The sequence below is a fragment of the Salvelinus namaycush genome, chromosome 7 (genome assembly GCF_016432855.1).
Source record: "Salvelinus namaycush isolate Seneca chromosome 7, SaNama_1.0, whole genome shotgun sequence".
In the NCBI taxonomy this organism is placed as follows: Eukaryota; Metazoa; Chordata; class Actinopteri; order Salmoniformes; family Salmonidae; genus Salvelinus; species Salvelinus namaycush.
The window spans coordinates 52784163-52855996 of NC_052313.1; the positions used below are offsets into that span (position 1 = coordinate 52784163).

The window sequence follows — 71834 nt, forward strand, 5'->3', positions numbered from 1 at the left end:
CTGGCTACGGCGTCTCAAAATGGACAAACAGTACTATTGTCGATTTGTCAAGCAAAGGTCTTTTAAGGGAGTATGCCAGCCAAACCGAAGCATGCGGAAGCCTTAGGTTACATATCTGACCCATGATCTTGGATTGTAAAGTACCCACCTTGCAGCCGCTGGCAGAGACGATACGCAAATCAGCTGGGATCCTATCTCCTCCTTTCACCTCCACCAGATCTCCAACCACCACTTCTTCAGCGTTGATGTTCTTCTTCTCACTGTCACGGACAACCAGGGCTTGCTACAAGGCAGAGGACAGGATTACAATCCGTAGACATGAAAATACAATCAAGTTCTTCTCAGAGGTGTTTGAAAAGGCAGAAGTCTAACCTGTGGGACCAGGTTCTTGAAGGAGTCCATGATCTTTGAGCTCTTGGCCTCTTGGTAGTAGGAGAAACAGCCAGTGACAATGACGACAACAGAGAGCACAACACCCAGGTACAACTGTGAGGGACAGAAATGAAGAGGGAGAAAGACTATGAAACTATTAAGTTACGGTTAAGTGAGAAAACCCTTTTAGGCACTAGAGGCATTGTAGTTTTTGTTAAGTCTCAAATGATCTCAGAATTCTATAATTCTCACATTATCATTGGCCGGCTCATCCTCGGAGGCGGCCTGGATTCCGTAGGCCAGGAAGCAGAGCATAGCACCAATCCATAGGAGCATAGAGAACCCACCAAAGAGCTGCCTGCAGAACTTCACCCACTCAGGGGTAGTGGGAGGAGGGGTCAGGGTGTTGGGGCCATCACGGAGAAGGATCTCCTTAGCCCGAGCTGAGGATAGACCCTGGATGGGGGAAGGATGAGAGAGAAGGAGAGAGGGGAAAGGTAGAGTGAAGAGAAAGGAGGAGGGAGGAAAGCAGGAAGAGGGAAGAGCAAGAGGCAGAGTAAGAGGCAGTAGAGTGATTACCTATGGAACTCAAAACTTTCCCCTCCCCTTTTGTCAGCAAGTAAATTTGTCCTCCCCCCATACCTCGCCCCGCCCCTCATCACTACATAGTGCTTTCAATGTTCCCGTGTGAATGTGGCCCTGGTAGTGGAAATTCTGCTTAATCCCTGGATCAAATATCAACAGATCATTATCTGTGCTCCATCAACCAAAATAGTGTTTAACTGTTATCCTTTCCACACAAAACAATGTTTAGGCCTGTCCTAATTGTACTCCACACAAAGCTGAAGATATTGCAGATATTGTGTCCCCTGCATTAGACCTACCCTATGGCTTGTTAAAAATTGTTAATGTGTATCTGACTTGCTGTCACACAAATGGAAAAAGTCTCATCCATATGTTCTATCCATATGTTCTGGGACAGGTGCGGTTATGGAACCGCCACCGGGTCCCAGACCTGTTGTTTTTCAACTCTTAATGATCGGCTATGAAAAGCCAACTGAAAATTATTCATGATTATTATTTGACCATGCTTGTCACTTATGAACATTTTTGAACATCTTGGCATAGTTCTGTTATAATCTCCACCCGGCACAGCCAGAAGAGGACTGGCCACCCCTCATAGCCTGGTTCCTCTCTAGGTTTCTTCCTAGGTTTTGGCCTTTCTAGGGAGTTTTTCCTAGCCACCGTGCTTCTACACCTGCATTACTAGCTGTTTGGGGTTTTAGGCTGGGTTTCTGTACAGCACTTCGAGATATTAGCTGATGTACGAAGGGCTATATAAAATAAACTTGATTGATTGAACTTGATTCTATGCACCGTTTTAACTTCCACTCACTGTCATGTCTAATGTTGTGGTTTTATGTTGTGTTTACTATGTATGCCGCTTTTCCGGCCAGGGCTCACTTTTAAAAGAGATGTATATCTCAATGTGACCTCGCTGGTTAAATAAAGGATTCAAAAAATAAAATGAAAAGAATGTAATGGGACTCACACAATCGGAAAATATATATTTGACTCCAAACTCTGTGTAAACTTTAGGAAGATATAGATAGGTTTCATATTCAAAGATTCAGTGGTAGATAGTGATGTCATCATGACTCAGAAGGCAGATGAAGTTCTACCTACGATATGACCTCGTGCCGTAACCTCCACGACCTCAATGCGCTTCAAATTACAGTCAGAAATAATCCGTAGGAGCAGCTGATACAACTGGTTGTCAGTTTTAAAAAACACATACACACACATATTCACTCACCCTGGCTAAGTCTGTGCCGTATTTCCTATGAAGTTCATCCAAGGTCAACTTGTGGTCATCCTAAATCAGAGAGAGGGAGAGAGAGAGATTGAGAAAGAAAGAAACAGTTTCTTGTTGAACTAGGGAGTTCTCTCAACTTTTCCCCATGGCGGAAGTATATGCAGAACATGCATAGTTAATGAAACACATTCCTCAAACAATTTGAAATGATCCTAGGTATGATGAGGTTATGCTGCATCGATTTCAATATAAACCACAGATAAGTCATGCGTTTCTTTATGATGGATGGAATTGTCTGGTTCACATTTCTGCCCTGAAAAAGTACTGCACAGTGCACACGTTTTGATTCTGCTCCGTGTTAAAAAAGCCGTTTCCAAAGATACGCTACTGTTCCTCTGAAGTTTAAACGCAGGCTATTGGGGTTTTGAAACTGCTCCCAAGGCTCCCTGCAGAGTAATAGTAAGTCAATTAAAATGCTAATGAGTACCCAAATGCACGTCTAGAAACTACAGACCTTGATGCACATTTGAAAGGTTGTGTGTTGTACCTTTTCTGATCCATAGAGACTAATAGGCTTACTGTTTTTCCTTAGTCTTTTCTTGGTGAAAATACTGACCGTTTTGATGCTATATCACACTATTTAAATCATCTCTGGGACTACGGATTCAAAGTTTTGCAGCCAACTCCAGTGCTTTGATGTGTAAATTGCATATGGATAAATGTGCATTGTTCATGTCAACTAAATTAGATTAATCTAATTAGTAAATTAATAAATAATCAGTTTTCCTCACCAGGTCAACTTCCTTTTTCAGATCGTCCATGTTCTTCTTCTCCTTTGCTTTCTTCACCTCCTTTTTACTCTTTTTATTTCCACCGTCCTCTGAGGTCGCCGCCAGCTTATAATCATCTTTCCCCTTCTGTATATCAAAAGGTACGTTAATGATGAGAAAGTGTGAACTATCGATGTGCCTCTTTCCTAATGAGGGCTTAGATAAGGAGTGCATTCAGAACTTTATCAAATATATAACTTTTTTTTAAAACTAAGAAACAGCCATGAACCGAGGGCTAAACTTTTAATATAAACTGCAAAAAAACGACAGATTTTTTTAAAGTTGAAAGAACACAATATAAGTAAATCCAAATCTTAATACTTAAAAGTGAAATCCAGACTTACTCCAAGACCCATCCTTGCACTGCTGTCCTAGGACTCTCAATCCCAGTGGTTTGTAAAGAGAATATACTTGCTCCTTATCCTGAGAAACGCCACCTGTTACACGTTTACACTTCTCTCTCACTTTCTCGACGTCTCGAGTCACCCCAGAGCTCCCTGGATAGCTAACTCAGGTTTGAATATATTTATATACCCGACTGGTTTACCTGCCCAAGGGGAGGTACACAGGAGGAATGAGGCAGGTGAGTGGAGAGGGGGCTGAGGATGGGAGGGGTTGGGGAGAAGGAGGGGGATCTGTGAAATGTCATTTATTTATTTATTCAACCTTCACCTATACAGCTTGGTCATTTTGACGACAAGGCCGCTGAAAGAAAGAGTCCGTCTGAAGTTGACGGTAATAACAGTGTGGAGTGGAATGGAAAAGAAGTTGACAGTAATAACAGCGTGGAGTGGAAAGGAAAAGAACGAGGACAATGAATGAATAAAGATCATTTTCTTTCTCTCTGCTGTACTTACTTTCTTACTTGTTGGTTGATTTGAAAGAAATCCTGCACCTTTGAAACTAAATAATATCACGAAAAGCTGTTGAAGCGAGCATAAAGAACTGTGTTTGTACATTTATTCTCACACTTGAAACATAAGTTGCCCGTATAGAAACCAAGGCCATGAGCCTTTGTCTGATGGCGTGTTGGTTGTTGCAATTATAACAAACAATACTGACTTTGACCCAGAGGCCATCTTATCTGCCTTCCAACTGGACAACGTCACAGCACATTCATTCCTTGACCTTTGCTGTCACATGTAAATCCACAGGTCAAGATGGAGGCTGTGGAGAAGAGTGCGTAACCTTGACACACTCAGGGAGAGGTTGTACTTCGGGAGGCAGGGTGGAGTGCCGCGGGTGTCTGTTTAGTAAACGTCTGTCTGTTTGTGGTTGTCAGTCTGTGGGGAGAGGCCGGCGGTAAGAGAGATGGGGGGGGGGGGGGGGGTGTAGATGTGTAACACCAGTTTATTTAAATGATAGCAACATCAAAACTTTTATACTTTCTTAAAAACCCAATATAATCAAATAGACTTGATTAATTTTTCAAAAAAGTGCAAACCTTTAAAGTTGGTAAGCCATACTCTCCTAGCCATACATTAAATCGGCGATATGTGAATTCTTCCATAGTAGCTGTTATACCTTGTGGAGTGTAGATGGAGATTTAGAGAGGGAAATAATGACATGATAGATGGATAGATAGAAAAGAGAGATGGGTAGATAGAAAAGAGAGATGGGTAGACAGAAAAGAGAGATGGGTAGATAGAAAAGAGAGATGGGTAGATAGAAAAGAGAGATGGGTAGATAGAAAAGAGAGATGGGTAGACAGAAAAGAGAGATGGGTAGACAGAAAAGAGAGATGGGTAGACAGAAAAGGTGAGAGAGTTTCTGAAAGAGAGTGTGTGTTTTTAGAGATATGTAAACTGTACTGCGCCACCTTTTTTATACACAAGGGGAGGTCCTCGGGACAAGTTAAGCACAGGTCTGTCAAATGATTGAGATGAACAATAGTTAACCAAAGTGCCAAGGTTTATTAACATAGAGAGCACAAACAATGGATTAGCAGCAGGGCAAGAAATACTACCAAGTCTCCAAGACTCAAACCTTGCATGTAAAACACTTCAAGGAGAATATCATGCAAACTTAGATAAAATATATTCACAATCATTGTAAGATAATACACTTGTGATTAAAAATATTTGTAAGACCTGATGAAACATTCTTTGTTAGATAGCATACTCAATATAAAACATTATTTGTTAGATACTATAATCAATACGGAACATTCTTTGTTAGATAGCATACTCAATATGAAACATTCTTTGAAAGATAACACACTTGTGATAATTAGCATGCTAAAGCACACACATTAATTCTTAAGACTTGCCACTACTCTCTAACCCAAATAACTCCCCAAAAGACAACAAGCCCTGGAAGGCTCTGGGGAAGTGGTATCAAAATAAGAGAAATATACAAACAAAACATATAACAAAGAAAATCCAACTAGTTAGACTGCCAAAGCAACCCCAAATCTTTTGCCTGAATACCAGCTCATTCGCTTAGGGCAGACTCAAAATTTTTTTTTTAAATCCTACCTACCTAATGTAAGGGACACAAACTAACATTAAGTAACATTTTGCTAATAGTTTCTTCATTCTTGATTCGGAAGTAAAGTCTATCTTATAAATGTCTGTGTTTAGTTGCACGTGGTTTTCCCAAAACCAGAGAATATTTTTTAAAGTTTGTAAAAGCCACGTCTGGCACCAAGTGCAGAGTTCCCTCGCCATATTAGCTGCCAGACATCGAGCATTTCCCAACATCTTTGCAGGAACTAGTCATTTCTTTGCGACGCGTCCATGGCCACGTGTAAAAAAAAAAAGATGACAGCGCATCACACAGTGCGACCAAAACAAAGATCCAAACACATGCATGAGGCATTTCTCTCTCAATACAAAACTTAGATTTTTACTATCTTTCTGAATATTCTCTGGTTTTTGGAGAACCACCTGCAACTGAACATGGACATTGATAAGATACACTTTTCTTCTGAACCAAGAAAGTATGTGCAAGAACAGGTCCTCGTTTCCCAGTGTCGATGTAACTTAAGCATTACGATGATCGTACCAGATGCATCGTTATTTACGTTATTTATGAACCAACTTTTGAAGTGTTTCCCCAAACAAGCACGTAGCGAACGTTCACTAAGTGTGTCGTTAGACCATGTGTCATTACTGATAGGATCAAAAGAAAGGCAGCGCTGCTCTCGGGTCAGCTTTGTTCATTCAAATCTTACCTTAACATTAGAATTATTCCACAATAGTGACGACGGATCAGCTCCTAGAGAGAGATTACCACCTATGTCTGCAAAAAGGCTATTGAGGTAGTTCATTATGCTTCCCTAATAATAAGGCGCAACATCACAGATTGCGCACATGTTGTCACACATCATGAAACACATTGAGGCAAAACATTTTTTTTTATAGACAGTAGCCTAGTCGCAAAATAGAACTCCATTGATTGAACATTAAATAGATTTCAGTATAACTGAAATAGCCTATATAGGCCCATGCAGCCTATATATCTTTTAATGCAGTCATCTCGGTTTTCATTTGAAGCATTCATTTATCCTTCACTTGTTTGTAACAATTGCAAATACTTTGGATACTTTGTATTTGTAGTCAACTTCGTTCTAAAGTTATCGGCAGTCGCAGTCAGACAGATAGAATCAACATGTTGAGTCTATGTTTAGCGGAGATCCTCTATGAATATAGTGACGCGGAACGGCAAAAAAAGCATCTAACGGTGCACCTTGGCTGCTCTACGAGTGGTCTGGATCACTCAGAGATGTGCAAAGGTTTTTCAGAGCCGCTTTACTAACAAAGGCTATGGGAAACACATGGGCTACTAAAGCTACATCGTAAGAAGGTTCTAACGATGATATTAACGCTACAAAGGCTCTGGGAAACGAGGCCCTGATTAGTTGAAAAATTGCTTCCAACCCTTTCTACTAGCCAAGATATATTGGCAACTATGGACGAATTCACATATCTCTAACTCTCTCCAGGCATACACAGCCAACAGAACGGTTTCAATGCTGCGTCTCGCAGACAGCGTCGATCCTGTTTCAAACCTGCGCCGAACACGTTACTGAAACACAAATTATTGTTTTAAATGGCTGTCGTATACTTTAACAAGCGGTAAAACATGCACAGACCAACAAACAAAAGTTAGCTTACCCAAAGTTCGACTAACTTTGACAAACACAGCCAGCATGGGTGAACAGTGAAGTGCACCGTCCCTTGTCCTCCGGGGTGGAAACAAAGATCCCAAACAAAGGTATTTATGGCATCGCTCACCTCATCTCATACCAGCCCATAGGTGCAACTGGCTACAGAGACAAGGGAGGAGATAAATATGGAGATAAACTGTGTGTCTATGTGTGTGGTGTGTGTCTGTGTGTCAAATAGAGAACTGTTCCTTATTTAGAGCAAACATGACCAGTGTTTACACTTTTTAGAGGTGACCACTCCCTGCATTAAAAAAACGATTGTGGACAAACAAACACAAAATGGAACTGGCACCTGTATTTGAAATGCTTGAGCCCCATCCGCTCTCACCGTTTCATTTGTTGCTACCCAGATAACTGCAAAAGAGGTAAGTTCTTGGAAAACTGACAATCAAAGCGGAAGTGTATGATTCTGGGGCATTAGCACAGGGGCCTGTTTTCATATGTTTAATATTCCAATGGTGAATAGGTTTTGTTTTGAGAGGGACCTCATCGCTGTTGCCCTAAATTGGCCACTGTGCCAATTGAATATCAACACGGAAACTGTAATAATCCCTCAACACCTGTGGAATTCCAACACTCACTGACTAGAGAGAGAAGGGGAGAGAGAAAGGAAACACACACAACTGCACATAACTACACACACACACATCAATGTGGATGAGAACAGTGGTCCCTGGATGGTCCTGCTCTTCTCCATCTTACTTTGACATGGCTTTGTCCTTGGGGGGGGGGGGGGGGGGTAGTTGGGGATGGAGGGATTCAGGACAGAGAGAGGAAAAGGAGAAATAGAATTGTAGAAGGAAGGAAAGAGGAAGAGGGGTTAAGAGCTCATCACAGTGCAATAAAACCTTATTGATCTGAGGCTTACACACGCAAACACATGCACACGCACACACACACACATGTATGTGTCCCTAAACAGCCTCTTTGATTATGTGGAATTATTGTGGATTACACAAGGTTTAACCACCATGCATTTGTACCCGTGTGAAAGACCTAAACCAGGGGCATTCATATCCTGGCCTAGAGGTCTGAGCAATCATCCCATCGGCCATTCACAATCTTTCCATTCCTAATCCTACATGGATACACATCTGATCAGTCCAGATACAGTTTACTGTCTTGATTAGAAGCGAGTGAGGGAGAGGAGGGGGAATTAAAGGATGTGGGTAGAGTAGAGAGACATTCATTAGGGAAGAGAGGTGAGAGAGAGACTCAGGTGTGAGAGAAAGAGAGTGAGACTGAAGAAAGAGATGGAGGCAGAAATAGCGGTGGAGAAAACGAGAGAAAGAGGGAATGCAAGAAAGAGCGAGAATGCGAGAAAGAATGAGACATACTACAGGTTTCATTGAATCATGTCTACTGGTCTCTGGTGGGTGTCCCTGTCTCCTGGTGAAGCTGTCATGTGACCAAGCTCAGCGCCTCTCATGTTTCTCTACCGCAGGATCACATCCATCATCACAAAGGGGCAGGAAAGGGAGGGAAATAACTAAAGAAAGTTTAAAAGCGAGAACGGAAGAAGCGAAAAGTGGAAAAAAATAAAGAAGGGAAGTAAACAGGAAAGAGAGAAAGACCGAAAGTTTAGTACAGAAAGTAGAAAAACAAAAGAATGAAATAAAGGAGAGAGTGCAACAGGGCTCTGCCAGTGCCAGCCTCCTCGCCTGAGCTGAGACTTGGCACAACAAACAAAGAGCCTCTGTCCAAATCCAGAGAGGGCACACAAACAAACACACACACACACACACACACAGTCACATACACACACACACACACAGTCACACATACACGCACACACACTTGGTGGCCTGCTGAGTGTATGGAACAGCAGGGGAACACTCTGGGGATGTCATGGGGAGTCAGACAGCAGAAGTCTTTCTCTTTAATTATCAGAGTCCTGAGTAAAACTGAGACCTCACACACACACACCTGCTTTTGAAAAACTAGATGATTACTTCTTGGATTACTTTTAAATTCAGAAACAACTGTAGCTAAAATGTCTGGTACATCTTTCAGTTATGTTCACACACGATTTAGAACACATTTGTTATTGTCCATGTGTAACCGATGTGAAATGGCTAGCTAGGTAGCGGTGGTGCGCGCTAGCAGCCTTTCAGTCGGTGACGTCACTTGCTCTGAAACCTTGAAGTAGTGGTTCCCCTTGCTCTGCAAGGGCCGTGGCTTTTGTGGAGCGATGGGTAACGATGCTTCGTGGGTGACTGTTGTTGATGTGTGCAGAGGGTCCCTGGTTCGCGCCCGGGTCGGTGCGAGGGGACGGACTAAAGTTAAACTGTTACACATGGTTAGTAAAATAGAGATATACAAAGTGTAACGTTTGACCGATTGTGAAGAAATATATCACTGTGTCATTTAAAAAAAAAGTTTTATTAAAACAACAATACAATACAAAAACCATATGAATAGCCTCTACCATCAGAAGGTGCTCTCCCCGAAACGCCGTCAGGCCGAAGCCCCCGCCCCCGGCCCAAAAGGGATTTTCCAAGGGCGGGATGGACCAAGCCCCGCCCGATGACCGGGTGAGCGCACGCATAACCACCAGGACCAGCACACACACTGTTCACACACACATCGCTCACAGTGTGAAACCAAAACACCAAACATACATAACTAAACACAAAACATCCCCACCCTCACTCCTGATTGGAGGACCTCAAACCTAAACTTGATGCTGTGCATGTGTGTACGTATTTACAACCCTCATTAATTCCAACCTTCAGATCAACCCATCTTTCCCAGTAAATCATCATTCTACCATTTCCTCTTGCAATACATCCATTCTACCATGGTGTCTCACTAGTGACTTCAACCTCCCCATCTCCAAAACGAAAATGTTTACCCAAGAGCACAATGATATTTCCTATTGGACCCCAACAACACAGTTTGCAGGTTCAACCACGCCTTGATATTATGACATAACAACCATTCCTGGACCGGACTCCAAAAACAAGCCAGCGATGCACAGTACCAGAAGAGATGCTCTATTGATTCTGTTTCCACATGGCAGTCTGCACCGGTCTGACTGTTCAATGCCCCATAAACTGAGCATTGTTTTTGTAGCGTGAACTTTTGTATAATAGCTTAAATTGAAAATAATGGATTGATGCATCAATTGTTGTTTTGTATATCAGTTCATAAACCCGATGCCATGGTATTGAGACTAGGAAAATCTGTTCCCAACTATCTTTAATGTTATGCTGCATAGTTGTCAAACCTCTTGACTGTAAGTGAAACTGATACATTTTACGATTTATGTTGGTAATTTATGACATTTTTAATTGGTGGCAAACAAACTAATTCATTCCTTTCTCTTTTAAGTAATTGCATCTTCCATTTTTGTGGCAGAGCTCAGCTGAGTTGGTCCCGGGTGGCGCAGTGGTCTAGGGCACTGCATCGCAGTGCTAGCTGCGCCACCAGAGTCTCTGGGTTCGCGCCCAGGCTCTGTCGCAGCCGGCCGCAACCGGGAGGTCCGTGGGGCGACGCACAATTGGCATAGCGTCGTCTGGGTTAGGGAGGGTTTGGCCGGTAGGGATATCCTTGTCTCAGTATGTAAAATGTAATAAAATGTATGCACTCTACTGTAAGTCGCTCTGGATAAGAGCGTCTGCTAAATGACTAAAATGTAAAAAAAATGTTAGCATTTTGTATTGAGCACACATTTCCATACACCTTGATTAATTGGTTGTATGACATCATTTTACCATCGTTGTAAACAACGTCGTTCATAAACATGATACTCATATACATACCCATATACATACCCATATACATACCCATATATACATTCTCTCTGGTTTATCCTCCATCAGTACATCAGGAGTTTAGCCATATTATTATATTAATATTAGGGGCGGCAGGTGGCCTAGTGGGCCAGTAACCAAAAGGTTGCTAGATCGAATCCCCGAGTTGACAAGGTAAAAATCTGTCATTCCGCCCCTGAACAAGGCAGTTAACCCACTGTTCCTAGGCCATCATTGTAAATAAGAATTTGTTCTTAACTGACTTGCCTATTTACATAAAGGTTAAATAAATAAAAAATATTTGCTGTAATATATATTCTGCCTCTTCTGGAGGATAAAATTGGAATTGTAGCCAACATGGCTTCCTCCTTTAAGAAGGAGGATTATTTAAAGAGGGTTCCATTGTCAATCCACCGGAAATTGATAGTTTTAATCTGTATAAGAGCAAAGAGTCTCTGTTTAAACATCGGATGTGCCTCTCTTCGTAGCCTACTGGAAAACCAGTTAGCATTTAGATACAGTTTCAGTGTAATAGAAGCTTTACGAGAGAGGTGTAATGCTTTGATATTTAATAGTTTTAGCCCTCCAAACTCATATTCATTATATAAATATACTCGTTTAACTTTTACAAAAGTGTCCTCTGCAGTGGTGTGCCTTTCTTTGTTTGCTGAAATCCATACTTTCCCAATAAACGTTAATCAAATACAACCTCTCACTGTTTCCTTTTTGAGATTAAATTGGCACAGTTGCCTTCTTAGAGCAACAGCAATGAGCAAACAGTCTGTGGTTGTATTTGATTAATGTTTATTGAAAAAGTATGGCTTTCAGCAATCAAAGAAAGGCAAGCTCCTGATGAACAATTCTTGTGCTGACGTTGCTTCCAGAGGCAGTTTGGAACTCCAAAATGAGTGTTGCAACCGAGGACAGACACATTTTACGGGCTACGCGCTTCAGCACTCGGCGGTCCCATTCTGTGAGCTTGTGTGGCCTACCACTTTGTGGTTGAGCTGTTGTTGCTTCTAGACGTTTCCACTTCACAATAACATCACTTACAGATGAACGGGGTAGCTCTACCAGGGCAGAAATTTGACTAACTGACTTGTTAGGAAAGTGGCATCCTCTATGACGGTGCCATGTTGAAGGTCACTGAGCTCTTCATTAAGGCCATTTTACTACCAGTGTTTGTCTATGGAGATTGCATGGCTGTGTGCTTGTCAGCAACGGGTGTGGCTGAAATAGCCGAATCCACTAATCTGAAGGGGTGTCCAAATACTTTTGTATATATATATATATATATATATATATATATATATATATATATATATATATATATATATATATAGTGAACATAGCTTGCTAATTAGACAGTAAGCTCCGTTAATTTAATCATAGTCATTCTTTGCTGGATTGAACATTTCCCTTATCCATAGCTACTGTAGCTACCTAGCTACCCTAGTCTGACCTCAGGTTAGCTGACATAGCATGTGAGCAGAAAATTAATTTTTTTAATGTTTGCATTGTCATTTCAGAAAATGTCCATAATATATCTGCAGTAATACTGGAATGATAGTGTTTCACAGTATCACTTCAGTGTTGTGATTGGCTGTGATATTGGCCTATTGATTTCTCCCACCGGCCGGCAAAATAAGCTGTTTTGGCTTTGTGGATGTTTTATCTAGTGGAAACTGGGGCAAGTGGCCAATGTAGGGCAAACGGCCATTTCCTGGTTGGTAAAATTCGACACTGTTCGCTCAATTTCTTTTTTGTAAGAAAACAAGCACTGAATAGTGCAGGGAATCATTGTACCATCTGTGAAATATATTTTCAATAACAATATGGTTTTTATAGCTGTTTGAAGCTGGTGGACCAAAACGGAAAGTTTCTGCCATGTTACGGGGGAGGGAGAGATTTGTTTTGATTGCAACCTAGTGCTGTTGCAATTCAACTAGCTTCCACTGTAGGGGAGAAATTCAGAGAAATTATATGTATAGCACCTTTAACGTAATCAGTCATGCACATGCTGCCTACGCCATTTATCTCTGGATACATTGCTGCTCGTGTGTTTCCGTGTGTCCACTTTACTCACTCCTGTCTTTCAGTCTGTCTTCCTGTTCGTCTTTCAGGAACATGAATGGAAGGGAGGCAGAACCCCACTGATGAATGCAGCCAGAGTACTGTACAGTACTGTACCCTTTCTAATCAGCAAAGGTGTGCCTCTGCTCCTCCCTGTATAACACAGAACCACACAGGAGACATCTGACACATTGCATTAGTGATCTAATGTTGTCACTTCTGTTGACAACGAGTAAATGTTAAACAGGAAATGTAATTGTAGGGAAGAAGCACCCAGAGCATTGTTTGTCATTGTTCCTCTTGTCCACACACACAGGGCACCTGGACATGGTGCACTTCCTGTTTGTTAGAAGCTGGGGCTGATTAGATGCACACAGCACTCATGGAGGCTTGTATGGTGAGTACACACACAGACACACTGGCTGCTGTTGGACAGCGGGGCACAGGTCAACATACCTGCTGACTCTTCTGTGTCTCCGCTGACGCCGGCGGCCTGTAGGGGACATGCAGAGCTGGCTGCCCTGCTGATGGAGAGGGGATACGATGAGGGATACACTCCACACATGGAGGTTACACAAGAGGGCCAAGAGGAGATGGTGGCGCTGCTTTTGGAAAGAGGTATGGGCTTCTTCTCTCTGGGTTTGAATTAAACCAGTGCCAGTGCTTTTGTTTAGAGATTGTACCTACCATATTGACCATCTAAGCTCAGTGCTGAGGCAAAACATGGAACCCTGCATACGCATTATAAAGATTTTGTATAATTTCAGCCAGTAGTTCTGAAGGTAGCGCTCACGAGCCAAAAGGGGTCCCCGAAAATGTTGCACAATTGTGTACAATGTCATCCATTTTCTATAATATGTTATTTCCTATATAAAACGTGTTTGTGCTTAATATCCCGTACAATCTATCATTTGATGTCTCATTGTAGAGCCGTTAGAAGCAGAACTCGAGGAGAAAGGGCTTTTTGAACTGTTCTTGTTTTTCACGTCAATACATCTAGCTACAGCACTCACATTTTATAGAACTTGGTCCTATGTACAAAGTGGCAGTCACTCTTTCCTCAAGTCGTGTCATTACAGACTGAAAACGTTCCAAGATTTTAACGTCTGCAATTGGGAGGAAAAGAAAAGTTGAACACAAGGGTAACTGAACTTTCAAACAGCCAATTTGGTCGGCAGCATGTCAAGCCCAAATTTGGGCATTTTACAGTCCATTTCCTGAACAACGTATAATTCTGAGGGTCTGGTTTGAGCATGCCAATCATTTCCAGATTGGCTCATGACATTAAAAGCTCGTAGAAGGACAGAAGGTGCCATAACATTTTAGGCCTCAGGTTGCTCATGTGGAATGGAATACAGTTGAGTAGTACAAGTAGTTTACAACGAATGTGTGTGTTTCTATGCGTGTGTCTGTGTGTCAGTGTTCATTTCGTCAACAATAACTATGACTAAAAATATGTGTCAATTACCTATTTTACCTGACGAAAACGAAAGACGATAATTAAAAAATTACATGAAAAAAACCCGATAACTGCGACAAATTATTTTTCATTTTAGTCAACGAAAATGTGATGACAAGAATTCCATATGAGAGACTAACGGACATTCAATTTGACATGAAGCTAATTTTTCATCTCTTTTGTCCAATCATAAGCAAGCATGCAGAATATGTCATGCAATCCTCTCATTGGCAGAATTAACTTCTTTCAGTTGGTTGTCTGATTAGGCTGACACAGCTCCCGAGCCGTCACTTCAGTCGCTCGTCAATCTTTTGAACTGGTGCGCAGCCAGCCCGGACACTTCACTTGTAAATAACTAAACTAGAAACAATCATGTTTACTCTTGTACTTTCATGTTGGCTATTTTTGCTTTGATCATATCAGAATCTCTATTTTCCCATGTGCGCTGAAATTAATCTATGTTGCTACTCTCGCGGTCCGCAAATGAAGTGCAGTTGTTTATTTCTGATTGGAAATATTAATTTGCTGAATATTAGAGTATAGCAATATTTCTGGCATGGTTGGAAAGCTCAGATTCTCCTCCTTTTAAGTGAATCACTGTTATTTACCCCCATCCCAAGGTTATGACGGGGAGGAAAGAGCTGTGTGACTAAATGGTTTACTAAAATGTTGAATCAACACTGTTTCCACATAATTTGAACAACAAATGACGTTTAATCAACGTGGGAAAATGATAGGATTTGCAAAAAGTCATCAATGTAAGGGAATTTCGTATTTTTCTCACACAATTACCTAAATCCAATGACATGGTGATCTTTTTTGTTCATTTCACGTTTAATTCACGTTAGTCGACAGTCAACCAAATTGAAATCAAAACTTGACGTTGAACTGACGTGTGTGCCCAGAGGGAAGGCTTTGTAGCCTACATGGTAAATCATGCTTGGCATTGCTTACAATCTGCCACAATAGCAATGTGCCAGATATATGGGGGGATAATAGGCCTCGTTGGACCAGGCTATCTGATAAATATGATTTATCTAACGGTGGAAAAAATGCACTGGCTAATACTGTATGTGACTAAAATGACTGTGACTTCAACTAGAGAGCCTAAATGACTCACGGGTGATTACTATTGACTTCTTAATGAACTGGATTGTTGAATTCCCTAATTATGTTAATAATGAATGATTGTTATGATTTGATCTTTGTGATTATGTATTTGATTGGATACATGTTATTTTGTTTCTTTTGTTATGCAGCACAGACTACTCAGTAAATATACCACTTTATGGTTAAAGTAATTCCTGCCTCAGTCTCATCCATTCTTCTGTCACCTGACACGTGACCACCTGTTCACCTTCACTGTCAGTCATCCTACCTGTCCAGCTACCCACACAGATTCCACTAATCTTTCACTAACATTGTCCAGAGTTTTGTTCGACCGATAATAACTCAAATTAAGAAGAAGGAAATTACCAAAATGTGACAAAGTTTAAAATGTATTTTATTCATAAAGACTAAAATGAAAACTAAATTGATAAAATAGCTGGTGTGTTTGTTTGTGTGTGTAGTCATACTGTACCATCAGTTTGTATTGTGTATGTGGGTGAATGTGGGCTTCCTGTGTGTTTGGAATAGGTTTGTATGAATACGTCACAGCTCCCTATACACACAAGCCTTGCTGAAGCGCTTGTGAATTATTTAACAGAAGTATACAGAGCTGAAAGAGCACACACACACACACACACACACACACACACACACACACACACACACACACACACACACACACACACACACACTGAATTAACTGAATGGGCAAACAGTGTGAATAGACAAGACTGTCTGACACATACAGCCATCAGTACCGAAGTCCAGTGAGTAATGTCTGAGTGTTGGGAGGCATGTTAGTATTGCTGCTGCAGCAGGATGTTAATGAGACCTGTGGTTTCATCATTTACAAATGAACTTCAAAGTCTCAGAGTTTACTGCAAATACGATATATCAAACAAAATGTTCAGAATCAAAGATTTAACTCTGACGAGAGAACCTAATCGATATATACCCCTGTGGAAAACAAAGCTAAGCATGAGAGATGTGAAGTTTGTCTGCTGTCCTGGATGTCAGAATAGTTGAGAAATTGTTGGGCATTGTTTTGTTTGAGGTAAAATAAGCACCAAATCAGTGAAAATTATGTCGTTAAATGTGTTTATAGACCCATTATACAGTAGACTATCTATAGACCAGTGAATTGTAGACCAGTGACAAGGCTGGTCACATGAAGGACGGAGAGAGAGAGATGAAAAGAGAGAGAGGAGAGAGAAAGAGAGTGAAAGAGAGAGTGAGAGGAGAGAGAATTGAAAGGAGAGGCTGAAAAGAGTGAGGAGACTAGCAGAATAAAGGAGAGGAAAATGAATGGGGAGAAGGAGACAGAAAAAAGAGTAGTGGAAAAGTTTGAGCTCATGAGCAGAAGGGGAGGAGGGAGGGGGCTGGCCTTCTCTGGTCACATGACCTGTCTGTCCTTGAGGAGGTCATTGCTGTCCCTTACAACCCTCTTTTTGTCTTTCTTCCCCCCCTTCCCCCCACCCCTGTCTATCTCTGTTCCTCACCAGAACAAACTGAAAGGGACCTCTGTTCTCCTACCTCTCTCTCTCTCAATTCAATTCAAGGGGCTTTATTGGCATGGGAAACATGTGTTAACATTGCCAAAGCAAGTGAGGTAGATAATATACAAAAGTGAAATAAACAATAAAAATTAACAGTAAACATTACACATACAGAAGTTTCAAAACAATAAAGACATTACAACTGTCATATTATGTATATTTACAGTGTTGTAACAATGTACAAATGGTTAAAGTACACAAGGGAAAATATATAAGCATTGTATTTCTCTCTTTCTCTCTCTCTCTCTTTCTTTCTCTCTCTCTCTCGCTCTCTCTCTCCTCTCTCGCTCTCGCTTTCTCTGTTTGTTGGCAGAACTGAATGGAGGGACTCCGGTGTTACGCAATACTGCTTCCTGTAATGCCCCCACTCTCCTCTGTCAGTGACACTAACTCACTCAATTTACCAATAGGCAGGTGTATTATAAGCCCTCCCCCCTCCTCTTCCCAAATTCCATTCGTTGCCTCTTCTCTCCTTCCCTCCTCTCTGTGACTGGAGGGATTGTCCTTCCCTTGGGGCCCTGGTGTTCCCTCATGGAAAAATACTAGAAAAACACACACACTGTGACTGTCTCATTACTGGACAGGGACAGGACATCACAGAAAGTGTCATGGTGAATAGTGAGAAGTGAGAAAGAGAGATACAGAGAGAGATCAGATAGTTTTTTAACCTTTAACCTGATGTCCCCCTGAGTCAACATCAAACACAATAGACACTTGGGTTCATTAACACTCAGGACAACAGATAACAGCAACAGTATGCTACAGCATCCTGGTATACAGAATCCTTAAGAGGTGTTGTTGATAGACATACACAGGGCTAAATCCTGCTGTACAGTAGAGTCATTAAGAGGTGTTGTTGATAGACATACACAGGGCTAAATCCTGCTGTACAGTAGAGTCATTAAGAGGTGTTGTTGATAGACATACACAGGGCTAAATCCTGCTGTACAGTAGAGTCATTAAGAGGTGTTGTTGATAGACATACACAGGGCTAAATCCTGCTGTACAGTAGAGTCATTAAGAGGTGTTGTTGATAGACATACACAGGGCTAAATCCTGCTGTACAGTAGAGTCATTAAGAGGTGTTGTTGATAGACATACACAGGGCTAAATCCTGCTGTACAGTAGAGTCATTAAGAGGTGTTGTTGATAGACATACACAGGGCTAAATCCTGCTGTACAGTAGAGTCATTAAGAGGTGTTGTTGATAGACATACACAGGGCTAAATCCTGCTGTACAGTAGAGTCATTAAGAGGTGTTGTTGATAGACATACACAGGGCTAAATCCTGCTGTACAGTAGAGTCATTAAGAGGTGTTGTTGTTAGACATACACAGGGCTAAATCCTGCTGTACAGTAGAGTCATTAAGAGGTGTTGTTGATAGACATACACAGGGCTAATTCCTGCTGTACAGTAGAGTCATTAAGAGGTATTGTTGATAGACATACACAGGGCTAAATCCTGCTGTACAGTAGAGTCATTAAGAGGTGTTGTTGATAGACATACACAGGGCTAAATCCCGCTGTACATTAGAGTCATTAAGAGGTGTTGTTGATAGACATACACAGGGCTAAATCCCGCTGTACAGTAGAGTCATTAAGAGGTGTTGTTGATAGACATACACAGGGCTAAATCCTGCTGTACAGTAGAGTCATTAAGAGGTGTTGTTGATAGACATACACAGGGCTAAATCCTGCTGTACAGTAGAGTCATTAAGAGGTGTTGTTGATAGACATACACCGGGCTAAATCCTGCTGTACAGTAGAGTCATTAAGAGGTGTTGTTGATAGACATACACAGGGCTAAATCCTGCTGTACAGTAGAGTCATTAAGATGTGTTGTTGATAGACATACACAGGGCTAATTCCTGCTGTACAGTAGAGTCATTAAGAGGTGTTGTTGATAGACATACACAGGGCTAAATCCTGCTGTACAGTAGAGTCATTAAGAGGTGTTGTTGATAGACATACACAGGGCTAAATCCTGCTGTACAGTAGAGTCATTAAGAGGTGTTGTTGATAGACATACACAGGGCTAAATCCTGCTGTACAGTAGAGTCATTAAGAGGTGTTGTTGATAGACATACACAGGGCTAAATCCTGCTGTACAGTAGAGTCATTAAGAGGTGTTGTTGATAGACATACACAGGGCATTGCAAATGGCCATGACACACTTGAAAGTCTTTCTCATTCATGTCAAGCTGAAACGACACAAGGACACATCTCTCTCTGTCTCTCTCTCTTTCTCTCTCTCTCTCTCTCTCTCTGTATATATACATATATATATATATATATATATATATATATATATATATATATATATATATATATATATATATATATCCCTCTTCATCCGTCCCTCTGCATGTTTAAGTGTGGAACCGAATGGACACATACTGTATCAGAGCTTTGTGTCATTATGGGATCATGTGAGTTTTTATTCTGGGCCGTAGAATCTATGGTCCCTTTTTGCCTCCTTCATCTCTCTGTTCTGTTACCCCTGTAGAATATAAGCTTGGCCAGAAGCAAAGACCAGGCAAGGCCCTTTCCTGCAGTCAAATGAACTAGTGGCCTCATGGGTGGAATGTTAATAATATTTTTCTGAATTTCATAGTTAATAAACATTATTTATTGTTTTACGCCAAAATTCCAGGGTTTCCATTACAAACAGTGTTGTTATATTTCAGTCTTCTGTGATGTACATAAAGTGTAATAATGGGATGCAAACTCTAAATTGACCCTGATTTAGCCGACTGCAGTCAATGAACAAGAAGTCACTGGTGTGTGTGTGAGTGTGTTAGGTTATGTTGCCACGGTGCTCTCTCCTCTAGAGATAGAGCCCCTGATGATCAATGTGTGATCTAAAGAGGCACGTCTCAAATGTCAACAACAAACACACACACGCGCACACACACACACACGCGCACACACGCACACGCGCACACGCACGCACACACACACACACACACACACACACACACACACACACACACACACACACACACACACACACACACACACACACACACACACACACACACACACACACACACACACACACACACACACACACACACACACAGGTACAGAGCCAGTACATCCATCACCTCTTCTCCATTCTATACATAAACACACACATATACAAGCAAGAATGCCCATACATACGCTCCACTTACACATGGTAAGATATTTGCTACCGCTGTGCATTCCAGACCATAATCATGGGCTTTGGGCATGGGCAGCGGTTGCCTAGCAACAGTTAACAGTTGGTCAGTGTTGGATGGGCTAGCTTAGGTTGGTTTTTGGTGGGGATATAGAAATATACACGTGCACACACGTGCACACACAGACACACACATGAATGAAGGAAAGGAGACAAGGCAAGGAGGAATCCATTATTTCAGACCACTGAGATGCTCCCTCAGTGAAGTCATCAGGGAATGGACATATGAGATTGTAACGTGTTGGAACATGACCGTACTGTCTAGTGAGGAAGCCCTATAGGGACCAATTTGAGGCAGAAATGAAGGCAATCCTATTTAATGGGAGTTTTCCTGGCGCCTGTTTTAACACAAGTGTGCAGAGATGAGTTGAGAGGATCGGCATGTCTTCTATAACCCTGGGGCTGAAGGTTACTGTGTGGGACGCAACACTAGCACTGACACATCTCACTGGAAAGCAAGACGTTCATCTGTCTGCCTACTGCAGACACTTCTCCTCTCTCCCCCATCTTTTTCGCTCTCCCTCTCGCTCATCCTCATGCTCCTGCTGCCTGTCCCTAGGGTTCTCCTTCTCAAATCAAAGTTTATTTGTCACGTGCGTCGATTACAACAGGTGTAGACCTTACAGTGAAATGCTTACATGCTCATCAGTCTAGCATTGCCATTTAGTCTCTCTCGCCACCAAGGTCCTCCAATGCCCTCATATACTGTACCCCCTGGCCCACTGTTTCTCATGTGTAGACACACACACACGCACACGCACACTGGTCATTTCACTATACACCCTCAGGCCCACTGTTTCTGTTGTGTGGAGAATAGGTTATGAGTCTCATACTTTACTGACTTTGTTTTAAAGCTCAAACACGCACATGTTGTTCTGCTGTTCCACTCTCCCCCCATCTTAACCCTCCATGTCTGTGGTACCCATAGTAACCAACTACACCACATCCCTTAGGTCCCATTCCATCACTGAAACACCTCACCCACCCTACCCACACACACATACCGACCACACTCAACAGGCACTGCACAGGTCCACTCATCTCTGCATCATATGGATGTGCTAATCCAGCGACTCACTGAGCTGATAGGAGATCGAGGGGATTTAAAGATCAGAGGTTTGACAGAGACACAGGTGAACAAGCTGATATGTGCTCTCTTACAGCACAACACAGCAGTCGGGGTTAGGTTAGGAGGACGCCATAGCAATCAATGTCTTTTTATTCACTGCTGCGGCTCATTGGTTCACACACAACCACGTCCTCGCAGGCACCATGTGAATTGAACATCCTTGCAGGCACCATGTGAATTGAACATCCTTGCAGGCGCCATGTGAATTGAACGTCCTTGCAGGCGCCATGTGAATTGAACATCCTTGCAGGCACCATGTGAATTGAACATCCTTGCAGGCACCATGTGAATTGAACATCCTTGCAGGCACCATGTGAATTGAACGTTCTTGCAGGCACCATGTGAATTGAACATCCTTGCAGGCACCATGTGAATTGAACATCCTTGCAGGCGCCATGTGAATTGAACGTCCTTGCAGGCACCATGTGAATTGAACATCCTTGCAGGCACCATGTGAATTGAACATCCTTGCAGGCACCATGTGAATTGAACATCCTTGCAGGCGCCATGTGAATTGAACATCCTTGCAGGCACCATGTGAATTGAACATCCTTGCAGGCGCCATGTGAATTGAACATCCTTGCAGGCACCATGTGAATTGAACATCCTTGCAGGCACCATGTGAATTGAACATCCTTGCAGGCACCATGTGAATTGAACATCCTTGCAGGCACCATGTGAATTGAACATCCTTGCAGGCACCATGTGAATTTGAACATCCTTGCAGGTACCATGTGAATTGAACATCCTTGCAGGCACCATGTGAATTGAACATCCTTGCAGGCGCCATGTGAATTGAACATCCTTGCAGGCACCATGTGAATTGAACATCCTTGCAGGCGCCATGTGAATTGAACATCCTTGCAGGCACCATGTGAATTGAACATCCTTGCAGGCACCATGTGAATTGAACATCCTTGCAGGCGCCATGTGAATTGAACATCCTTGCAGGCACCATGTGAATTGAACATCCTTGCAGGCGCCATGTGAATTGAACATCCTTGCAGGCACCATGTGAATTGAACATCCTTGCAGGCACCATGTGAATTGAACATCCTTGCAGGCACCATGTGAATTGAACATCCTTGCAGGCACCATGTGAATTGAACATCCTTGCAGGCACCATGTGAATTTGAACATCCTTGCAGGTACCATGTGAATTGAACATCCTTGCAGGCACCATGTGAATTGAACATCCTTGCAGGCGCCATGTGAATTGAACATCCTTGCAGGCACCATGTGAATTGAACATCCTTGCAGGCGCCATGTGAATTGAACATCCTTGCAGGCACCATGTGAATTGAACATCCTTGCAGGCACAATGGGAATTGAACATCCTTGCAGGCACCATGTGAGTTGAACATCCTTGCAGGTACCATGTGAATTGAACATCCTTGCAGGCACCATGTGAATTGAACATCCTTGCAGGCACCATGTGAATTGGACATCCTTGGAGGCACCATGTGAATTGAACATCCTTGCAGGCACCATGTGAATTGAACATCCTTGCAGGCACCATGTGAATTGAATGTGTGAGGTGTTGGTTACAAACAGGGAGGCAACTAACATTTTCCTAACCGACTGAAAACCAGCAGTCTGACAGGGGTTGTATGACAGGAACAAGGAGTGGTTGGGTGAACTATGGGTAGCCTAACCTGAGATATAAACACTTGTGTTGGCTCCCTGAGCCATTGGCTCAATGGGATAACAGTCCGGGGTTCAAATCCTCTGGGTCCCATATACACCTACACTGTTCCTTCTCATCTGTAAGAATAGAAGAAGAAGATGAGTGTGTATATTTAGAAGAAGAGTGTGTGGGAGAGACACCTGGTGATAGAGATGAAAGGATCCTCACAGGGAGGAGGCAGGTTTTGGCGTTTCCACGGAGATGAGAGAGGAGGGACGACAGATGTTGGGGACGAGTAGAGAGCTCAATCAACTCTCCTCTCCTCTCTCTTCTACTCTCTCTCTCTCTCTCACTCTCTCTCTCTCCACTCCTCTCCTCTCTCCTTTCTTCGTACCTCTTCACTCCTCTCCTCTCTCCTTTCTTCGTACCTCTTCATTCGTCTCCTCTCTTTTTCCATCCCTATCCTCTCTGCGCTCTGTCAGAAGCTTCTGCCTACTGTAACTAACATCGCTAGTTAGTGAGCAGTCTTCTACCTCAGCTAACGCCAACCAACGACACATCCATGTCATTATAGCACAGCTAATACACTGTGGCTAATGAAAGCTAGCATGTTGTCTCACACAGCTAACAACGCTACTAACTACTAAGATAACACACGGCATCAACAGCCTTATCTCTCCCACTGGTACTCATTGAGATACGAGAGATCTAAGGCAGGCATATTAATAATGGAACATAAACAAGCAAGTACAAGGCAGTGTATTTGTGTGAGCGTGTATGTGAGCATGTGTGTGAGCATGTGTGTGTTTGTGAGTGTGTGTGAAAGCATCTTTCCTGTGAACAGAAATCCAAAAAGGTTATGAACATCAGTGTCAGAAACATCTGGATTACTGTTCACCTGGAGAGGTTGGAGGTTGTTTTGTCACCTTTGACCTGCTCTTTTAATATCAGAGGCTTCAGTGCCTCAGGGATGGATGTAAATAGCCCAGTGTGTGTGTGTGTGTGTGTGTGTGTGTGTGTGTGTGTCTGAGTCTGTATATGGTTACTATTGACCCAACCAACATACTGATGGCTCAAATCCATCAATATCACTGCTTTAGGAGAAAGAGTAAGATACATATTATATGTGTAACAGGGTTATATTGGTGATTCCCCTTGCTACTTTATTGTTAAGCCAATGGGTTTTTGGTTTTAGTTTAGTCTTGCCTTCACCTACTCAACATGGCATCTTATTGGCTGGTTTGCGTAGCTTGCTTACGAGGGAGGATGTTTCAGTTAGAATCGTCCCAGTGAACAAGCACCAAACCAGCGGTAAGTTGTTGGTTGCAAAGCACTGTACGTCAAAAGTGATTTTTATACTCCCAAGTGACGATTTAAATGTACAATTTATATAAATTTGTTTGTAAATGTTATTAGAACACCACACATAAGATATAGTGTTTTTTATGCATATTTGTTGTGCATTTTGTTGTAGAGAATTCCAGCTAATACTAGCTAGCAACTTACTGTGTCTGGTGGGGGGGGGGTTCGTATATGTTGTACAGTGCGTGAGTGCAGAGTTGGATGGTGAGCCGTGTATTATATGATGTGCAATTTTGTGCTGTTCCTATCAGAATAAATCTCCATGACTGGTGCTACAAGTTGGAGTTCGTGTCGATGATTGATTGTGCACAACGCAAGAAGAGTACTGTTACATATGTACATCCACCCACATGCAGCCCCCTACACAAATGCACTCAAGTACAAATGTTCATATACAAGGATTCAGACCCCTTCACTTTTTCCACATTTTGTTACGTTACAGCCTTATTCTATAATGGATGAAATCGTTTATTCCCCCTTATCAATCTACACACAATACCCCATAATGACAAAGCAAAAACAGGTTTTCAGAAATGTTTGCAAATGTAGAAAAATAAATGAAATATGACATTTACATAAGTATTCAGACCCTTTACTCAGTACTTTGTTGAAACACCTTTGGCAGCAATTACAGCCTTGAGTCTTCTTGGGTATGACGCTACAAGCTTGGCACACCTGTATTTGGGGAGTTTCTCCCATTCTTCTCTGCAGATCCTGTCATGCTCTGTTAGGTTGGATGGGGAGCGTCACTGCACAGCTATTTTCAGGTCTCTCCAGAGATGTTCGATCTGGTTAAAGTCCGGGCTCTGGCCATTTTGAGACCTGTCCCGAAGTCACTCCTGCGTTGTCTTGGCTGTGTGCTTATGGTTGTTTTCCTGTTGGAAGGTGAACTTTCGCCCCAGTCTGAGGTCCTAAGCGCTCTGGAACAGGTTTTCATCAAGGACCTCTATGCACTTTGCTCCGTTCATCTTTCTCTCAATCCTGACTAGTCTCCCAGTCCCTACCTCTGAAAAACATCCCCCACAGCATGATGCTGCCACCACCATGCTTTACCGTAGGGATGGTGCCAGGTTTCCTCTTCAGGGCAAAGAGTTCAATCTTGGTTTCATCAGAACGGAAAATCTTGTTTCTCATGGTCTGAAAGTCCTTTAGGTGCCTTTTGGCAAACTCCAAGCGGGCTGTCATGTGCTTTTTACTGAGGAGTGGCTTCCATCTGGCCACTCTACCATAAAGGCCTGATTGGTGGAGTGTTGCAGAGATGATTGTCCTTCTGGAAGGTTCGCCCATCTCCACAGAGGAACTCTGGAGCTCTGTCAGAGTGACCATCGGGTTCTTGGTCACGTCCTTGACCAAGGCCCTTCTCCCCCGATTGCTCACTTTGGCCGGATGGCCAGCTCTAGGAAGAGTCTTGGTGGTTCCAAACTTCTTCCATTTAAGAATGATGGAGGCCACTGTGTTCTTGGGGACCTGCAATGCTGCAGAAATGTTTTGGTACCCTTCCCCAGATCTGTGACTCGAAACAATCCTGTCTCGGAGCTCTGTTCTGACATGCACTGTCAACTGTGGGACCTTATATAGACTGGTGTGTACCTTTCCAAATGATGTCCAATCAATTGAATTTACCAGAGGAGGACTCCAAACAAGTTGTAGAAACATCTCTAGGATGATCAATGGAAACAGGATGCAGCTGAGCACAATTTCAAGTCTCATAGCAAAGGGTCTGAATACGTAAGTAAATAAGGTATTTCTGTTTTTATTTTATTTCTAAAAACCTGTTTTCACTTTGTCATTATGGGGTATTGTGTGTAGATTGATGAGGAATTATTATTTTTTAATCCATTTTAGAGTAAGGCTGTAACATAACAAAATGTGGAAAAAGTGAAGGGGCCTGAATACTTTCCGAATGCACTGTATAAAAGAATACCTCTGAAATGTCTATGGGAAACGGTCTCCATTGTATCCCCTTGTTCCTGTCCTTCTATGGTAAAATAACCACGTCTCCATGCTTCCCTGTATGAACAACATCCTAACACCCTTAACCAAACACGCCGCAATAGCCGTTACCATGGAAACTAGTGCCTCGGAGTCCAAACGTGGATCACAATGAATGTCCCCCCTGTAATTCTCTCTCACTCTCTCCCAATCTCTCTCACTTTTTCTTTCTTTCTTTCTTTCTTTCTGTCTGTCTTTCTTTTTCTCCCTATTTCCTCTCTCTCTCTCACTCTCGCTCGCTCTCTCTTGCTCTCTCTTTCAAACAGAATGATTCTCCAGAGACTGATAAAACTCAAGTTGTCAAAGTACCAATGTCACACATCCATATCCTGCCCTCCTTTTGTTCAAGTCTTTATTCACATATTATCAGATGTAGCTTACAGCACTGTCTGAGGCAGATACTATGGTCCATATTCTCAGATGTAGCTTACAGCATTGTCTGAGGCAGATACTATGGTCCATATTCTCAGATGTAGCTTTACAGCACTGTCTGAGGCAGATACAGTGGTCCATATTCTCAGATGTAGCTTACAGCATTGTCTGAGGCAGATACAGTGGTCCATATTCTCAGATGTAGCTTACAGCATTGTCTGAGGCAGATACTGTGGTCCATATTCTCAGATGTAGCTTACAGCGTTGTCTGAGGCAGATACAGTGGTCCATATTCTCAGATGTAGCTTACAGCATTGTCTGAGGCAGATACTATGGTCCATATTCTCAGATGTAGCTTACAGCATTGTCAGAGGCAGATACTATGGTCCATATTCTCAGATGTAGTTTACAGCGTTGTCTGAGGCAGATACTGTGGTCCATATTCTCAGATGTAGCTTACATCACTGTCTGAGGCAGATACTATGGTCCATATTCTCAGATGTAGCTTACAGCATTGTCTGAGGCAGATACAGTGGTCCATATTCTCAGATGTAGCTTACAGCATTGTCAGAGGCAGATACTATGGTCCATATTCTCAGATGTAGCTTACAGCATTGTCTGAGGCAGATACAGTGGTCCATATTCTCAGATGTAGTTTACAGCGTTGTCTGAGGCAGATACTGTGGTCCATATTCTCAGATGTAGCTTACAGCATTGTCTGAGGCAGATACTGTGGTCCATATTCTCAGATGTAGCTTACAGCACTGTCTGAGGCAGATACAGTGGTCTATATTCTCAGATGTAGCTTACAGCATTGTCTGAGGCAGATACAGTGGTCCATATTCTCAGATGTAGTTTACAGCATTGTCTGAGGCAGATACTATGGTCTATATTCTCAGATGTAGTTTACAGCATTGTCTGAGGCAGATACTATGGTCCATATTCTCAGATGTAGTTTACAGCATTGTCTGAGGCAGATACAGTGGTCTATATTCTCAGATGTAGTTTACAGCATTGTCTGAGGCAGATACTATGGTCCATATTCTCAGATGTAGTTTACAGCATTGTCTGAGGCAGATACAGTGGTCTATATTATCAGATGTAGTTTACAGCATTGTCTGAGGCAGATAATATGGTCTATATTCTCAGATGTAGCTTACAGCATTGTCTGAGGCAGATACTATGGTCCATATTCTCAGATGTAGTTTACAGCATTGTCTGAGGCAGATACAGTGGTCTATATTCTCAGATGTAGCTTACAGCATTGTCTGAGGCAGATACAGTGGTCCATATTCTCAGATGTAGCTTACAGCATTGTCTGAGGCAGATACAGTGGTCCATATTCTCAGATGTAGCTTACATCACTGTCTGAGGCAGATACTATTGTCCATATTCTCAGATGTAGCTTACAGCATTGTCTGAGGCAGATACTATGGTCCATATTCTCAGATGTAGCTTACAGCATTGTCTGAGGCAGATACTATGGTCCATATTCTCAGATGTAGCTTACAGCATTGTCTGAGGCAGATACTATGGTCCATATTCTCAGATGTAGCTTACAGCATTGTCTGTGGTCCATACAGTATTCTCCTGCTGCATATAGAGACTCCATCCATACAGATGACAAAAACATTGAAAAGTTTAGATGTCAAAGCTCATGTGAAGAACAGGTCAACTTTACATGAAATGAATGCTCAATCATGCGGTGCAGACATAATCAATGGTTTTTCACCTCTCTCCAAATATGATCACTCACCACCATATGCAACCAATGTAGCATACAGCGAAAATAAGTTTGTGCTTGTTTTACACTTCATTTCCATGTGACTTCAAGCAAGAAATGTAATTATCTCCAGTCCTATGATACATTGCATTACTGCCTATTGACACACACACACACACACACACACACACACACACACACACACACACACACACACACACACACACACACACACACACACACACACACACACACACACACACACACACACACACAGCTGTTAAACGAGGTCAGTTTGTTATTTAGGTGAGTGAGAAAGTTACAGACGCACAAATATCAAACCCCCCCTAAAAATGCTAACCTCCCCTGTTATGATTTAATGGTGAGACGTCAGCACGTCTTGGTGGTATGAAATTTGTGCATCTGTAACTTTTTCACTCATCATTATTGACGATTCATTCTGGATTATCCGTAACCATGGTAGTCTTTAGAAACATTTTATATTCTTATTTACAATAAAAATTACCCCAAAAGGACAGAGTACAGGGCCAAATACTTATATATGTACTAAAGTAGTAAAAAGTTAAGTGAATTTGTCCAAATACTTTTGCTCCCCTAAAATTGGTGGACTTTGTACAAAAAGTGGGTTCACCCTGTAACGATTGTTCTCCTCCTCGTCTGAGGAGGAGCAAGGATCGGACCAAAATGCAGCTGGGGATGAATACATGTTGATTTATTAAACAAGACGAACACGAAGCACACTTGAATAACTACAAAAACAACAAAACGACGTAGACAGACCTGAACATGTGAACTTACATATACCGAAGAACGCACGAACAGGTACAGACTAAACAAACGAAACAGTCCCGTGTGGTACAAACACTGACACGGAAGACAATCACCCACAAACAAACGGTGTGAACAGCCTACCTTAATATGGTTCTCAATCAGAGGAAACGTCAAACACCTGCCCCTGATTGAGAACCATATAAGGCTAAATAACAATGAACCTAAACATAGAAACAAATAACATAGACTGCCCACCCAGCTCACGTCCTGACCAACTAAACAAAGCTAAACAAAAGGAAAATAAGGTCAGGAACGTGACACACCCGATTTGGATGAAAATCCCCTCAAATTAAAGCTGACAGTCTACACTTTAAAAACTTCTTAGGGATAGGGGGCAGTATTCGGAAGTTTGGATGACTGAGGTGCCCAAAGTAAACTGCCTGTTAGGATATGCATATAATTGGTAGTATTGGATAGAAAACACTCTAAAGTTTCCAAAACTGTTAAAATAATGTCTGTGAGTATAACAGAACTGATATGGCAGGTGAAACCCCGAGGGGAATCCATCCGGAATTTATTGTTTTTGAGCTCACCACTCATTCAAATGTCTGTCTATGGGAATATCAATGGAATACCTCCCAGATTGCAGTTCCTAGGGCTTCCAGTAGATGTCAACAGTCTTTAGAAAGAGTTTCAGGCTTGTTTTTTGAAAAATTTGCTAGAATTTGTAGTTTTTCTAGGTGGCTCCCATTTTGGCTGTAGTATTGTGGCGCGCGTCGGTGTTTATCTCCGGTAATGAACATACTATTCTCCGTCTTAAATTGTATCGTTTATTTACATATTAGGGTACCTGAGGATTGATTAGAAACGTTGTTTGACTTGTTTGGACGAAGTTTATTGGTAACTTTTGGGATTCATTTGTATGCATTTTGAACGAGGGAAACCGGTGGATTACTGAGTCAAGCGCGCCAACTAAACTGACTTTTTTGGGATATAAAGAAGGACTTTATCAAACAAAATGACAATTTGTTATGTAGCTGGGACCCTTGTGATTGGAAACAGAGGAAGATCTTCAAAGGTAAGTGATTTATTTTATCGCTATTTCTGACTTTCGTGACGCTTCTGCTTGTTTGGAAAATGTTTGTAATGCTTTTGTATGCGGTGCGCTGTCCTCAGATAATCGCATGGTGTGCTTTCACCGTAAAGCCTTTTTGAAATCTGACAAAGCAGCTGGATTAACAAGAAGTTAAGCTTTTAAACGATGTAAGACACTTGTATTTTCATGAATGTTTAATATTACGAATTTTGTATTTTGAATTTCGCGCTCTGCAATTTCACCTCGACGGTGGGGCGCTAGCGGCACGCCTATCCCAAAGAGGTTTTAACCTCATAGTCAAAGTTTGATTTCAAATCTAAACTTTTGGAGTATAGAGCCAAAAGAAGAAAACATGCTTTGAAGGTAGGTCAGAGTAAATAACACTCCTGTGGTTTAGCTGAAGGTAGGTCAGAGTAAATAACACTCCTGTGGTTTAGCTGAAGGTAGGTCAGAGTAAATAACACTCCTGTGGTTTAGCTGAAGGTAGGTCAGAGTAAGTAACACTCCTGTGGTTTAGCTGAAGGTAGGTCAGAGTAAATAACACTCCTGTGGTTTAGCTGAAGGAATGTCAGAGTAAATAACACTCCTGTGGTTTAGCTGAAGGTAGGTCAGAGTAAGTAAAACTCCTGTGGTTTAGCTGAAAGTAGGTCAGAGTAAGTAACTGGCTGCCAAGTGGGCGTCATATCACTGTTCTGTCTCTGGCATATCATGTTGCCAAGTACATTGCTAGTGAATGACCAGTCCTTTAGAGTACTGGTAGGGAGCGGAATGGAATCCTGGGTAGGGAGCCATGTTTGGCTGAATCTCTTTAACGTTTACAAGAGCCACGATGATGCTATCTCATGACTGGTGGACCTATTTACATTTGACCTTACAGCTGAGCACAGGTCATGGGGGATTGCCTGTCAGCATGGAACATACTTGACACCAGGTGTGTTAACACCTGGTTTACCCCTGTGTGTGTGTGTGTGTGTGTGTGTGTGTGTGTGTGTGTGTGTGTGTGTGTGTGTGTGTGTGTGTGTGTGTGTGAGCGTGCGTGCGTGCGTGCGTATGTGCGTGTGTGTGTGTGTGTGCGTGCGTGCGTGCGCGTGTGCGTGCGTGCGTATGTGTGCGTGCGTGCGTGTGTGCGTGCGTGCGTATGTGTGTGTGCGTGCGTGCGTGCGTGCGTGTGTGCGTGCGTGTGTATGTGTGTGTGCGTGCGTGCGTGCGTGCGTGCGTGCGTGCGTGCGTGCGTGCGTGCGTGCGTGCATGTGTGTGTCTGTGTGTGAGGATATCCATCCTCCCCCATCAGCTGTGTGTCCTCAGCAGGGAAGTGTTTCTCTCCAGCACTCTTCAGACGACTAGAAAGCAAACAAACACTTTCAGATCTAACCGCTCAACAACAAAAAACATCTTTAAACAAATAAGGCCTCTTTGATACTCAGATATTCTACTGTATAAAGAGACAGACACAGGTGGTGTTTTCATTAAGAAGAAAAGCCCTCCCTCTGCTTTTCCCAGAATCCTGTGTTGTTTCTCCCAGCAGGCTCTGCCAGGCCCTGTCAGCCCATTGGGTGGTGTGGCCCGGGGAGAGATGGAAGGAGACGGAGGAAGGGGTTAGAGGTCACAATACTATTTCCTTTTCTTCCCACCTGTCTAGTTATTTTCAGATCAGTGCAGATGTGGAAAGGGGGCGATACATTGGCCATATTCAAGAGCATCAAAACGACTGCAGGCGACTGCTAACTGACTGATCTACAAATCACCTTGCATCAGAAATAACACTCATTATTATTTGTATATCAGTCAGTCAGTCACAATTTGCGGTTTTGATTCTCTCGAACACAGCCATTCCAAATGCCCATACACACGTGTGTGTCCTCCTGCTGGTGTGTTCGAGCGTTAAGCCTAACGAAGCCGACCGTAGACGAAAGTCGGAGAGGGAAGTTGGGGGTAGGTGCACCTGCGACAGCCAAAGGTCAAACAGTGTAAGGGTTTTACAACAGCAAGGCTCATGTCAATATGGCAGTCAACATAGCTGCTATTGTTTATTTAATTTTTTTAAATAAATGTCCAAATAAACTTTTCTAACCCTAACCCATATCACACACTCATAAATTAAAAACATAACATGTGTACAATTCCTTGGTTAGAGAGACTTTCATTTGTATCCCCTGTAGCTAAAGAATCCTGGCAAAGTTGGTTCCTGTTTCAGTCAGGTCTTTGGCCATGTTCGCGTGGGTCAAACAAAAACATTGATTGACAAATAGCGCTTCCCAAAATGCAGGTGATGGCTGAGAAGCAACTGCAGCGACTTGAAGGCGACTTCATTAAAAAAATGATTTTTGTAAAGTGAATTCAGTCGACATGTCGTCGCAAGTCTTTTTATAACCATAATGCAACACACTTTGAAAGGCCAACTCTGTTGATCAACCAAGCACTCATTTTCTTTCAATCTAGTTTGCCACAGAATAGCTGATTTATATTTTATAGATTTGTTCTATAGTGAATTAACCTGTACATTTACCAACATTCATGAGCCTTGGTTGGCTCTGTAACTTTTTCTTGTAGACCTAAACACACAGCACATAGCCTCATTGTCTCTCCCTCCCTCCAGGCGTTGGACAATGTCCCTCTGCTCTTCTACTTCCTGGCATGTAGAAGAAGAAGACACGGGGCGCATTGGAACGGATCATTTTTGTCAGAGTGGTGACCAACAACGATCACTGCCCTGACAAAAGTGATCCACTCCATGCCCCGTGTCTCCTTCAGTATCTCTAACAGCCTCCAGACACTTATCTAAGGTCAGTTTGGTGTTTTGGTCTTGATGGTTAAGGTTTTGATTTTGGATTCATGAGCTGATTCTAGATCTCGGCCTAGGAGTATAAACGCCCTACGCAACAGACTGATGGAGAGGTAATTTATCGCCCTCTAGAGGATACTGAACAATACTGCATTGTCATAGTTGCTTGACCTCAAATAGCCAACATTGTTTTCCATAGAACACAGCATACCTTTAAGCATTAAGGCCCGAGGGGGTGTGTGGTATTGGCCACACCCCTTAAACGCTGTTCTTACGCACGACGTGAAGTGGAGTGCCTGGATACAGCCCTTAGCAGTGGTAGTGTATATTGGCCATAGGCCTATACCATAACCCCCCGAGGTGCCTTATTCATATTATAAACTGGTTACTAACATAATTAACAAGCCATTTGTGTCATACCCATGGTATGTTGTCTGATATACACACAGCTGAAATGTTGTTTCCGCCAATCAGCATCCTGGTCCCAAACTACCTGGTTTATAATAGGCTATATAATTTGAACTGTATGGCGGTGTCTATAGCTAGATGTTGGCTAGAAGTACAACAAAGTGTGTGAAACTCGAATGGTTAAATCCATAATTGGTGATGGAGTAGGTCTACATTTAATCTGATTCAGCAATAATAACATGGCTAATCAGATCAGCAAACCCCGTTACAAGGTTGTAACCTTATAGTAAGAAGTAAGAATATCTCTGGAGTCACTTCTAGACGGTTCTTTTCCATTCGTCATAACATGTTTCCCGTGAAACTCTCAGTGCCCATTCATTGGCTAACCTACCGATTTGTTCTACGACTCTTAGATGACGATTGGTCCAAATAATGTACATCAAACAAAGTGTGCGTTCTTATTGGTAGAATGTCTTAAGCCCCGCCCCTAGAAGTAATACTTTACTTCCCCCCGGAGCAGTGCCACATATATCTGTGCTAGGGGAAACTTCACCCAAAGCCACTTTCTTAACACAGTTCCGTCCAACGTCACATTACAGCAGACATGGACCACATGATCAACTGGAAGGTAAGTCAGATATATTAATACAAGTCTATTCATTAGTAACAATTAACATATGCTGAGCATCCCATGTTGTATTGTGTTCTATAAATCGTCCCTTATTTCGCTACGAGGTCGTTGATGTCTGGCAAGCTGCCCATCCTCTCCAATGTTGTTGTGACTTGATAATGACACTTGCTATTTGCATGGACAGTCCAGTGTTACGTTTTAAGATATTTTTTATTCTCTTGTTGTTGGTTAGCTACATTGTTATGAGTGCTTTGTACAGTGACGCATATGCAACGTTTTTAGGATAGTGTTGCTATAAATACTGCAGCCTACGCAGCACGGTTTATGTGGTCTAGTTCACGAGGGTCGTCTTGAGCAGGCGCTGTGCAGAGAAGCAGATCTAAAAGTCAGCTCATTTTACAAGTAACTGAACTGACAGGTTCTAATTATAGAAAGATCAGCTAATTTGTTTTGAGATCTGTGATTGCATCATGCTGCTTGGTGTGTGTGTGTGTGTGAGAGAGTGTGAGACACTGACAGAAGACAGGCCTAGTATACGGATGGTTGCAGCTGTCCTGCCAACTATGGTGACTGTTTGGGTGTCAGCTGACTTCTAGTCTTTGGACTTTTTGGTGTCGGGTTTGAGGGGGGGTCGGTGTAGTATTTTGGTCCCTTGTGGAATTCTAGAGCAGTGGTTCCCAACCAGGGAATCCACAGGGGGTACTTGAGAAGGCTCATGAGCCCATAGGCATACTGGTAAAATGCACGAGTGGGCACTCCGGGCAAAGCAAAATTCAGTTGGTGATACAGTAACCGAAAAAGGTTGGGAACCGTTGTTCTAGTGTTCCTTCCTTGAGGGATGGTAAGAGGGGCTGGTGGAGAGTGACTTGGTCCAATGTGCAGTTGAGCATGACAGAGGATTATATTAAGTAGGCCAACTTTGTTGGTCAAACAAGCACTCATTTTCTTTCCATCTAGTTTGCCACAGAATGGCTGATTTGTATTTTATAGATTTGTTCTATAGTGAATTAACCTGTACATTACCAGCCTTCATGACCTAAACACACAGCACATAGCCTCATTGTCTCTCTCTCATCACCCTGCTCCTTTCCATCTCTCCCTCCCTCCAGGCATTGGACAATGTCCCTCTGCTCTTCTACATCCTGGCATTGAAGACCCTGGTCTTGTGCCTGGGCTTCGCTGGAGTGAAGATCTATCAGGCTAAGAAGGAAGAGGCCAAGCTGAAGATACAGAGGGCAGAGCAGAGGAGGATAGCGGAGCAGGTGCAGGAGCTCCTGGATAACGAGCTCCTGGACAACAAGAAGGATGACTGACCCGGAGGAACAAGGGAGTGTGAGAAGGTGAAAGTGAATACAATACAAAATTTGTCCATTTGGAAATCAGTCAGCAATATAGACGGGGAGATAACAATTGGTGTTTCAAAGCTACTTCAAAGGGTATATCTTAAAGTACAGTAGTTATTGGTCAGTTTGAGTTAAACATTTCCCCTCTTTCTTCCCAGGAACTACAGTATGTCACCTGACCAGACTGGGGACCTACATGCTCCAAGGATGGGGCGGAGCTCTGATTGGCTGGTCTGGGGAGGAAGTGTTGAGAATGTATAGTTCCTGTTGGACAGTACTTACCCAGAAGAGGCCTGGGGTCCTGGACATTGCTGCGGGTGTCATTCTTTTTTTACACAAACTTTTAACTTCAGAGCCACCAGATGTTTTGTAAATAAAGACTGTTTTTGTACCTCTGTTGGAGCAGCCTTTCTTTGTCACATTTGATGTATAGAGCTGAATGTTGGAGACAGTGGTGTGATGGAGACGTGGTCAGTCTATTGACTACACATTAGGGGGCATTTAATTTGTCCTGATCCAAGGAGATGAGATGAGGAAGCCACTATAACACTAAAGTCTGTTATCATGTTGACTGTTTTCCCTGGTTCATCTGTCTGTATGATTAGTGTACTTTTGGTACTTATTTTAATCATTTTATAGCTTTTTTTGACTTGCTGATTCTCCATTAGTGAAAAGCACTTAATCAAATGTGTTATTAGACTATTGAGAAGTCTTAGTGGCTTAGTTACTGTACATGGCTCGGTTCCCTGCACATTGTAAATTTGGTATTGGCACTGACCCTGTTTATATAGCTTCCTCTTATTTCTGATGTTTTTCTTAAACAATTATTAGTTATTTTGATATAGAACACTGCACTGTTGGGTAGAGCTTACAAGTTAAGCATTTCACTGTACTTTTGTGCCTGTGACAAAACTTTAACTTGTAACGGTGATAGTTTGAAAGGGTGCACATCCAACTGTCACCATAGGGAGGCAGCAAAGTGCCACCAAATGGCCAGAATGTGAAGTGGCTCCAGACAGTACTTGCCTAAATTGAACATTTGATGAAAATAAACCACATAATTAAAACAAACCACAACTTCGCATGACTTTAGCGGTGAAGTCTTTATTACATGATAACTCACTAGATTATTATTCAAAGTATAATAATGAATCTCAATAGTTGAGTACAAAAGTAGCTAAATGACTAATGCAACTCCAAACCGCTGGGGTGGATAACATTCCAGATGTGCTGTGATGGCGCATGCATTAAACATTTCACAGTGCATCTACACAAGCCTCCCACTACAACCTATGAACCCCCCCCCCCCCACCCCCTGACAGCAGCGCACACAACCAACCCTCCTACAGTAACTGCAGTTCAGAGCCCTAATGGCCCCCAGTCGGCCCCAAAATAGCGGTGTAAGTCAAGTGAGACAAGCCATACTGGCCAGGAAGATGTGCAGAAAAAATGTACAGTAAGCTATGAAGACCCATGCAGGCGGTCATCCCTGCCCCGTGTGATCAGAGTGATATGGCAGCCAGTTCTGTCAATCAAAGAAGGATGAACTAGGAGGGGAGCTTGTATTAACATACATTAACATATCTCAATGCTATGGAAGCAGATGAGTCATTATTGGAGACATATTATTGAACAACAATTTCATAGAATTCACTCGACAGGTTCATTTGCTAAGAAAGTAACTCTGAAGTGTTCTGTTTACAAATGTTAGGCCTGGAGTAAAGACCATTAGGCATTAGAATATTAATGAATAATAATTAGGTCTATTGTGATGTCATCAAATAGAATGTAATTTGTACTCCTCGATGAGTGAAACATTGTAAATCGCTGAGCTGGTGATGGCAGCATTCCACAGGAGGTTGGCGGCACCTTAATTGGGACTGGCTCATGGTAATGACTGGAGCGCAATAGGTGGAATGGTATCAAATACATCAAACACATAGTTTGACGCCATTCATTCGCGCCGTTTCAGCCATTATTATGAACCGGCCTCCACTGCAGCATGCGCACACATCTTATAGACAAGAAAATGATGGATCCAGTACACAGTGTGAAATGAGTCTCTAGACAGGGTTTGTTACGGGGTCCAGAATTACAAGTCACAATGAATCCAAAGGAAGTTGATCCCCCGGTGTCTCTCTAGAGAAGACTACAACATCTCTCTCACACTACCATGCCTGACCACGAACATATACAACGGTTCCAAAGCAAATGAGGAAGTAAAACATTTTTTTTTACAGCAAAAATATTCAAAACATCCCTTGCTCTTTATTCTCTGTCTACTTCTCAAGTGTCTAATATTGTTCCAAATGGAGGACGAAAGAGAAATTAAATGTGAAATGATAAGAGATGAATGTCTCTAGCTCTCTTTTCCTCTCTCTCTCTCCATGAAAAGGCAGGGCTTTGAGAGGCGACTCCCCCTAGTGTTAGAGAGGATGTATTACATGTCCCAACAGCATCCTCCCAGGGCCAGGTTGTCATTGACTTCTGAGAGGCAGATGTGGGAGACATGCTTTGTGGATGTTAGAGCGCCCCCTCTCTCTTCCGCTCACTGCATGACGCCGGGGGTGATGTCCGGACGCCGTGTCTGGATGATTTTGGGGCGAGGGGGGCGGTTGCTGCTGCTGGTGCTTCCTTCTGTGTCGTCTTCGCCCCCCGAGCTGTCCTGCTCGTTCTCACACACGTGGACCACTACGCTGGGGGTGGTGGGGGTGCCGGTGTGCAGCTCGTACTTCTCACCTAATTTAGAGTTGGAGAGAGGACTGTGAACACTGTAGAACTGGCCACAATCGAACTGACGGCAATACAAAGGACAGCTACTGTAATTCCATCACATTGAATAAACATTTATTCTAATTTTAACAAATTCTAATTTTAGGTTCCCATCCTCATTGTAGTAAGTGTGTGTGTGTGTGTGTGTGTGTGTGTGTGTGTGTGTGTGTGTGTGTGTGTGTTGTACCTGGCCCTAGTTTGGAGATGGCACAGAGAAGGTCGTAGTTGATGACGGGCACGGCGTCCGGGGCCTGCTGCCACCCCACCGGTGGCGAAGCTGGGGGGGAGATCAGGAACTGTTTGTCTGGTTTAGGGGGCTCCAGGCGGGGACTGCCTATGAGGACGGACTGCAGGGCAAACGGGGGGGGAAGGGGAAAAGCGAGACACAAGAGGCTCAATGTAGACCAATGGAATCAATCAGTGCCAACACTGCTGCTAGCTAAACCAAAGTGATGAACACGTTTTTTAATAATTTGTTTACCTTTATTTAACTAGGCAAGTCCGTTAAGAACAAATTCTTATTTACAATGACGGCCTACTTGTAAAGTCCCCCGGCCAAACCCTCCTCTAACCCGGACAACGCTGGGCCAATTGTGCGCCGCCCTATGGGACCCCAGATCACGGCGATACAGCCCAGGATCGAACCCGGGTCTGTAGTGACGCCTTTAGCGCTGTGATGCAGTGCCTTAGACCGTTGCGCCACTCGGGAGCTATTATTTGTAATGCATAGCATATTTCCACTACCAAAAGATCCAAGTTACTGAAAGTATGGGGGCATTGGGTGATGTACAGAAGTCGTGTCTCTACCTGTGCGAAGTAGAGGCGCATTTCTTTGCCGTTGAAGTCGCTCTTGTGCAGTCGGAGCCGTGCCTCAGCGGCGGCCAGTGCATCGCTGAAGTTGATTCTCACACGCCGGAAACTCTTAAAGAACTGGAAGTTTACGTCCGGGTCGAAGGAGCGGAACAGAGACTCAAAACTGGTCTATAGGAGGAGAGAGAGAAAAGAGAGGACGAGAGAGAGAGAGAGGGCGAGAGAGAAGGTACAGTACAAGTGAGTTGGATAGTGATGTTGCCACACAGCATTAGTAATGGGATGACATAATACATTAAATACATAATCGTCTGTTTACCCAGAAATAGGCTATGTTTCTCAAAACTGCTCAGTCACTATGATCCCACAGATAATAATAGTCTAACAAACATTAACTACAGTTATGGGACTGTGGCCTGGGAGAGAACCAGCAATGGGAGAGAAGTAAAAAAAAAAGAGCCTAAAACCAAGGGGCTCCCGAGTGGCTCAGCGGTCTAAGGCACTGCATCGCAATGCTTGAGACGTCACTACAGCCCCGTGTCTGATCCCAGGCTGTTCCGCAGCCGGCCGCGACTGGGAGACCCATCAGGCGGCGCACAATTGGCCCGGCGTCGCCCGGGTTAAGGGAGGGTTTGGCCGGGCCGAGATGTCCTTGTCCCATCGCGCTTTAGTGACTCCTGTGGCGGGCCGGGCGCATGCACACTGACACGGTCGCTAGTTGTACAGTGTTTCCTCCGACACATCGGTACGGCTGGCTTCCGGGTTAATCGGGCATTGTGTCAGGAAGCAGTGCGGCTTGGTTGGGTCGTGTTTCGGAGGAAGCACGGCTCTCGACCTTCGCCTCTCCTGAGTCCGTACAGGAGTTGCAGCGATGGGACAATTGGATACCACGAAATTGGGGAGAAAAAGGGGTAAAAAATAAAAACCCAAGACCAGTCCAGGCACAATGACAATAAAACCAAACCCTATAAAGGCCAAATGCATTGTGATTTGAAAGGCAAATTTGTCAAGTGTATGAAGACTTGTACTGTAAGTACCTTTCCTGAAAACACTGTCACCAACCTCGTTTCATATCTTCAGTCTTTCAGGCCTAACGTTACCCGCCCCCGCCCTTCTAAAAATAGCTGCTGCAAAATGCTTGACTAAACTGTCCCCTTAAAATGAGGAACACTGCCCGGTTGTCATGGCAACCCTGCTCAACTTGTGTGCGTGCCTGGCCTTGGTGAGCGCCGGGGTCCGTCGCTAAAGAAAGACCCAGTGTGACAGCGGTCTGATAGGAGCTCAGCTCAGACCATGAGGACCGCTGCATCTCATTGGTCTAAAGCAGTTTGGAACGATTAGTTCAGTGAGAATGGATCACAAGCTGCAGCCAAGCACAGATCTAGGAACAGATTACTTAACCATTACAACCACTAAGAAATGGACCTCAAAGGCTACAGAATCTGACCTTAGATCAGTTTTAGGAGACAGATCAGAGGCGACATATAAAGCCTTCTTACCCGGGACTCAGGCCTGTCAAACACTTCCTGGTTGGTCACCGAGGCAACCAGGCAGAAGGCGTTACACTTGGTGGTCTTGAGGTGCATGATGGGAAGGGCAGGGAGGCAGAGGCCTTTCCACCTGATAATGCGGGAGGTCAGAGTTTGTGAGGAGGGGCCGGGATGAAGATGACAGGTGTGGGGGGTTTGCGCCGCCTTCCCCAGCGTGAGGGTTGAGGGAGATCTCGTTCCCACAACAAAAAAAATAAAAAATATTTTTCCCGTTTCCCTTACTTCCTCCTCTTCTATTCCCCTCTTCAAATTCCCCTTTTCTCTTCTCTATCTCTCTCTGTTTGTACAGTCCACACCCCACTAAGAGAGCTGCAAAAGACTGCAGTCCTGGCCAAATGAAGAACCCCCAAAAAATGTCCAGTGATGTCCAAGCCGGAACCAGTTAGTTACTGAGCAGCTAGACCAGATCCAGAGTTAGCAACGTTAGCGATAGCTCTCACCCTTGGCAGTGAGGTCTGTAGGACAGACAGGCAGCTACACGACAGCTGAAAACAGTCCTCCGTCTAGGCTATAGAACATTCCAACGAGACTATGGCCAGCATTTGTAAAAGTCTCATATAATACATCCTTCTTTCTGTCTGTCTGGTCTCTAGCTCTCTCTGCCTCTGCAGCCACTTATATGAGAGTCACAACTACTGACGTACACCACAGCCCCTCCCTCTCTCTCTTTTCTTCCTTCGTTCCATGGTTCATTCACTCCCAGCCAACCCTCTGACACAGGGGGTGTGTCCTTCCTTTCTTCCCTCCCTCCTTCACTCAGACATGGTCCCTCCCTCTCTCCTTTGCTGACTAATTAGAGAGGCAGTGAGACAGAGAGAGACAGACAGAGAGACAGAGGACTGGAAAATAACAAAATCAACCCTTAGCAGACTGAAGTGTTAATCTCTTCCCTCTTCTCTTGTTCTCTCACTCACTCACACACAAAACACAAAACATATGACAAATCTGTTGCTTAGTTGTGAATGGAAAATATGTGCAAATCAGAAACTGGGTCCATGACTCTGACACAATAAAACCACACACACACACACACACACACACACACACACACACACACACACACACACACACACACTGAATCAGCTTATCGGGGCACTTGACTCTGGCCTGCTGAGCGTCAGTCGTGGAAAACACACGTCATTCTGGGTATAAATACGCCCGAGAGCTTCACTACAGAGAGACACAGACAAGAGAGAGAGAGAGAGAGAGAGAGAAAGAGAGAGAGAGAGAGAGAAAGAGAGAGAGAGAAAGAGAGAGAGAGAGAAAGAAAGATAGAGAGAAAGAAAGATAGAGAGAAAGAGAGAGAGAGAGAGAGAGAGAGAGAGAGAGAGAGAGAGAGAGAGAGAGAGAGAGAGAGAAAGAGAGATGGACTAAAAGAGAGAGGTGGCAGAAGCACAGAGTACATGAGAGAAAGGGAGAGACAGCCTGAAAAACAGAGGTCTGTGTGGAGAGTAAGGGAAGGAGAGAGAGATGAAGGAGAACTGGTTCTTATGGAAAGTACGCGGCTGGAGGCTTGATAACACAGAAGCTTTTATGAGAGTGATATTAATAGCACTGAGGTGCTGTGAGAGGAAAAGTGTATGAGAGAGAGACTAAAGTAAAGGCTCAGCATGTGTGTCTATAATGTATGTGCTAAATGTAGTATACACTTGTTTGTGTGTTAGTAGTGAAGTGACAATCTGTGTGTGTGTGTGTGTGTGTGTGTGTGTGTGTGTGTGTGTGTGTGTCTTAGAAAGCAAATGTTCCAGTGAGGGAATGGAAAATGGGAATATGAAACCAAAACAGAGAGGACGGAAAAAATGCAGGGCTGAGAGCCCCCCCCCCCCCCCCCCCCCCCACACACAATGAGTGTTATGCAAAGTGGCTCTGAAAGAGATAGTGTGGGTGTGTGTGAGACTAACTAACAGGGTAGGACAAAGGCCTGGAGATGGTTAACACACATGTACACCGTCACACACACACACACACGGTGGGACAGAGGTCTGGAGATGGTTAACAACAACAAACACAAACACTCACATTAAACCTCAGCTGCTCTGCAGGGAGGAAGAGGAGGGAGGCACATGTTTCCATACAACACCCACAAACTTTAAAACTAGCCTACACATCCATTTTCTCAAGACTACACCCACAGGCCTACATGCAAGTTAACAGTATAGAGGTATTGTGTCTGGACCCTCGACTGACACTTTTTGACAACACTACTTGTATTCTGCATGCAGAGATCATCAACTCTTGTCTGAGATGTCGTCTCCAGCTGCTGCTACATGAAAGGTAGTGAGTAACAAATCATACTAGCCGTTTGCTGTGATTGACAAGCCAGTCGGCTAGAAGACAGAACCTAGAACAGCAGAGTGTGACCTCAGACAGTGACAGGTGGAACCTCAGAACTGGTTGTATATTCTAGAACACTCCATCATTGTCTGATCTGAGTAGAAACAGCAGGAAAGACCAAAGTGTCACTGATAGTTATAATGAGCACCAGAAAGCAGACAGCACAGACGCATGCACACCTTTACATCAAAGACTAGACAACAAAGAGATTCTGTCCCCCCAGCACATCGTAGAGAGAGACAAGTGCACAGAGGTTGTACTCAGGCAGAGTACTTAAAAGTGCAATATGCAGAATCTATCCACCATTTCCTGGCTGCTAAAATTCTAAATTGTTCGCCTAATTTCAGTTTGTGACAAAACAAGTGTAGAGAATCATTGTACCATCTAAACCGCTGTGAAATATATTTTCTATAACCAAAAATATTGTATTTTCAGCTGTTTGAAGCTGGTGCACAAAAGTAAAAGCCGCAAAAACAAAACTTAAGAACGGGAAGAAAAGAAATAGCACACATAGAACAGATATACCGCTTCTTAGACTTGCATTCAATGAGAATGGCAGATCTATTACTCACATTTATATGTGAATTTGGTCGAATTGACCAAAAAAGTTACATCATGTAGCTTTAAGCCTACCAGCTGCAGTCTGGTACTAGTGTGCAAGAACACACACACTACACACACTACCTGCTCTGTTCTCTCTCCAGGCCTGAGGCTTTGTGAATCAAATATCTCTACCACGCAAATCCTTCAGTGAGTACAGTAAGACAGTACAGGTCACAGTTTCCATTAGGTAACCTCTAGGGTGTCACGTGTGTGGCCAGTCCCTGGTGGTGACCTGTATTTAAATTACCTGTTGTAATAATGTGTGACCCTTACTGCAGGAAGGAATCCATTTTGATTTGGACAGGACAGTTTACCTGATTACGGGCATGGATGGGTCTTAAAACTAGATGAATATCTGAAAAGGATGGAAACGTTGTGTGTCTTTGTCAAACATTCCTAAAGGAGAACACAGTGTTGATGCACACAGCGGAATATTCCATCACATGATCTCTCAGCTGACTCAAAGCTCCTTAAAGGACGTGACCCTGTGAAAAGAAAAACACTTTTATTCCAAACAGTCAAGTTTTTATGACCTTTACCCTGTTTCACTTCCTTCTAAGCCCAATTGATTATTCAATCATTGATCTGTGAGTGAGTGAGTGAGTGAGTGAGTGAGTGAGTGAGTGAGTGAGTGAGTGAGTGAGTGAGTGAGTGAGAGAGGGTTGGAGTATGTGTGGCTTGACCAGCTGTTCTGGTTTGAGCACCTGTCTCACTGTTTCTGCCCCCTCCCTTCCATGGAAGAGGCCATCAGTAGGAAAATACATTTCAGCTGAATCCGACACTATTCCCCAATGTCACCACACCAGCTAGACCTCCATGTTAAACAAACAATGTGTAAATTCCATACAGCATTGACTTCTGTTTGCCGTTTCTCACAACAGTACTGTTTGTATGGCCCATAGTAGTCTGTAGTAGACCCATGGTGAGTTGACACTTAGTTCTCATAAACAAAAGCAACAGTGTGTGGTAGTGCTGACCCCAATTAGTTGACTGGTTGATGGTCGCCCGCGGCCAAGTTATTTTCTCCTTTGTTTGGAGCGCTCCTGTCAATGTTGAGTAAGGACGCGCACCTGATTATGCACTGAAGTAGGCCTATATGCTACCTGGCCTATGTGCAAATGTAGGCATATAAATGTGCCCATTTGGGGATCTGATTGTATTTCTGATTGGCTTAACGCACCACCACTAATGAGCTGTGGAGCTTCTCAAATAATGTTTACTTCACCTAAAACAGAAAGCAAACAAAGACTGTTTTTACATCCATTGAGAATTACAATAGTTCCTCAATATACACTACCGGTCAAAAGTTTTAGAACACCTACTCATTCAAGGGTTTTTCTTTATTTTTACTATTTTCTACATTGTAGAATAATAGTGAAGACATCAAAACTATGAAATAACACATATAGAATCATGTAATAAACAAAAAAGTGTTAAACAAATCTATTTTATATTTGAGATTCTTCAAATATCCACCCTTTGCCTTGATGACAGCTTTGCACACTCTTGGCATTCTCTCAACCAGCTTCATGAGGTAGTCACCTGGAATGCATTTCAATTAACAAGTGTGTCTTCTTAAAAGTACATTTGTGGAATTTCTTTCTTTCTTAATGCATTTGAGCCAATCAGTTGTGTTGTGACAAGGTAGGGTGGGTATACAGAAGATAGCCCTATTTGGTAAAAGACCAAGTCCATATTATAGCAAGAACAGCTCAAACAAGCAAAGAGAAACGACAGTCCATCATTACTTTAAGACAAAGTTCAGCCAATACGGAACATTTCAAGAACTTTTAAAGTTTCTTCAAGTGCAGTCGCAAAAACCATCAGGCGCTATGATGAAACTGTCTCTCATGAGGACTGCCACAGGAATGGAAGACCCAGAGTTACCTCTGCTGCAAAGGATAAGTTCATTAGAGTTACCAGCCTCAGAAATTGCAGCCCAAATAAATGCTTCATTTGAATTTTTAATTTAATTTTACCTTTATTTAACTAGGCAAGTCAGTTAAGAACAAATTCTTATTTTCAATGACGGCCTAGGAACGGTGGGTTAACGGATTTTTACCTTGTCAGCTCGGGGATTCGATCTTGCAGCGTTGGTTACTAGTCCAACGCTGGTCAACTAACAGAAAACATCTCAACTTCAACTGTTCAGAGGAGACCTGTGTGAATCAGGCCTTCGTGGTCAAATTGCTGCAAAGGAACCACTACTAAAGGACACCAATAAGAAGATGAGACTTGTTTGGGCCAAGAAACATGAGCAATAGACATTAGACCGGTGGAAATGTGTCCTTTGGTCTGGAGTCCAAATTGGAGATTTTGGGTTCCAACCGCCAGGGTGCTTTGCTGGTGACACTGTCTGTGATTTATTTAGGAATTCAAGGCACACTTAACCAACATGGCTACCACAGCATTCTGCAGCGATACGCCATCCCATCTGGTTTGGGCTTAGTGGAACTATAATTTGTTTTTCAACAGAACAATGACCCAATACACCTCCAGGCTGTGTAAGGGATATTTTACCAAGAAGGAGAGTGATGTAGTGCTGCATCAGATGACCTGGCCTCCATAATCACCTGACCTCAACCCAATTGAGATGGTTTGGGATGAGTCGGACCGCAGAGTGAAGGAAATGCAGCCAACAAGTGCTCAGCATATGTGAGAACTTCAAGACTGTTGGAAAAGCATTCCAGCTGAAGCTGGTTGAGAGAATGCCAAGAGTTTGCAAAGCTGTCATCAAGGCAATGGGTGGCTATTTTGATTTGGTTACTACATGATTCCATATGTGTTATTTCATAGTTTTGATGTCTTCACAAGTATTCTACAATGTAGAAAACAGTAAAAAATAAAAAGACAACCCTTGAATGAGTAGGTGTTCTAAAACTTTTGACCGGTAGTGTATTTAAAAAATCTTTACAGCTCTCTCCCTTTCGATAACAACTCAGTGTGAAAGGGAAAAATGTCATGCTCTTATCCAATGGAAACTTCATAAAATAGACCTACCTGATTACTTATTATCCATTGCGCAAATAGCCTACAGCTGTGTCTGTCCTGAGCTCACTGGCACTTATACAATGTTGCAAGTTTGCTAGTGTGAGCTGGGCCAGACCCAAGTTAATACAATGTTTCAAGTTCGTTGCAGACAGGACATGGGTAGCCAATGTGATTTATAGGATTTTTATTTTATCAGGATATTTTCTACCTGCAGGCTGCAATGTTTTTATTTGTTGGCTATTTTCACATAGTTTTATGTAGGCTATTTTTACATAGTTGCGATGGCAATAGAAGTTGCGACAGAGCCTGGGCGCGAACCCAGAGACTCTGGTGGCGCAGCTAGCACTGCGATGCAGTGCCCTAGACCACTGCGCCACCCGGGAGGCCCTAGAAGTTGCATTTTAAGTTTGTATAATTTGTATTTAGATTTGGATAGAATTTTGATTAACCACATGACAATGATTCTGAGATACGAAGATGTTATTCTAAATTAAATTAAACTGTTCCATGAAAAAGTGCATTTGAAAACCATAACTAGCACACAAATCAGTAGAAATTGTAAGATAAATTAGCATTGCTCATGAGAAAGTTTGTGGACTCCTTGTATTACCAGCAACTTCAGGAGGATGGTTGGGTCAGGTTAAGGTTTTTTCTTCTGGTAATCTTGATCTCTGGCTCCCTCTTGAGTCATCTGCATCTTATTTCATCAAACAGTGAGCTTAAAGCATCAGACAAGCTCAATGCATATAGTTAACTTTATTAAAACAAGTAGAGTGTGTCTATATGGAAAAATAAGTTTAAAAATTCCGATCACTCAATTTTTTCCGTGTTTTTTCCCCCCTCGATATATTGACACCCTATTTGTTTTAATAAAATCAACTATATGCAGAACGGACGACTTTCGGTCAACCAATATAAATGTTTTTAATCGGGACAGCCCTAGTGTGTGGATTTATTCTATTTGCTTTAAACAAATTGCAAGGCATAGGGCCTAGTCTTTGGATGTGGGAATACTACGTAGAACAAAGACTCTAATTTCTCCCCTTTTCAACCTCACCTCTTCCTGCTTATGACTGCTGTCCTTCCTGTCAGCTCCAATGGAAACTCTCTCTGAATCAAAGACTAGCCTACACAGAGCGGAAGAATGTTGTGTACACTGAAAATACATTAGTCAGATTTCCAACACAAAAACTCAGCCCCTGTGACACATTCACCTGACCTCAGGAAGGCTAGATGTTATCAGAGACTGATATAATGGGAGTGTGTACCAGATATGCATTTTACTAAAGATACCAATCTTTGTTTATGATTTAGGCTACATCCTCAAAGTCCAGAAACAGTTTTGACTGAATAGGGCCCCTGCTTGCCAATTCTCTCCCTGCTGTTGTTCAGGAGGATCTCCTGAATGACATCTGGCCTAGTTAGAGCACACACACTTTCCATTGTTCTGATTACAGCGTGTTATCACATAGTCTACTTCCAGTGGCCTTCATTTGACTGACAAAGAGGTCACAGCCTCCTCAGCCAAAACCCCTGACAAGAGATCGGTGAGAGGAGCAGAGATGACTAGACATGTTTGTGCCATATCACTTTCACTTATTGGCTAGCTAAGTGGTCATGAAGGAAAGAAGACAAGGAAAGGAAGGAGTAAAATAAACACTCTTAGGACCTCTGCCTGTGTGCATCTGTCCTTGGCTAAGCTCTGAGATTCTGGCCCAGTTAGGACAGAATCTCTGTTTTTCCAAGCTTCCTGTATTCTGGTCTTTGTTATGGGGGAAAATCTAGTAATGTTCTTGCTGATGGAACTGTTCCAACCCCTATGGAATCAGGCAGGGGATGGAAGGGAACCATTTCAATGTGTGTGATGAGGGTGTGAGTGGTGGATTGGAACTACACAACTAGGAGCCTAAGACTCATCTTTAGAAAGACGCCAGTTCTTTGGAGGAGTGGAATGTAATACTATCTTTGGATTGAACATGAGTAAGTACGTATGTGTACACACACACACACACACACACACACACACACACACACACACACACACACACACACACACACACACAAATAGGTTTAAGTTGTTTAGTAGGGAATCATTGTAATGTAATGCAAACTCGCTTTGGTTGAATGCTTTGATCCACCATAACACACATCCTTACCTTCAGAGTTTGGTCATTGAAAACATCTTCAGTTACTTTGCATGCGATAAGGGCGTTGGGTAGGTCGGTAAACTGCACATTGACCGTTGCCTCAGCACCATCGCTCTTCTCTGATTTCTGCATCTTGCGGACCGTACTTGTTCTAGTCGCGCCAGGTTAGTTGTTTCAACTTGCAGTTCGGACCTAGCAGTCACTGTAGCTAAATATACTGTGGACCTACGTTAGCTTTCAGCTAGCTAGCAGAAGCGCTTAGCTACTATTTCATCGCAAGCTCCTTAGATTCGTCATTAATTAATGAGCAAAAGTTAAATAACTAATGTAGCTATGTTGTTTTATGGCGAAATATTTCTCAGTAAATTACATTCAAAATGCATATTACACTAAAACTGAAAGTACTGGTATAGAGCTGGTGGCCCATGGAATAAAGGATATGACGTCAAGGGGACGAAAAACAGCTGATGCGATTTTCCGGTTTAGAACTGTCGCAACGCAGCTTCACTGATCACTGCAATTCGGGATTGTCCAAGAGATTACATGATAACGAGTTTGACTCATAGGGTCTGTTTTAGATCAGTGATGTCTACGCAGCGCTTTACCCCATTGCAAATTACTGGAACGCTCTGAAGGTGATGGCACATTAGCTGTCACTGTCAGTGTTGAGTTTTAGGACACTGTCATTTTGCCCTGAACTGTTCGTTGCAAATGCCATACTTATGTCTACTGAAGTGAAGTCTATTTATTTATATGTAAATGACCTGCTATTTTATCATATTTAATACCATTATAGACAAAGCAATACTGCCCTCTAACGTTGAAAAACGTAAGGCCTACAGTCAGTAGTGATGATTTGACTCTTCTTTATTTGAAGAGTATGATGGAAGCATCATCAATATGTTTAGATCGAAGAATGGAATTAAAAAGATAAATAATTACTAAGGTTATTCATCCTTTTGTACCAGAATTCTCTTGTGTGAATAATTACATTTGGTCAACAATGCAATCCTTTACCTCCCAATGCCTCTGCCTGTAGGTCTACCTCTGACTGTCAGACAGTGGTTTTATAGGTCTACTCTGCCTAAAGCCTGAAAGAGGATAAGGGATTGTACTAGGACAACTGTGGTTTACTGAAAAGCTAACTCAGGGCATCCTCACTGACCTCAGCAGAGGCTTAGCCTATGAGTTATGTTAGGAGAACTTGAAAACTGCAAAGGGGTCAGAGGGGGGGTTAAAGATGGTTTGGGGTTGAGGAAAGTGTGGCTAGGCATGGTTGTGGGGTATAGGCTCTGGAGCTGGGCTGGGCTGGGGGGATATAGGCTCTGGGCGGATTTAAATGAGGCAGGCTGGTCATGTGGGGATCAACTTCTGAAACTCAGCCTAATCCTTTGGAGAAGGAGGGAGGGAGGGAGGGAGGGAGGGAGGGAGGGAGGGAGGGAGGGAGGGAGAGAGAGAGAGAGAGATATATAGAGAGAGAGAGAGAGAGAGAGAGAGAGAGAGAGAGAGAGAGAGAGAGAGAGAGAGAGAGAGAGAGAGAGAGAGAGATTGTACTTTGACCAACTGTACACAGGCACTAATTACAGATTGGAGCCCCAGGCAGCGACAACTAGAAGCTGTGCGTGCGTCTGTGGAACCTACAAACACACACTTATCCAACTTTCTCAAACTTGGCTTGAACTCCTGGACACATACTCGTTGGAACCTTGAACACACTCCTTCCCAGTGTGTGTTGGTCTTCCAGTAACCATGGCTCAGTCTGAAGCTAATGGCCTCAGCCCGGACCTCTCCAATGGAGCCATCATCCACAGCCCTATAGGAACCTGTACCAACCCGGACAGACAGAGACAACGAGATGAAGAGGAGGAGGAGGAGGAGGAGGATATAGAACTAGCAGAGGAGGTGTTAGAACTGGGGGAGGAGGTGGGCGAGGACATGGAGTACATTGGGATGGCAGGTGCAGCTGATCATTTCGAAGTGACGATGCAAGCTAGCGAGAGCGGAGGAAAGGAGGGAGAGGAGAGGGAGAGGGGGATTGAAGAGGAGGTTGGTTTACAGGAAAAGAGAGAGGGAGATAAAGGGGAGGGGAAGCTGACTGTGCCAGTTGTTGTAATTGAAGAGGAGCAGGAGAAATCTGTAGAGGCTGTTGAAGAAGAGAAGTTTGCTGAGAGAGAGGAGTCAGCAGGGGCGGACAAAGAGAGAGAAATAGAGGAGAGAGAACCTCCTCTCCGCCCACCACCCCCTAGTTTACCTGAAACTGAGTCCATTAATGATGAGGTAGAGAGGAAAGCCTTGGAGACATCTCCAGAGGCAGAAAAGGCACAAATCATTTTGTCTGTTGATGAGACAGAGAAGACAGAGGACAATGTCGGTTTGATGACAACAGAACCGCCAGTCCCGTCTACTAAGGATGAGGTGGATAGTAAAGAAGAGCTGTGTACAGAGAGTCGAAAGCCAGAAACCACATCCACTACAGATGAGTTAACGAAGGGAGAGCAGAGTGGCGGTCAGGACGCAGAGATGCCCATCAGCCAGGTGACTAATGATGATGGCATGGCGAGAGTGAGTGATGAAAGCGGGAGTCAAGTGACTGAGGACTGTCAAACTGTGTCCACTAGTGATGAGGTCAGAGAGACACGGCAGGAGGGAGGACAGGAAGAGGAGCCTAAACATCAGCCAGCCAATGACAATGAAGGAGAGAGCGAGGAAAGTAACAATAAATTGGCAAAAAATCGACAGGTTTCACAAGAAGAGAGGGATGAGAACCAGCAGGGAAGTGAGAAGAGTACAGAGAAAAAAGAGGAGGAGGTTAAAAGCCCTGTTACAGAGGAACAGGGAGAGACAACTAAAGCAGTTTTAGAGAAAAAAGAGGAGGGGCATCAAGCGACAGAGCACCAGCCCCCGTTGTTCGTTACCAAGGAGTTCATAGAGCTTGGAGTCATCAAGAGTCAGGCAACCACGGCTCAACAGCCACAGGATGTTGTCACTCCACCTGTTGAGGTAGAGGGAGGGAGCAAGAGCAAGGCACAGCCACTGATACAGCCCAATGAGAGTCAGGAGGGTGAGAACGGCTCTAAAGAGGAGGGAGGTTTACAACAGACAGAACAGCAGCTACAGGTGGAAAAGGGTGACAGTGATAGGGCAGTGAAGGGAGGTGGTGGGGAGAGGGAAGAGCCGCAACAGGTTGGGGATAATGCGGTGGTGGGGATGGACACAGAAGGCAGCAAAGTAGAGGAGGAGCAAAAGAAGGAGGATAATGTAGACATAGCAGAGGAAGAGAGAAGAGGTGGCGGTATGGAGGAACAGACGGAAAAGGCTTTGGAGCCTGATAATGCTGCCAGAGAAGAGGGGGAAGAGAAAGAAGACAAAGTTGCAGCTCAGCCACAGGTACAGATACTCAAGGGTTCAGCAGGCGCTACACAGGAGAACGATGACAAGGATTTAGAGCATGTCGATGAGGCTTTCGAGCTTGAGGATGGAGGAGACATGGAGAAAGTACAGCCAGGAGAGGTCATTCTGGATGAGCCCGGAGCTGCAGAGGTGGGAGGGGCTGAAGAGATGGATAATCCGGTCCCGGTCTCAGAGATAGGGACGGGAGGAGCAGAGGGAGGGGTTGAGTTGGAGGAACAGCCAGTGACAAACATTGACGATAAACGAGACTCACAATCAGAGGGAGCGATTGAGATGGCGGAAGAGCCAGAAGATCTCATTGAGGATGAGTCTAAATCTGCATTAGAGGGAGGCAGCAAGAGAGTAGAACAGCCAGTGCCTGCCACTAAGGATGAGCCAGTAAAGTTTGGGAAGGAATACACAGCGAAGGAAAGAAGGAAAGAGAAGAAAGAAGAGGTGGAGCTAGGGGTCAAAGGTCGCAAAGCCAGGATAGAGAATGGGTTCCCTGGAACAGAGGAGGTGAAACGACAACTGCTGAATGAGATGCTGCTATCTCCCACAAGGCTGAGACAAGGAGAAATGAAAGAGGAGGCGACAGTAAAAAGAGATAGGGTGACACCCCGCAGAGGGAGCAACGACTGGATCAAGAAGGAGGCTCCAGAAGAGGTGCAGACCCGCAGAGGGAGCAATGACTGGAACAAGAAGGCGGCCCCAGAGGAGGCGCAGACCCGCAGAGGGAGCAACGACTGGAACAAGAAGGCGGCCCCAGAGGAGGCGCAGACCCGCAGAGGGAGCAACGACTGGAACAAGAAGGCGGCCCCAGAGGAGGCGCAGACCCGCAGAGGGAGCTACGACTGGAACAAGAAGGCGGCCCTAGAGGAGGCACAGACCCGCAGAGGGAGCAACGACTGGAACAAGAAGGCGGCCCCAGAGGAGGCGCAGACCCGCAGAGGGAGCAACGACTGGAACAAGAAGGCGGCCCCAGAGGAGGCGCAGACCCGCAGAGGGAGCAACGACTGGAACAAGAAGGCGGCCCCAGAGGAGGCGCAGACCCGCAGAGGGAGCAACGACTGGAACAAGAAGGCGGCCCCAGAGGAGGCGCAGACCCGCAGAGGGAGCAACGACTGGAACAAGAAGGCGGCCCTAGAGGAGGCGCAGACCCGCAGAGGGAGCAACGACTGGAACAAGAAGGCGGCCCCAGAGGAGGCGCAGACCCGCAGAGGGAGCAACGACTGGAACAAGAAGGCAGCCCCAGAGGAGGCGCAGACCCGCAGAGGGAGCAAAGACTGGAACAAGAAGGCGGCCCCAGAGGAGGCGCAGACCCGCAGAGGGAGCAACGACTGGAACAAGAAAGCGGACACAGAGGAGGCGCAGACCCGCAGAGGGAGCAATGACTGGAACAAGAAGGCGGCCCCAGAGGAGGCGCAGACCCGCAGAAGGAGCGACGACTGGATCAAGAAGGAGGCCCCAGAGGAGGCGCAGACCCGCAGAGGGAGCAACGACTGGAACAAGAAAGCGGCCCCAGAGGAGGTGCAGACCTGCAGAAGGAGCGATGACTGGATCAAGAAGGCCCCAGAGGAGGCACAGACCCCCGAGAGGAGGGAGGACTGGATTAAGAAGTTGTCTCCAGAGGAGGCGCAGACCCGCAGAAGGAGCGACGACTGGATCAAGAAGGAGGCCCCAGAGGAGGCGCACACCCCTGGGTGGAGGGAGGACTGGATTAAGAAGTTGTCCCCAGAGGAGGCGCAGACCCCTGAGCGGAAGGAGGACGGGATTAAGAAGTTGTCCCCAGAGGAAGCGCAGACCCCCGAGAGGAGGGAGGACTGGATAAAGGAGCTTAAGTCGGTGCTCAAAGAGGAGGTACTTTCCCCGAAGAGGAGAGAGGAGCAGGTGAAGAAAAAGAAGAAGAAGGTGGTGGTCATGGACGAGGTGCCCACGTTTATGCACCAGAGGACAGAGGTGAAGATAGAGGTGAAGAAAGAGAAGGAGGCGCAGGAGGAGGAGAAGACGCCAAAGAAGTCTGTGAGGCTGCAGAGCCCAACTCCTCACGGGGAAGACAGCGACAGTCCGGACCCCCAGGAGTACGAGATCTCCCTCTATGTCAAGGTACAGCACCAAGGGTTAATTATGGGTTGCAGATAGACATGTGATGAATAAAGCTGACACAATTCCCTTTTTTAGACGACAGGCATTCATATGTGTTCTATCTACAATAGAACTGTGTAGTGCACAGTGTATTTATATCTGAAAGTTCTGTTATGTTGCATCTTCCTGAACAGACCCCAGTGCTCCCTGGTCCTGTAGAGCTACAGGCTGTATCGATCAGCTGATTACCTGAATCAGGTGTGTTACCCTGCACATCCTGTGGGTGCTCAGGACCAGGACTGAAGAACACTGAGGGGTGTGGTCTAAGATGTATAGATCTCTCTGCCATTGTCTCCGTGTATTGGCAACTCCACTTGTGGCAGGATATAGTTTAGCATGTGTTTAAAGTCAAGTGTAGCTTCTATTCAGGTAACGGCTACAAGATGTATCTGTACACATGTCACAACAATACAGACCCACCCCTTCTCTTCCTTCTTTCTCTCTCTCTATCTGCCTCCCTCTCTCATCTGGTAATCAAATCAGTGTTTCGGAATCCTCGAGAATTATCTACTTAGCTCGTAATGGAACTTTCCTGTCATCGTGTTCTATAGATTACACATGGGGCTACATGTAGCGTGCTAGCTAGCATCATAGGAAAACCCATGCCAGCCACTAGCCCTAGCCCACCTTTTAGCTTATCTTAGCTACTTAGTGGCTAATTATATTAGTGTCTGGTCTCTGGTCATGTTCAGTTGGTCATAAAGGCTAGCTCAGACACTGTCCGGTCAAAGCCACAGACATTGTTCTGTTGTTGTGGTCTATTCTCCTCTGGCTGGTTTAAAGTAATGCGATTTGACAACTTGAAATGGCTGCCTGTCGGGAGTCGTTGAGAGGGAGAGGCCGTTGTTGTTATCATTAGCCTACTTTCTGTGGCCTGTTCTTCTTTACCACCGAGTGTAGCGACATGGCAACATACAATGATACTGGCTTCGCTTCAGATCTGGGCCTGGAAAATATACTGTTGAGTAGTTAGCAGGTAACTTAATTTACATCGTAATAAACACTGTTTGGCCCTGCAGGTCAGAGGTGGTGTAGTAAGGAAAGAAGAGGGTCTGTGTGTCTGGCCAGTAAAGTATTAGCCTGCTGGACTTTATTCAAAAACACACCGCCATTTTGAAAATCTGTTGCTAAGGAAACATCAAGCATACTTACGGTTTGGGTGTGAGGCATGTTGTGTAATATTCCCTGTGTTATGATTGCATGTGAGGTGTTTTGTTGGGGTTGTGTGTGATTGTGTTGGCATGTGGGAGTCATGTTGCTGGGTTGCCTGTGATCCCACTGTGATCTCCTTATCTCATCCCATTAAGAGAGTGATATCCTACTGTAATTCTACCCCTCCTTAGCTGATTGCACACACACACGCGCACAGACGCACACACGCACACACACACGCACACACACAGCTACATGGAGACAGACACACACACAGTCTTGCCGGCCCCATTGTCCCATGCGTGCATGTGTGTGAGGGGTATTCTAGTAGTGTTGTGGTGCAAAATGGCTGCCGTAGCATCACCTGTGGCCCACTATCAATGTAAAGTGCTTTGAGAACTAGGTGGAGAGCACTACATTGAGGCACTACATCATTACGCTCCATTCTAGCCGCGACTGTATTGCTTTGAGCCATGCATTTCTGATCAGTTGTCTATAAAAAACCTGTATTAAAAAGTTACCTGACATGGTACCTCCTTTGGCTCAATTGGTTGGAGTGTGGCTCTCTATAGCAACCCCAGGGTTGTGGATTTGACTCCCACATGTGCTACATAATATGTGTGCTAACCGTCAGTCGCCTAGATAAAACCTCATGCTAAAAATGGTCATATTGTTATGGCGTTGTAGGTCTGGAGGGCTGCATGCCATGGGCCCAGGACGTGACCAACACAACAAAGGCACATTCCAGTGTTTGATGAAGGTGCCCTGGCGCCCAGCTGAAGGATTAAGCCTGGAGGAAAATGTCCTAATATCCTGGCCTGTTCTCCCGGGGCGCCTGCTCACATAATACAATAGACGCCTTTGTCTTGCTCTTGGTGTGAGAGCAACTGTAGGTATGCTCCATGCTGTAGGTATGCTCCATGGCCAAGGTCAGGGGAGGCAGGAGGCAGGAGCAAGCTCCAACTGTGGCTTTCACCGGAGTTAGAGACTCAAGGAAAACATGGAGGAAATTATTTTTGCATTCTCTCTCTCCCTCCTCTCTCTCTCTATCTCTCTGTCTCTCTCTCTCTCTCTCTCTTTCTCTCTCTCTCTCCCCTCCCCTCCACTCTCTCTCTTTCTCTCTCTCCCCTTCTCGCCCCTCTCTCTCTCTCTATCTCTATCTCTCTCTTTCTCTTTCCCTCTCTCCTTCTCGCCCCTCTCTCTCCCCTTCTCTCTCTCTCTCCCCCCTCTCTCTCTCTCTCTCTCTCTCTCTCTCTCTCTCTCTCTCTCTCTCTCTCTCTCTCTCTCTCTCTCTCTCTCTCTCTCTATTTCTCTCTGACAATAAGCTGATTATCAGGCCTGCTGGTATGGAGCTGACTGGGGTGTCTGGGGACAAGAGGGGGTGACAGGGCCCACTCTGCCCACACACATGCAGATATTTGACTTATTGGTCCGCTGTTGTTGTCATTATGGTAACAAAGTCACACAGCACACTTGAATGGTCACCTATTGCCATGAGCTTTGGGGTCAGAGTTGAAGTGTGATGAGTCAGAGTTGGTTGGGTTTGTAATGATCTCAGTAGAAATATACATGATCAAACGATCCTCTTTATGTTGTTGACAACTTTCTACCCAATGAGGTACTTCTATGATATGCATGCACAGTTTGGTTGGTTGCCTACGAGGAGTACGTTTTCAGTGTGTGTGTCTGTGTGTGCATATGTGTGTGTGTGTGTGTGTGTGTGTGTGTGTGTGCGTGTGTGCGTGTGTGAGAAACACATTGCCCTTTTCCATCAGGGTCAGAACAGGCCTGAGGATTCCATCAACTCCCACACACTGACCCCAGAACAGACCTCACACTGTTCCGCCAGCCTACACTGACACCATACCCACAGACTCTGGGTCAGTCAGTTGGGGCCTATTGTTGCTGTTGTTTGAGGATTGATAAAAACGTATCCTGGTGCACCAAAAGAGGCTGAGTTTCTGCATTGTAGGTTATTAGGGCAGTGAATGAGATACTTTTACTGGAATCATAAACTGAAACTTTTGCATCAGGAAGAAATTATTGTAGAGGGGCACATGGACCTGATTACGTATCTATACAAGTTTGCACGCTGTTCTGTGTTTGGCATGGGCTATTATTAATTCATTGCGTCAGTACCTGTAGCTGAATTCAACACATCAGAACTACAATCTATCAAAGTAAACGAAAGACGCCCCACCAGACAGGGAAAACACCCAAACAGTGTGTCTATTATGCTAGCTGTGTGTGGCTAACAAAGAGGGAGTGTGCTGTGCAAAACGTCTCACTGTCCTGCTCTGCATATCTAAACCCACCTCCCCTTGATCTTACCACCCCAATCATGGACACCCACAGCTACAGAACCCTCAGACGCGGTCCGGTCTCAGTCAGCCCAGACAGAGACAGTAACTTTCACGAGTTTCGCTGACAGAACCTGACTGATTGGAGGCAGATTGATTTAAGGATCGGGTTGTGTCTTTGGACCTCTAGGTTATGAGTCCATAAACTGATACCTTGACTTGTGTTGTCACCATGGCCTGGTTTGACATAGCAGCCAAAAAGCTGGGGTTCCCAACTATCGAGCTGTTTGTCAAAGTAAGAGTTGAGCTTGAAGTATGGAGGAATTTGATGCTGCTGGTGCTGTTGTTGTTGCTGGTGGTGGTGCTGTTGTTGTTGCTGTTGTTGGTGGTGGTGGTGCTGTTGTTGTTGCTGTTGTTGTTGCTGGTGGTGGTGCTGTTGTTGTTGCTGGTGTTGTTGCTGTTGTTGTTGCTGTTGTTATTGCTGTTGTTGTTGCTGCTGCTGGTGCTGCTGCTGGTGCTGCTGGTGGTGGTACTGTTGTTGCTGGTGCTGGTGGTGGTACTGTTGTTGCTGGTGCTGGTGGTGGTACTGTTGTTGCTGCTTCTGGTGGTGGTACTGTTGTTGTTGCTGCTGGTGGTGCTGTTGTTGTTGCCGCTGTTGGTGGTACTGTTGTTGTTGCTGGTGGTGGTGCTGTTGTTGTTGCCGCTGGTGGTGGTACTGTTGTTGCTGGTGCTGGTGGTGGTACTGTTGTTGCTGCTTCTGTTGGTGGTACTGTTGTTGTTGCTGGTGGTGCTGTTGTTGTTGCCGCTGGTGGTGGTACTGTTGTTGCTGGTGCTGGTGGTGGTACTGTTGTTGCTGCTTCTGTTGGTGGTACTGTTGTTGTTGCTGGTGGTGGTGCTGTTGTTGTTGCCGCTGTTGGTGGTACTGTTGTTGTTGCTGCTGGTGGTGGTGCTGTTGTTGTTGCCGCTGTTGGTGGTACTGTTGTTGTTGCTGCTGGTGGTGGTACTGTTGTTGTTGCTGCTGGTGGTGGTACTGTTGTTGTTGCCGCTGGTCGTGGTACTGTTGTTGTTGCCGCTGGTGGTGGTACTGTTGTTGCTGGTGCTGGTGGTGGTACTGTTGTTGCTGCTTCTGTTGGTGGTACTGTTGTTGTTGCTGGTGGTGGTGCTGTTGTTGTTGCCGCTGTTAGTGGTACTGTTGTTGTTGCTGCTGGTGGTGGTGCTGTTGTTGTTGCCGCTGTTGGTGGTACTGTTGTTGTTGCTGCTGGTGGTGGTACTGTTGTTGTTGCTGCTGGTAGTGGTACTGTTGTTGTTGCCGCTGGTCGTGGTACTGTTGTTACTGGTGGTGGTACTGTTGTTGCTGCTGCTGGTGGTGGTACTGTTGTTACTGGTGCTGGTAGTGGTACTGTTGTTGCTGCTGCTGGTGGTGGTAGTACTGTTGTTGCTGCTGCTGGTGGTGGTACTGTTGTTGTTGCTGCTGGTGGTGCTGTTGTTGCTGCTGCTGGTGGTGGTACTGTTGTTGCTGCTGCTGGTGGTGGTACTGTTGTTGTTGCTGGTGGTGGTACTGTTGTTGTTGCTGGTGGTGATACTGTTGTTGTTGCTGCTGGTGGTACTGTTGTTGCTGCTGCTGGTGGTGGTACTGTTGTTGCTGGTGCTGGTAGTGGTACTATTGTTGCTGCTGCTGGTGCTGGTGGTGGTGCTGTTGTTGCTGCTGCTGCTGGTGGTACTGTTGTTGCTGCTGCTGCTGGTGTTGTTGTTGTTGCTGCTGGTGGTGCTGTTGTTGTTGCTGCTGCTACTGGCTGTGCTGTTGTTGTTGTTGCTGCTGGTGGTGCTGTTGTTGCTGGTGGTGGTGGTGGTGCTGTTGTTGTTGCTGCTGCTGCTGGTGGTGCTGCTGCAGGTGGTGCTGCTGGTGGTGGTGCTGCTGGTGGTGCTGCTGCTGGTGGTGGTGCTGTTGTTGTTGCTGGTGCTGGTGGTGGTGCTGCTGCTGGTGGTGCTGCTGGTGGTGGTGCTGTTGTTGTTGCTGGTGCTGGTGCTGCTGGTGGTGCTATTGTTGTTGATGATCTCTCAGGTTTGTTGAGGACCTTTAGTGGCAAGAGATCGTCAGGGCCGATTCAACGTGTTGTGGCAGTGTGTTTTACCAGACAGGGAATAATGACCAGGGCATTTGTGATTGGGGCCTGTTGTATGTACTGTATGTATTTGAACTGTGTGTGTATGAGTTGGACTGAACCTTTTGTGTGTCTCCTACTTAGGCTGGCAGTGATGGTGAGAGCATCGGGAACTGTCCGTTCTCCCAGCGCCTCTTCATGATCCTGTGGCTGAAGGGAGTTATCTTCAACGTCACCACAGTCGACCTCAAAAGGTATGCCATCGGCCGATACATCTATCAATCAATCAATTGTGTTCTATATCAAGTATTGTGTTCTATATTGTGTTCTATATCAAGATCAACTGGATTTGACATACTTTCTAAAGACATTCAGCCATTAATGCTGGATGATGTTTATGTGGGTTCCCTGACACAGGAGCCCTGTAAGAACCTTGTAATAATGTGTTACCCAGGAAACCGGCGGACCTGCAGGACCTGGCCCCGGGGACCAACCCTCCGTTCGTCACATTTAACGGGGAGGTGAAGGTCGACGTCAACAAGATAGAAGAGTTCCTTGAGGATAAACTCACGCCACCACGGTACACACCCACCACTTCCTGTCTATTGCCTGTTAATCAAACGACCACTTCCTGGATTCAACTGACCAATCCTGATGTCTGATATATCTTTCTCAGGTACCCCAAGTTGGCAACTAAACACCCAGAGTCAAACACTGCAGGTATAGATGTGTTCTCCAAGTTCTCTGCCTACATCAAGAACCCCCGCAAAGATACCAACGACGGTAAGGCTTGTGTTTGTGTGTGTGATTGTGTGTGCGTGCGTGCATGTGTGTGTGTACTGTGTGTGTGTACTGTGTGTTTGTACTGTAGCCTGTGTGTCTCTGACTGTGATTACAATGTCTCTGTGTGTGCATCTCTGTCTGTCTGTGTTCACTCACTGTATACCGTGTGTGTGTGTGTGGGGGGGGGTGGGGGGGGGGGGGGGGTAGGCCTGGAGAAGGCCCTGTTGAAGTCTCTGAGGCGGCTGGATGAATTCCTGAGGACCCCCCTGCCGGAGGAGATCGATGCCAACAGCACAGAAGACCCTCAGGAGTCCACACGCTGCTTCCTGGATGGACCTGACCTCACACTGGCAGACTGCAACCTGCTGCCCAAACTACACATTATAAAGGTACTGCTGCCCAGACTACACATTATAAAGGTACTGCTGCCAAGACTACACATTATAAAGGTACTGCTGCCCAGACTACACATTATAAAGGTACTGCTGCCCAGACTACACATTATAAAGTTACTGCTGCCCAGACTACACATTATAAAGGTACTGCCGCCAAGACTACACATTATAAAGGTACTACTACCCAGACTACACATTATAAAGGTACTGCTGCCAAGACTACACATTATAAAGGTACTGCTGCCCAGACTATACATTATAAAGGTACTGCTGCCCAGACTACACATTATAAAGGTACTGCTGCCCAGACTACACATTATAAAGGTACTGCTGCCCAGACTACACATTATAAAGATACTGCTGCCCAAACTACACATTATAAAGGTACTGCTGCCCAGACTACACATTATAAAGGTACTGCTGCCCAGACTACACATTATAAAGGTACTGCTGCCCAGACTACACATTATAAAGGTACTGCTGCCCAAACTACACATTATAAAGGTACTGCTGCCCAGACTACACATTATAAAGGTACTACTGCCCAGACTACACATTATAAAGGTACTGCTGCCCAGACTACACATTATAAAGGTACTGCCGCCAAGACTACACATTATAAAGGTACTGCCGCCAAGACTACACATTATAAAGGTACTGCCGCCAAGACTACACATTATAAAGGTACTGCCGCCAAGACTACACATTATAAAGGTACTAATACCAATAATACCCACCTTGCTGCCTAGACTACACATCATAAAGGAACTACTTTAATGACTTATATCTTCTAAATTCTCACATCAACACTGACCTCTATCACTGATCCATATGAGTTGTGATTTGTTTCTCTCAAAGTGATTCCCATGTTTAGGCTACTTCCTGGTCTGTTTCATGACATCACCTGTGTCTTGGTCCTGTCCCAGGTGGTGGCCAGGAAGTACCGTGGCTTTGAGATCCCGGCGGAGATGGTGGGGGTGTGGCGCTATCTGAACCACGCCTACAAGAGGGAAGAGTTTACTAACACCTGTCCTGTTGAGCGCGAAATCGAATTTGCCTACATAGATGTGGCCAAACGAATCAAATAGCGAGAGGGGGAGGAGGGAGAGACTGAGAAGGCCCAATCCCAAATTGTGTGCGTGTGTGTGTCTTTGTGCACTCACAGGTTGGGTTGCGCGGCACTCATATGTAGTGTCACGGCTGCTGTGAATGAAAGACCACTAGACAGAGAGGTCTGCATCCATTTCACATCCAGTCCTTTTGGCCAAAGCCCTCTGCGGTGCACTATAATACAGGTATATGGTGTCATTGAAGACGCAGACACTGTTAGACACCTAGAGTACGAACACTAACAGCGTATAGTACTATCTACTAATACTGCAACATTGTAAAACTATCCTAAAGCAGCCATAAGCATTCATTAGAGTGTTATAACCTCTGTGTCTTAGAGGTATAGCAGAGCACAGGTAGACACGCCATACTTATATGAATATGCAACACTTTGGCCTTGACCACAGTATTAACCTATATCTAAAAATTAACATACATATACTTTATAAATTCACTTTTCATTAGTTTCTCCCCCGTCTTATTTTGGCTATCTATGGGTGAATAATAATCAATAGTAAAAACCTTTTTGATGTCAAGGTCTGACTTTTCTATTTGTACGTTTTGTAAAAGCAAATCTGCTTTAATACCATTTATATCGAATTCTATTGACCATAACATGATTGTGGGTGGGGCTTTCTGTTGAGAAGCTCACCTGTTTGGGCCTTCCTGAACATGCAGGTTGAATCGGAAGCCATTTTGATTGTGGCGGAAGTGTGTACTGTATCTCTCTATGCACCAAACAAATACTGACACAACCCTGTGTACTCGCCTTATAATCCTCACCAGAGGAGACTTTATTAAACTGATTTCAGAACAGTGATTTGTCTTTGATATTTTTGTCACCTTGCTTTGTGTCTCTTTTGATGTATGACAACTTCTGACAGACTTTTGAATATGGGGTGAACTTTCCCTTTAAACCTCAACCCAGTCACCCACAGTCACCAAGGCAACGGTACAACTGACTCTTCTGTGGAACCCGAAACTTAAAAGCCCTATTATCAACTAGCGTAGTTTACAGTGCCACCATGGGTTACCATGGGGACATCCTCTCCAGGAATTCTAGAGTTTTGCAAGAAGTGTGTAAATCTCTTATGTAAATCTCTACCACCAATGTAAGCAGTCCAGTAACATTACATTATACAACCAATGTGTACAGAACGTTTAAGACAATAGTCTCTGTGCTTTGCGATGATGCCTCAAACCCTTTCAAAGGATCTTGTGAGCCCCTCAAAAAACAGCAATACATCTGCCCTCAACCTCATCTTTAGCAGCCAACTGCACACAGTTTCAGTCATTTTGGTAATTTTGGACATTCCATAATGAACAACTGAGAGAGCGAGAGAGGGAGAGATCTGTAGAAAAATAAACGTGTCTTTATTGTCCTATAGTTTTATCATGCTTGGGTCATCTTTATTAGAGATCACACACAGCGTTTTCTCTACTATAAACGGTTAAACAGACTTTCGTGCACATAGGCACAAGTACACACGTCGATGATGGGGCAACCTGATTGGTCAGTACTGTTATTCATGAGCCAATGAAAAGGTCAGTGGTGGCGCCGGGCCTCTGATGCCTCGCCGCATTGGTTGCCTAGTGCCCGGGTGCAGGGTGGGGGTAGGATGGGGGGAATGTTGGTTTGGAGGGTACTATGGATGTTTATAGGGGTGTTTGTCAGGGTCTGTGGAGGATCAGTTTTGGGAGCAGTACTTCCAGAAACACACTGTTGGAGAGAAAGAGAACAAGATTAGGAAGTTGAGCATTATCTTTAAATATTAGCAAACATGACAAAACAGGAAACCAGTGACAAAGACTTCCTAATTGACTTTTGACCCCTTGCAGTCACCTCTCTTGTTGCTGGGCTTCTTGGGTTGCTGTGGGAGGGACTTCTTGAAGTTTCGGCCACTCAGACTGTCTATGCCGTCAGTGCTGGGCCGGGAGGCAGTGACGCTACCTCCAACATCCACAGGAGGCACTGTGGTGGTTTTCACTCTATCCGCCTCAGCTACCTTCAGTACAGGAATAGAAGAAGTCACACTTTAGTTCCAAGCAGGCAGGAGGATCCTTTCAAATGATGTATCACAGGTACAGTATTTAACATTTTATAAAGGAGAAGTTCAGGTTCACAACTTAATGTAAGATGGTTCCGCACCCTGAAAGTAGTCTACGGGCGAAGAGAAACTGTATTCCATGGTTACGTTTTCTTTAAACAGCCACTACAAACATCAGGTAGCTTTAGCCAATCGCTAGCTAGCAATCAATGGAGGTGACAGGGGCAAAAGTGCAATGTAAAAAAAATAAAAAAATGGCCAAATCACATTTAAAGTAACATTAAACAAAATATTGAGTTGATTTGGCCAAAGAATTTAGAAAAATTGCACGGTTGCCCCTATCACTCCCATTGATTTATTACTTTCTAAAACACATCCTGGTATGAAAGTAACTATTATATCCCAAGGCAGGTAGGAATATCATAAACACGAACAGCATTGATTTACCACTTTCTTCTTCTTTCCTGAATTTCTGCCGTTTGCTGACCCTCTGGGCATCATGGTCATCCGTGTGCTCAGAGTGCTGTTGATCGTCCTGCTGAGTTCCTCCAGCGCTGACAGCATCTTCAGGATCTGGGCTCGTCTATCTGGACTGCTCGTCACCGGATCCATCTTCAATCGTCTATCCAGGCTGCTGGTGGGTGTGGATGTCTTTTCTCGACCAACAGGGATGCTGGTCATCAGTATGGTCTTCAGCAGTTTAGAAGCGTTGACCGTTGACGGTTCCGTTCTCTCTTGCACAATTGAGTCGCCTGTAGCTGGACCTGTTTGCTTTATGTCTCCTGAAAGACGACATTACAGACACACATGAACATTCTGTGGTCTCAGAGTCATATTCAACACCTGTCAGAATGCCATCCTCATTCTATAATGCCTCTCATAATGATTCAGGATGATGACACATTGACCTTTCTCCTCTGTGTGCTCCATGGTGGTTCAGGCCAGAGTTGCTATTCGTAGAAAGTGTCCTACAAATAAAATGTGATTGATTGATTCCACCAAACCCCAGCAGCTCAGAGACAGACCAAGTCTCAGCTCAGAGACAGTCTGTTGTGTGATGTAGACAAAGTTCCCAGCCTTTCTCAGCTTTCTGTCTGTCCACGGTCTTCAGAGGGTCACTGTGTCAACTGAGCCGTATTGTTATGTGGCCACCTTAAAGACCCTCTGAACGTCACAGAGGTCCCATAGCAACGCCATGGAATCCCCCAGTACCAATGTCAGCTAGTGTCGAAGTGGAAAGTGGACACGAGCTGCTTTGAGTGTGTGTGTGTGTATGCTTGCTTGCATTTGTTTGTGTGTGTGTGTGTTTACAAAGGATAATTCAGCATTGTGTGGGCGAGGAAAGTATTCTAGGAAGAGAGGAGCGTGAGCAACAAATTCTTCATCTATACTCCCTGAATACTTTCATTCAGCCATCTTCATCCTTAACCGTGATCTCTCCATCCTTCTCTTCCTTCACCTTCTCCATCCCATCCCTTCAGCCACTCAATCTCAGCATTCCTTCCTACTCTCTCCATTCCCTTCCATTCTTTCTCTCCATCATATTTTCCCTCCATGTTCCCTTTATACCTCGACTCTCACCCATCTTCTATCCTCCCGCAATCCCTCAAGTCTCCATCCCATCCCTCCATCCCTCTCTCCTTACCTCTCTCCTTACCTCTGTCAGTCAGCAGGGTGGGGGCTGTGTCCACTCCAGCCCACAGAGTCCCCAGCACCGTCAGGACTCCCACCAACAGGACCACAGATACTTTCTGCATGACTGCACCTTCTTACCAGAACTTCTGACCGTTTTTGAACCAATTCTGACCACAGCTTCTGGGCTTCAACCACAAGTACCGGTCTGGTTCTAAAGCTCAGGTCTTCGGGTACCAACAAGGTCTCGTTTTAGTCTCAAAGAGCTGAGTTAGCTCTGTCGTCTCCTCGTCTTCTTTAGCTGCACGTTGAGAGAACCTGTATGTCTCCTGGGGGTCAGTGTTCAGCCAATTGTTTGGGTGTCCGTTAGTCTTCTTGTCCAAAGTCTGTTTCTTAATTTCTGTCTCTGAAGTCCCTAACTCGTTTGTCGTACACACACTTGTCGTTCAGCACCGATGCGCCTCTGTGAAGAAGGCTTGTCGAGAGTGTGTGTGTGTGGAGGTGCGTGTGCAAATTTCGCTCTTGTCGCTTCTAACGTAGACCTGTCCCATCCTCTCTTTATAAACCCAACGGTTCCTTCATGACGGGCCAAACCAACACCTCGCCATTGCCCAATGAGGGGGCTGCTAATTTCTTGCGATCCCGCCCGCTCCTTCTTAGCGGCGTGATGACATTTGGCGTGTTTGGCGTCAGGCTCGCCATTGTGTGTGTTTGCGAGTGTGTGTGTGTGTCAGCGCGTCGCTGTATAAGCAGTGATAAGATTCTTCTTAATGTGTTTGCTCAGGGGCCCACAGAGAAAGACCCTCTGACGCAGGAGGGCCAAAAGCCTGTCTCCAACACAAAGTTGGCCCAGACCATGCACACACACACACACAATGAAAACGTCACAGACACAGAAACACACACACTCTGATAATAATAGACATGAATTGATAACGTCACACACTCACTCAAAAATACTACACACTATTTGTTTGCAAAAGGCAGAGGTTAGCTTGATTCCGGCCAACAGACTGACCCCCACGCACAAATAAACACATATACCAACAGTCACTCACACACAGCATCCCCACACACAATCATCAGATGCAGACAGACAGTGTTGTGTGAGACACGTCAAAGGGAGGTGCCGTCAAAGAGAGTCATGTTCAGTCTATAAAAGAGGGGTTTTCTGCCTGTCACTAAGCTTAATCACACAGGAAGATGACGGTCACACTGATTGTCCTTCGCTGTGATGTCAGAAAGACGTTTTGGAATGACAGGTGAGGAGAGGAGAGGAGGAGTTGGGAGAGGAGGAGTTGAGAGAGGAGAGGAGAAAGGGAGAGAGGAGAGGGGAGAGGAGAAAGGAAGAGAGGAGAGGAGAGAGGAGAGGAGAAAGGGAGAGAGGAAATGAAAAAGGGAGAGAGGAGAGGAGCAGTTGAAAGACATGGGCAATAGAATACTGAATGTTGTCGAGATGACACTGGTGATAGGGCTGATGAGTTTACAGTGCATTCGGAAAGTATTCAGACCCCTTGACTTTTTCCACATTTTGTTATGTTACAGCCTTATTCTAAAATGGATTAAATTGTTTTATTTCCCTCAATCTACACACAAAACCCCATAATGAGAAAGCAAATACAGTTTTTTTTTTTTACATTTTAGCAGTATTCAGACCCTTTACTCACCTTTGGCAGCGATTACAGCCTCAAGTCTTCTTGGGTATGACGCTACAAGCTTGGCACACCTGTATTTGGGGAGTTTCTCCCGTTCTTCTCTGCTGATCCTCTCAAGCTTTGTCAGGTTGGATGGGGAGCGTTGTTGCACAGCTATTTTCAGGTCTCTCCAGAGATGTTAGATCGGGTTCAAGTCCGGGCTCTGGCTGGGCCACTCAAGGACAATCTGAGACTTGTCCCGAAGCCACTCTTGCGTTGTCTAGGCTGTGTGCTTAGGGTCGTTGTCCTGTTGGAATGTGAACCTTCGTCCCAGTCTGAGGTCCTGAGCGCTCTGGAGGAGGTTTTCACCAAGGATCTCTCTGTATTTGCTCCGTTCATCTCTCCCTCGATCCTGACGAGTCTCCCAGTCCCTGCCGCTGAAACACATCCCGACAGCGTGATGCTGCCACCACCATGCTTCACCGTAGGGATGGTGCCAGGTTTCCTCCAGACGTGACACTTGGCATTCATGCCAAACAGTTCAATCCTTGTTTCATCAGACCAGAGAATCTTGTTTCTCATGGTCTGAGAGTCTTTTGGTGCCTTTTGGTAAACTCCAAGCGGGCTGTCATGTGCCTTTTACTGAGGAGTGGCTTCCGTCTGGCCACTCTACCATAAAGACCTGATTTGTGGAGTATTGTAGAGATGGTTGTTCTTCTGGAAGGTTCTCACATCTCCACAGAGGAAATCTGGAGCTTATTAAGAGTAACCATCGTGTTCTTGGTTGCTCTTCTCCCCCTATTGCTCAGTTTGGCCGGGCGGCCAGCTCTAGGAAGAGTCTCGGTGGTTCCAAACTTCTTCCATTCAAGAATGATGGAGGCCACTGTGTTCTTGGGGCCCTTCATGCTGCAGACATTTTTTGGTACCCTTCCCCAGATCTGTGCTTCGACCTCATGGCTTTGTTTTTTCTCTGACATGCACTGTCAACTGTGGAACCTTATATAGACAGGTGTGTGCCTTTCCAAATCATGTCCATTGAATTTAATTTACCAGAGGTGGACTACAATGAAGTTGTAGAAACATCTCAAGGATGATCAATGGAAACAGGATCCACCTGAGCTTTTATCTAAAATTTCGAAAAACCTGTTTTTGCCATTTGTCATTATGGGGTATTGACAGTCGTGAAGAGGGCACAACAAAACCTATTCCCCCTCAGGAGACTGAAAAGATTTGGCATGGGTCCTCAGATCCTCAAAAGGTTTTACAGCTGCACCACCGAGAGCATCCTGACGGGTTGCATCATTGCCTGGTATGGCAACTGCTCGGCCTCCGACCGCAAGGCACTACAGAGGGTAGTGCATACGGCCCAGCACATCAACGGGGCCAAGCTTCCTGCCATCCAGGACCTCTATACCAGGTGTCAGAGGAAGGCCCTAAAAATTGTCAAAGACTCCAGCCACCCAAGTCATAGACTGTTCTCTCTGCTACCGCATGGCAAGCGGCACTGGAGCACCAAGTCTAGGTCCAAGAGGCTTCTAAACAGCTTCTACCCCCAAGCCATAAGACTCATCAACAGCTAATCAAATGGCTACCTAGACTATTTGCATTGACCCCCCCACCCCTTCTACACTGCTGCTACTCTCTGTTATTATCTATGCATAGTCACTTTAATAACTCTACCTACATGTGTACATATTACCTCAATTACCTCGACACACCGCACATTGACTCTGTACTGGTACCCCCTGTATATAACCCCGCTATTGTTATTTACTGCTGCTCTTTAATGATTTGTTATTCTTATCTCTTACTGTTTTTAAGGTATGTTCTTAAAACTGCATTGTTGGTTAAGAGCTTGTAAGTAAGCATTTCACTGTAAGGTCTACCTGTTGTATTCGGCGCATGTGACTAATACAATTTGATTTGATTTGATTTTGATATTGTGTGTCGATTGATGAAGAACATTTATTTAATCCATTTTAGAATAAGGCTGTAATGTAACAAAATGTCGAAAAAGTCAAGGGGTCTGAATACTTTCCAAATGCACTGTGTGTGTGTGTGTGTGTGTGTGTGTGTGTGTGTGTGTGTGTGTGTGTGTGTGTGTGTGTGTGTGTGTGTGTGTGTGTGTGTGTGCATTTGTTTTTGTGTGTGTGTGTGTGCGTGCGTGCATTTGTTTGTGTGTGTGTGTGTGTGTGTGTGTGTGTGTGTGTGTGTGTGTGTGTGTGTGTGTGTGTGTGTGTGTGTGTGTGTGTGTGTGTGTGTGTGCCTGTGTGTGTGTGCACATGTGTGCGTGCGTGCATTTGTTTGTTTGTGTGTGTGTGTGTGTGATTTGTGGTTTAGACTTGTTGTTGGGAGGAGAACATTCAAACTGAGAGCATCAAGCTATTCACTGCTCTCTGTCTCTCTGTCTGAACGGAGTCTCTCGACCGAGACAGGGTGTGTGTGTGTGTGTGTGTGTGTGTGTGTGTGTGTGTGTGTGTGTGTGTGTGTGTGTGTGTGTGTGTGTGTGTGTGTGTGTGTGCATTTGTTTTTGTGTGTGTGTGTGTGTGTGTGTGTGTGTGTGTGTGTGTGTGTGTGTGTGTGTGTGTGTGTGTGTGTGTGTGTGTGTGTGTGTGTGCCTGTGTGTGTGTGCACATGTGTGCGTGCGTGCATTTGTTTGTTTGTGTGTGTGTGTGTGTGATTTGTGGTTTAGACTTGTTGTTGGGAGGAGAACATTCAAACTGAGAGCATCAAGCTATTCACTGCTCTCTGTCTCTCTGTCTGAACGGAGTCTCTCGACCGAGACAGGGTGGGTGTGTGTGTGTGTGTGTGTGTGTGTGTGTGTGTGTGTGTGTGTGTGTGTGTGTGTGTGTGTGTGTCTGTGTGTGTGTGTGTGTGTGTGTGTGTGTGTGTGTGTGTGTGTGTGTGTGTGTGTGTGTGTGTGTGTGTGTGTGTGTGTGTGTGTGTGTGTGTGTGTGTGTGTGTGTGTGTGTGTGCGTGTGTGTGTGGTGAGTGAGGGACGGTGTGTTCCTTTCCTATCCATTCATCATTCTTGATGGTCCTAAAAATCCAGACTGTCTGTCTCTCTTTGTCTGTGTGTCTCTCTTTCTCTCTTTCTATCTCTGTCTGTCTCTACGTCCGTCTGTGTGTCTTTCTTTCTCTCTCTTTCTCCCTATGTCTGTCTGTCTTCATCGCTTTCTGTCCCTCTCTGGCTCAGCCTCTGTATTTGTCAGTCTGGGTCAGAGCCTCTGCTAAAGGAATCAAATGTCAAATCTAATCTGTCTGTGGTTGGTCGTCAGAGGCAGTTCTAATTACTAATGACTAATCTACCATGAATAATGTGTTAGCTCAACATTTGCCCACCTCTCTCTCTCACTCTGACGCCTATTTCACCAGAAGACCAAACGATTCTTAAAATGCTGATGATATTCAATGACAAATTGTTCTGTAACCATTATGCACTTACCATTTAATTATATTCCAATTGCCATATGAATCAGGGATGCAACTTTCACTGGGGATGGGGTGACATGTCCTCCCTACATTCAGAAATGTCATTTTTGTCCGCCCCAGTTTTTTATTGGAATGCGATACAAACGAGGCAACGGTGTGCTTTAGGACCATGCGGGCGCTTCTGAGCGGTCGGGTAGGCTGCTTGGAGTGTTTATCCGACTGGATACAATATATATATATATATATTATGCCATGCCCCCCCCCCCCCACACACTTCTAAAACTAAAGTTGCGCCCCTGATATGAATATCGTGCTGTAAGGTAAAGCATAACAGGGACTTTATAGTGGAATCTCTCTCTCTGCTGTTAAACCCTGTGTCCACTGAGTGGCAGTGTTGCTCCTCCACAGGACAACAGCAGGTGCATCCACTGTAGGGGGCTTCATCTCCAGCCCTGGAGAGCAACTGGGTTTAGGGTTGTGTTAGCTTCCGAAGATAATGCCTAGAGCTTCAGCTCAGCAGGCTTATAAAAAAGAAAGATACAGATTCATACTCTGTTTTAAGCCCCCAAATAGGGACATTTGGTTTCAAGGTGAGCATAGCTGACAACATTTCCACCATTGCTTTTGCTCACTTTCTTTGTCAAACTTCACTTTTAGGTGATACAGAGATCTGTGTACAGCCTCTCTTTCTACATTAGTGTTGAATGTAACATGTTCTAAAGTGATATGAGAGGAATGATTCCAACAGGAAAATAGAGAAATAGTGAAACTGAGGGAAAAACGAGGGGATGAAGTGAATGACTGAGAGGAACAAGAGAGGACCCGAGGGAATGAGGTGAGAGAGGAACTAGGGAGTGATAAAGGAGTGTAAGGGAAGAGACA

The 71834-nt window shown here is 44.6% G+C and overlaps 3 protein-coding genes across 6 annotated transcripts; 2 read left to right on the forward strand and 1 right to left on the reverse strand.

Annotated features, from left to right (window-relative positions):
* Positions 1 to 34153: 34153 nt before the first annotated feature.
* Positions 34154 to 36019, forward strand: LOC120051424 (small integral membrane protein 11A-like). The gene is made up of 3 exons (XM_038998287.1): positions 34154 to 34276; positions 35389 to 35619; positions 35781 to 36019. Exons 1-2 carry the CDS (start codon positions 34253 to 34255, stop codon positions 35590 to 35592), a joined length of 228 nt encoding a protein of 75 aa, XP_038854215.1. The 5' UTR covers positions 34154 to 34252; the 3' UTR covers positions 35593 to 35619; positions 35781 to 36019.
* A 687-nt stretch (positions 36020 to 36706) lies between these two features.
* Positions 36707 to 49273, reverse strand: LOC120051423 (calcipressin-1-like). 4 transcript variants are annotated; one of them, XM_038998286.1, is made up of 5 exons: positions 48839 to 48950; positions 44006 to 44176; positions 39202 to 39375; positions 38582 to 38741; positions 36707 to 38361 (listed from the first exon to the last, which is right to left on the reverse strand). In XM_038998286.1, the coding sequence occupies exons 3-5, from the start codon at positions 39220 to 39222 to the stop codon at positions 38171 to 38173; spliced, it is 372 nt and encodes a 123-aa protein (XP_038854214.1). In that variant the 5' UTR covers positions 39223 to 39375; positions 44006 to 44176; positions 48839 to 48950; the 3' UTR covers positions 36707 to 38170. The 4 variants fall into 4 exon arrangements, with proteins under 4 accessions (XP_038854214.1, XP_038854212.1, XP_038854210.1 ...); XM_038998284.1 differs by having other exon boundaries at positions 43939 to 44176; XM_038998282.1 differs by lacking the exon at positions 44006 to 44176 and having other exon boundaries at positions 48839 to 49273.
* A 1324-nt stretch (positions 49274 to 50597) lies between these two features.
* On the forward strand, positions 50598 to 62570 carry LOC120051436 (chloride intracellular channel protein 4). The gene is made up of 7 exons (XM_038998303.1): positions 50598 to 50632; positions 58093 to 58111; positions 60063 to 60172; positions 60373 to 60498; positions 60595 to 60701; positions 60909 to 61090; positions 62023 to 62570. The coding sequence occupies exons 1-7, from the start codon at positions 50598 to 50600 to the stop codon at positions 62182 to 62184; spliced, it is 741 nt and encodes a 246-aa protein (XP_038854231.1). The 3' UTR covers positions 62185 to 62570.
* Positions 62571 to 71834: the final 9264 nt, after the last annotated feature.

Excerpts from the sequence above, each read along its gene's own strand:
- LOC120051423 (XM_038998282.1), bottom strand. The coding sequence starts at position 48,961 with ATGCAGAAATCAGAGAAGAGCGATGGTGCTGAGGCAACGGTCAATGTG. Across the intron at positions 39,376-48,838 it reads TCAATGACCAAACTCTGAAG|ACCAGTTTTGAGTCTCTGTT; the intron begins GTAAGGATGTGT and ends CTCCTCCTATAG. Across the intron at positions 38,362-38,581 it reads CATCTCCAAACTAGGGCCAG|GTGAGAAGTACGAGCTGCAC; the intron begins GTACAACACACA and ends ACTCTAAATTAG.
- LOC120051424 (XM_038998287.1), top strand. The coding sequence starts at position 34,253 with ATGGACCACATGATCAACTGGAAG. Across the intron at positions 34,277-35,388 it reads ACCACATGATCAACTGGAAG|GCATTGGACAATGTCCCTCT; the intron begins GTAAGTCAGATA and ends CCCTCCCTCCAG.
- LOC120051436 (XM_038998303.1), top strand. The coding sequence starts at position 50,598 with ATGGCCTCAGCCCGGACCTCTCCAATGGAGCCATC. Across the intron at positions 60,702-60,908 it reads CCGCAAAGATACCAACGACG|GCCTGGAGAAGGCCCTGTTG; the intron begins GTAAGGCTTGTG and ends GGGGGGGGGTAG. Across the intron at positions 61,091-62,022 it reads CCAAACTACACATTATAAAG|GTGGTGGCCAGGAAGTACCG; the intron begins GTACTGCTGCCC and ends GTCCTGTCCCAG.